This window comes from Neophocaena asiaeorientalis, unplaced genomic scaffold (assembly GCF_003031525.2).
Source record: "Neophocaena asiaeorientalis asiaeorientalis breed wild unplaced genomic scaffold, Neophocaena_asiaeorientalis_V1.1 scaffold30, whole genome shotgun sequence".
NCBI lineage: Eukaryota > Metazoa > Chordata > Mammalia > Artiodactyla > Phocoenidae > Neophocaena > Neophocaena asiaeorientalis.
In genome coordinates, this window is record NW_020174923.1 from 6,622,178 (window position 1) to 6,686,518 (window position 64,341).

The 64,341-nt window shown below is 56.6% G+C and overlaps 4 protein-coding genes across 6 annotated transcripts in view; all 4 read right to left on the minus strand.

Moving 5' to 3' along the window:
- Positions 1-11,107, minus strand: part of GRIN2C (glutamate ionotropic receptor NMDA type subunit 2C) — a 12,178-nt gene extending 1,071 nt beyond the window's left edge. The window contains exons 1-12 of the mRNA XM_024760600.1: positions 10,676-11,107; positions 7,802-8,400; positions 7,384-7,498; positions 6,103-6,314; positions 5,781-5,946; positions 5,284-5,437; positions 3,606-3,731; positions 3,059-3,288; positions 2,512-2,672; positions 1,825-2,012; positions 641-873; positions 6-191 (exon numbers count right to left, since the gene is read on the minus strand). Of these exons, the coding sequence (XP_024616368.1) occupies positions 6-191; positions 641-873; positions 1,825-2,012; positions 2,512-2,672; positions 3,059-3,288; positions 3,606-3,731; positions 5,284-5,437; positions 5,781-5,946; positions 6,103-6,314; positions 7,384-7,498; positions 7,802-8,400; positions 10,676-11,074 (2,769 nt within the window). The 5' untranslated portion in view covers positions 11,075-11,107. The remainder of the gene's footprint in view (positions 1-5; positions 192-640; positions 874-1,824; positions 2,013-2,511; positions 2,673-3,058; positions 3,289-3,605; positions 3,732-5,283; positions 5,438-5,780; positions 5,947-6,102; positions 6,315-7,383; positions 7,499-7,801; positions 8,401-10,675) is intronic.
- Positions 11,108-16,912: 5,805 nt separating this feature from the next.
- On the minus strand, positions 16,913-26,946 carry FDXR (ferredoxin reductase). Of its 3 annotated transcripts, none has more exons than XM_024760813.1 (12): positions 26,819-26,946; positions 25,587-25,684; positions 21,366-21,461; positions 21,019-21,141; positions 20,726-20,839; positions 20,288-20,389; positions 19,217-19,324; positions 18,885-18,969; positions 18,552-18,751; positions 18,298-18,469; positions 17,505-17,675; positions 16,913-17,371 (listed from the first exon to the last, which is right to left on the minus strand). In XM_024760813.1, the coding sequence occupies exons 1-12, from the start codon at positions 26,895-26,897 to the stop codon at positions 17,241-17,243; spliced, it is 1,479 nt and encodes a 492-aa protein (XP_024616581.1). In that variant the 5' UTR covers positions 26,898-26,946; the 3' UTR covers positions 16,913-17,240. The 3 variants fall into 3 exon arrangements, with proteins under 3 accessions (XP_024616581.1, XP_024616580.1, XP_024616583.1); XM_024760812.1 differs by having other exon boundaries at positions 17,524-17,675; positions 26,819-26,901; XM_024760815.1 differs by lacking the exon at positions 26,819-26,946 and adding an exon at positions 26,721-26,791 and having other exon boundaries at positions 17,092-17,371; positions 25,587-25,686.
- Positions 26,947-33,005: 6,059 nt separating this feature from the next.
- FADS6 (fatty acid desaturase 6) lies at positions 33,006-46,889 on the minus strand. The gene is made up of 6 exons (XM_024760601.1): positions 46,772-46,889; positions 46,058-46,224; positions 37,016-37,196; positions 35,575-35,762; positions 33,968-34,147; positions 33,006-33,380 (listed from the first exon to the last, which is right to left on the minus strand). Exons 1-6 carry the CDS (start codon positions 46,887-46,889, stop codon positions 33,231-33,233), a joined length of 984 nt encoding a protein of 327 aa, XP_024616369.1. The 3' UTR covers positions 33,006-33,230.
- Positions 46,890-60,597: 13,708 nt separating this feature from the next.
- On the minus strand, positions 60,598-64,217 carry USH1G (USH1 protein network component sans). Its single transcript, XM_024761011.1, has 2 exons — positions 64,054-64,217; positions 60,598-61,819 (listed from the first exon to the last, which is right to left on the minus strand). Exons 1-2 carry the CDS (start codon positions 64,215-64,217, stop codon positions 60,598-60,600), a joined length of 1,386 nt encoding a protein of 461 aa, XP_024616779.1.
- Between the last annotated feature and the right edge of the window lie 124 nt (positions 64,218-64,341).

Below are 64,341 nucleotides of genomic sequence, written 5' to 3' on the forward strand. Positions count from 1 at the left end.
CCGCCCCAGCTCTCGATGGTGCGCGTGGCGCGGTCCATGGAGCTGCTCACGCCCGCCGTGGTCACGATGTCGCGCGCCGCCTGCAGCATCTTGAGCACGCTGACCTGGGCCGAGCCGGCGGTGAGGTCCGGGCTGGGCGGCCGCGCGGGGCTGGCCAGGCTCTGCACCCCGCTAAAGCAGCTGTAGATGCCCTGGGCGGGAGGCAGGGGACCGACACGGCGTGAGCGGCGCCCTCCCTTCCGGGACCGCCCCACGCCCCACGCCCCACGCCCCACGCCCAGGTGGGAAGCATCAGCCCAGGTGTCTCTAAGTCCCAGGAAGTAACTAACATTTGTTAAGCTCCTACTGTGTGCCGCTGGGAGCGCTTACAGTGGAGCTCTCCGAGGCACCAAGAGGGTAACTCCTTCTCCTAAAGTCACACAGCTTGTAAACGGCCGAACCCCGATCAGCCCGGCTCCAAAGTCCTGCCCTGCCTGCTGGAAAAGGGCTCTGCTTCTCACCTGCTGTGTGATGCTGGCAGGCCATGCCACCTCTCCAGACCTCAGTTTTTACATCTGTAAATGGGGCCATGGCCAGCTCTGACTTAGCTGGGTTGCTGCCCCTGAAGCTGGGGCCTGTCTAGGGTGGAGTGGGCACCCACCCTGCTGAAGGCCAGCAGGAAGTCCAGCCGGGACGCGTTGGGCACCGAGTGGCGCAGCTTCCGGTAGACCAGATGCTCCCAGGCGAAGACCAGCAGGGCCAGCCCCATGGCCACGAGCAGCATGTAGAAGACGCCGGCCATGTTATCGATGTCCAGCTTGCTGCTCATCACCTCGTTCTTCTCGTTCTGGCAGATCCCCGAGAGCCACACCGTCTCCAGCTTCTGGGTCTCCCCTGGTGGGGGCGAGGCACACCTGGCTCAGGAGGACCCTTCCGGTGCTCACCCAAGCCTGGAGTGAGGAGGGGCCTGGGGCCAGGGTACCACCCCCCCGTAGGACCACACGGGGATCCAGCCCGGCAGGGGAGGATGGGGGAGGGGGTGTCAATGAGCAGGAAGGAAGGAGAGCAGAGTGGGAGCTGGGGGGGGATGCCAGCCTCTGACATGCCCACCTCCCACAAGCCCACACTCCACATGCCCAGCAAAGGCTTGTCGACTGCATAAATTTTATCATTCATTTATTCATCAAACACTTCTTGATCACCTACACGCCAGGCATGGAGCTGGGCACACTGAGACAAAAGGCCTAGGCCCCCAAGGAGGCTGCAGGCACCTTCATGGTTATCACTCGCATTATTCTATGGCACTGATGGAAAACCAGACAGTTATTTATCTAATAGGGTTGGGACTCTAAATTCAAAGCTCTCTCTGGGTGCTGGGGCAGCCCAGCCGGACCGCTCACACACGTGAGCCCCCGGGGTACCAAGGCAAACCTGGGTTCTGGCTCTGGGATTAGGCAGGCTGTTGGCACTACCCCAGGTCATCTCAAGATGGCAATGGAGGGGAGGGGTCTTGGGGGAAAGTAAAGGAGTTCAGATGCCCCCAACCTCCACCGTGTGGCCTGAGCTCCTTCCTGTCTTCCCATCCTGCAAGGGCTCCCCAGCTATTTCCTGCTCCCTCCCGGCAAACCAATCCCTCCCCACGTCTCCATCCAGCTGCTCCTAATACCCGCCACCCAGCCACTGCACCCATCTCTCACCCCCAGAGACCTCTCTCCGTGCCCGCGGGCCCTGGGCACTCACAGGACAGTGGTGGAGATGTTGACCAGCCATCGGGCAGCTGTCCCGACCACGGGCTCTGTGGCCCACCTGGGACCCACCCCAGCCCCCATCAGCGGCTGCACCCACCGTCCCCCAGGAACTGCAGGAGCGCCAGGTCTATGGCCCGCTTCCAGTGGGAGTCCTTCTGCATGGCGATGCCATAGCCAGTGGTGGCAAAGACCTTGCCAGAGCCAATGGTGACCAGCTTGCAGCCCTCGTCCTTGCCCGCCATGTAGTTGAGGACAGCAGCATCATAGATGAAGGCATCCAGCTTCCTGGGGACAGGCTGAGCCCTCAGGCCAGGGATCAAGTGGGGTTCAGGGCACCAAACCTGGGGCCTGACAGGGGTCTGGGCCACGTGGGCCCACTGACCACCACCAAGGAGGATGGATGGGCAGAGCCTTCTCTAGTTCTCTGGGGTCCTGGTGCAGAGAAGCCCCCTCCCACAGCTTCGGAACCCCACCTACCCTCCTCCTCAGAGAGGCCAGGGGACACTCTGCTCCCAGAGGACACACCCTCTCTGCCCTCCAGGCCCCTAAAGATCCTAAAAAGGTGACAACCAACACCTGAGGGCACGGCTGAACCCTGGTCAATACCACAGCTGCGTCTCTGGGCTCTGGTGGGCGTCCTCAAGCTTCACTCTGCCCCAAGACCTCCTCACCCCTTCCCCGGGGCTCCTACATGGCAACCCAGTCTCACCGTCCCACCTTGGGTCTCTCGGGGAGACACGTGGGTAGAGACAGTCAGGGGGTGGGTGCAGGACTGCGGACCCACCCCATCTTGAGGCTGCTAAGCGCGTCCTCCACTGAGCGCTGGTTGAACTTGACCATGTGGGTGTGCATTTCGCGGTAGTTGCTACGGATGTTCCGCTCCGTGCTGCCGTTGGGCACGGTGCCAAAGCGGAAGGGCGGGTACTGATCCTGAGGCCGCTGGAACTGCGCGCAGAGGGCAGCCGCCATTCATAACCCCTCCTCCGACCCTCCAGCCGACCCCGGCCCCGACCCCATCCCCCTAGTCTGGACTTGAATAGCGAGCGCAGCATGGTCTTAGAGACTGTCCAGCCCACGCCTGCGTTTTACAAATGGGGAAACTGAGGCCGGGACAGGGAGAGACTTACTCAAGGCCACTTAGTCAGTGGACCTGAGCCGTCTCTCCCTGTCCCCGTCCCCAGCCCCCTCCTCCCCAGGCTCCCCCGCTTCTGCCTGCTCCCGCCTCCAGTTCAAATTCCACTGATTCCAACTGTCCTGTGTCCCACCCAAGGCCTGCCCCTGGCTGCGGCATCCCCCCCACCCTCCAGCAGCACCCTCTGGGGCTCCAGAACCTTCTTGTCACTGAGGCCAGACACAGTGTCGATGTACTGCTCCTGAATCATGAAGGCGGCCAGGTTGGCGGTGTAGCTGGCGAGGAAGATGACAGCGAAGAAAGCCCAGACCAGGACCATGATCTTGCTGGTGGTGCCCCGGGGGTTCTCGATGGGCACCGAGTTGTTGAAGACCAGTGCCCAGAGAAGCCACACAGACTTGCCGATGGTGAAGGACGGGCCCCCAGACTCTGGGGGTGAAAGGGGGGACACTGGTGCTCCTCTTGCCCGGCACAGAGGGGGTCAGGTTCAGCCCACCCAACTCCACGGCTCCCGTCTCTGCTCTGTCCTGGGTGGAGACCCCATCCCTGGCTGTCCCCACCCCAGGGCACGTCAACTCACCTTGCTTCTCTCTCTCTCTCATGTATCTGATTGGCCCCCTGCCTATTGTCGGAAGGCCAGGGACCTCCCCCACGGGGCATTCTCTGGAGGGCCCCTCTGGCCCTGAACCCACCCCTCCTGGAAGTGCCAGCCCTGCCCCTGCTCCCAGGCCCAGGTGGGAGCTGACTCTTGCCGCTGGTGAGGTTCTGGTTGTAGCTGACGGGGCTGAAGTACTCGAACATGAAGACGGTTATGGCCACCACGGTGAGGCACATGACGAACATCATCACCCACACGGCAGGGCTGTAGGGCTCTGGGGACAGAGGCAGGAGGTTCAGAGGAGGCGGCGCTGTGTCTCCCCCCACAGCTCAGGCGTTCTGGGTGCGGACAGGTGGGTCCATGTGGTCATATCAGCCCCGTGGACTGAGCTCCGGGGTCTCTGACTCTCAGAGCAGTGGAGCCCCAGGAGAGACACCATCCCCCAGGGAGGTCAGGCTCCCCAGCATTCTTGGTCTCTCTCCTCCATCTGCCCTGGGCCAGGGTCCCATCATCCATCACCCACCCTAGGAAACCTCCCTTTGATTCCACGTCGCCCCTGGCTCTCATTCTCCCTCTTCCCCCCACTTCCTTTCACAAAAGAGGGCCAGCACCCCATGCCCTTTCCCTTTCCCCTCCCATCCCCCCGCCCCTGCCTGCAACCTCTTCCACCCCTCAGCCCCTGAGGGTGGCCCCTCAAAGCCACGGGAGCAATCTCAGGGAACTCCCTCTGCTTTCCTCCTCTCCTTCCTCGCCGCCAGCACCGCTGCCCAGGCTCCTGGGTCTGGAACTCCACCCCCACACACATACCCCCGGCCCAGCATGGGTGAGCTGCTTGGAATCAGAGCTCTGAAGCCAAGCCTTACCCCTCATCCTACTGACACAGAAACCGAGGCCTGAGGGGCTGGGGAGACCGACCTGAGGTTTCTGACAAAATCACTTCAGTCTCCCTGAGTGAGAAGTCGTTACTGCCCAAATCATTTGCTCCTTTGATACAACGCCCATCCTACGAAGTGGAGTTTGTTGCCTTCCCTGTGGCTGAGGAACCCTGCTCAGAGAGGTTCAGTGACTTGCCCAAGGTCACACAGCAGGAAGAGGCAGACCTGGGATTCCCTCTTCTGCTCCTGGTCGAGAGGCTCACCTGTCCTCAGGGCTCTTTGAACCATTCCACACTGCAAGTCCCACTTGAACTTCTGACTGGGCGCTCTGGGAAGGCCAGGACTATGGCCGGATCCCAGCACCTGACACGGGACCCGGCACAAGGGAGCTGCCCAAGAAATGCTGAATTTCTAATCAAGTCAGAAACTAGCCCGGCTTCCCGTGCTCTGGGTTGGCTCCTCCAACCCCCCCGTGAATCTTCTCCCTTTGTCCCAACGGCCCAGCCCAGGAGTTCCCTGGCGGTCCAGTGGTTAGGACTCTGCGCTTTCACCGCTGAGGGTGCGGGTTCAATCCCTGCTCAGGGAACTAAGATCCCGCAAGCCATGAGGCCAAAAAATGAAACAAAAAGCAATGTCGCAGCTCCAAGGCACCTCCGGAAGGCAGCCTGCCTCGCTGGTTTTCCTGTCCTTCACAATGGCGCCACGTTTTACCCCGCTCTCCCCATCCCCCGCCCTTACCGAGCACCCAGGCTCAGGACTGAACCTGGATGTCACCTCTTCCCTCTCCGTTCTACCCACCTATTATAGCTCAGGCCTCTGGCTAACCTCCAAGGACCCAAGGCTGCAGTGCTGCCCTCCGAGGGTGCACCCCAAGCTCCCCATCTCCACCCATGCTCCACACGTCCACCTCGTGGGCCCCTCTGCACTATCCCTGCCCACCCCGAGCCGCACCCAGGAAGGCCGAGGGGGAGACGGTGCCGTTGCTGCGAGCCACCATCACGCTGATGCCCGTCTCCACGAAGGGCACAGAGAAGTCCACGATCTCGGAGCGCTCCTCATTGATGGTGAGGGAGCCAATGGCCATGTCTGCCCGCTTGTAGTACACCTGGGGGTCAGGCCCGGATCAGAAGAGGGGCTCCCGCAGGCTGGAGGACTCCCCCACTCCTCTCCCAGCCCCACATCCAGCACCCACCAGCTGAGTCAGTTGTTCCCACTTGGGTCCTCAGAGCTCCACTTTCAGTACTGACCCCAGGGGTCATCATTGGTGCCAGCACAGTGCCCCTGCCAGTTCAGAGACCCTTAGGAGTTGGGCCTGGGTCCCACTCTGACTGATCCCCAGAACAGGAGGAAACACCTAAGGAACATCCGGGGGTGGCTGACGGATGGATGGGGCCCAGGGCAGCAGGCGGGCAGGTGGGCGGGCTCAGGTGGCCGGGGGGCAGGCCTACCTCCCCGATCATGCCGTTCCACACGCCGCGCACCCTCTTGCCATGCTTGCCGTTGGTCACCAGGTACAGGTCGTAGGAGAACTTGACCACCTTGGCCAGCTTCTTGAGGATGTCGATGCAGAAGCCCTTACAGCAAAGCTTGGTGTAGGGGGCCGTGTCACCACTGCTGCCACCAAGAGACCAGCAGGGGTCAGAGCCAACAGCTCCTCCCAGCCTGGCTGGTGGACGCCCACCCCTATACCCAAGCATAAGGCACATACAACGCCCGCCATCGCACGGCGGCACACGGCTCACACCGGGCCTCCCGGGTGTTCTCGCGGACCTGAAGGTGTGGTTGCCATGCCGGCGGCAGGGCACAGTGTTGGGCACGCAGCTGCCTGTGCCGGGGTCGGGGCTCTCCACGATGACAAAGGGTCGCTCTTCCAGCGTGGCCACCGTCAGGTGCCGGCTGTCCACCACGGGCTGCAGGGAGGCACTGTAGCGAGGCCACACCGGGTACTTCATGTGGAGGACACCATGGTCCCAGCGCCCCACCTGCAAAGGATGACCGGCCTCAGCCCGGGACCTTCAGCCCCACTAAGCCCATGCTATAGGTGGGGCCTCTGGGCAAGGCCTGCCAGGACCAAGAATCCTCCCACCACACCTAAGGACACTCAGGGCAGGATGAAGCAGGGCCTGGGGCAGGAGCATCTGGAGAACAGGAGAGCCGGGGCAAGGGGCTGGCCAAGGAGAGGGCTCCCTGCAGCCTCCCCGGCTTCTGGTCCCCCACTTTCCAGTCCAGCCTCCACACTGCTGCTGGCTCACGGCCTCTTCCTAAAGCCCAGACCTGAGCCTGTCACACCGCACTCATTCCCCCAAGCTTTACATAAAGTCCTTAGCCCAGCACTCAAGACCCTTCACGGGTTCAATTTATCTCCATCACCCTACCCTTCTTCCCCAGTCCCCACACCTCCAAACGCATCTCTTAAAAATGCTCCAGGGGAATTCCCTGGCAGTCCAGTGGTTAAGACTCGGCACTTTCACTGCCATGGGCCCTGGTTCAATCCCTGGTCAGGGAACTAAGATCCCACAAGCTGCGTGGCATGGCAAAAACCAAAACCAAACCGAAACAAAAAAAACTCTAAACCCTCCTTCCCCTCAGTCTATACCAGGCTACTATCCCTTCCCGTTGGGCTCCTACTCAACCATCCATAGCCCAGCCCAAATGTCCCAACTTCTGTGAAGCCTTCCGCAGTTTCCTCCTTTGAAGGCAGAACTAATTTCTGCCCCTCCTCTCTATTCCCACAGTGCTTTGCAAACATTGTTTCTTAAGCACTGACCGCCCCAAATTCTATTTGTTTACGTGTCCGTCTAGCCAACACAGGAGTGTGTAATAAGAGTGCTTGATAAGTTCTATAGTGAAGGGTGTTGTGGGAGCCCGGAGCAGGGCTGCCTCAGACCCCCGGGAGACCTGGAAGGCTTCTCAGTGGAAATGTTTCAGCTGAGACCTGAAGGATGAGGGGCTGGATGAGGGACAGAAAGGACTCTCTGCTCAGCTGTGGGACAAGAGGGGGGGGATACAATGAAAAGATACCGAGGGCCCCTGGGCTCACCCCCTTCTCACCATCTCCCAGAGGCGATGCCGGTTGAGGGCGATCACCACCATGGTGGGCTGGACCAGGTACCCACCAGGGCTGAAGGAGAAGTCCCGGCCCTCCCAGGTGACATTCAGTAGGTGCCTGCGAGGGGGGAGAAGCCAGGGTCCTCTTAGCCCTGACCAGGACCAGATGTGCCCTCCCCCACCTTCTGCCTCATCACCGCCACCAACAGGTAGCATTTGTGTAATTATTGTTCTGTTTCCCTGTGTTGACCCTCGAGATCCTCACCACACCCTCACACCCTGCTCTTTTCTCAGGTGAAGAAACAATGGCCCAGAGAGGTGAGGTCACTTGGCCGCAGGCACACACCTAGTGGGAGGTGTGACCAGTGAGCCCAAACTCACGGCCACTCGTGGCCATCCTATGCCCTGGGCAGGTGCCCACCTGTAGAAGGCCTTCCGGGCAGGGCTGACAGGCCCAGGGTGGCCGCGGCACTCCCCAGCCGGGGCGGGCAGGGTGCCGTGCTGGCGCCGGTAGCCGTGGGCGCCGAGGGCCAGGATGGCCACGCCGTCGCGGACTTTCTGGCGCAGGCTGAGGCGCCAGCTCTCGGTGACGACGCTGATGAGGCCCACGGGGAAGGCGGCGGGGGGCGCGTCGGTGCTGCCCAGCGCCAGGTTGGGCACCAGCCACACGTGCCCGGGCCCCACCAGGCCGGCCTGGGCCGCCTCGGCGAAGAGCACCTCGGCCTCCTCGCGCGAGCAGTAGGCCACCAGCACCGGGGCGTCGAGCTGGCGCAGCAGGCGCTGGGTGTGGGCGCGCGTCCCGCCGGGGCCCAGCTCCAGCGTGAGCACGTCCAGCAGCCGCCAGCCCACGTAGTTGGCGTCGGCGACGGCGCGCACGCTCTCGAGGAAGAGCGTGTGGCCCGGGTGCAGGCTGGTGATCACGGCGAACGCGCTCCAGTCGTATTCCTCCAGCACCTTGAACAGCACCTGCAGCTGCTGCTCCAGGGACACGCCCAGCTGCAGGAAGGCGGAGCCCGGCTCCTAGGGGGAGGGGCGGGGCCTGAGCGGGGGGTGGGGCGAGCCGAGTCCCGCCCCGCCCCAACTTCCACTCCCTCCGTCAACCCCCACACACCCTTGCGTCGGAAGGTGCTGGGTGTCCCGGGAGCCCTAGTCTCGCGATAACCTCCTTCCCGCGCGCCCGCCCGCCCCGCACGTGGTTCCCAGCCCCTGCCGCCCATTAGAATGCCCTGGAGAGATTTTTTAAATATTCGTGCCTGACCAAGGCTGGACCGCAAACCAGCAGCAGCGTCAGCTGGGAGCTTGTAGGAAATGCAGATTCTCGGGCGCAGTGCTCACCTGCTGGATCAGAATCCCTGAGGATGGCGCCCGGAAATCTGTATTTCAACAGGCTCTTTAGGTGACTCTTGAGCCCGCTAGTCCAGACCAACTGAATGGGAATCTTAGACATGGTACACTGGGTGTCTGTATTTTTCTAAAGCACTGTGTGGGTGGAGAACCACCGTGCTGAGAGCTAATGTCAGGCCCACGGGTAACTGGGAAAGCACCATCCTCTATGCAGCCCTGGGGATGAGAATGTTCTTCCTCTCTACTGCCTCTGCCACCACAAACGCCCAGGACACTGCAAGATCGAGCCTGGGCTAGCGCAAGCCTCTCCTAGCTGTGGGTTCCCTGCTGCCACTGCAGCCCCTCCAAGATTTCACCACACTGCGACTGTCCCAATCTTTTAAAAAAGCAACTCCGAGAAAACGCTACAGGACAAGTAACCCAGTTCCTTCAACAAACAAATTTGCAAGGAAAAAAGAGAGAGATGGAGGAGGAGCCTTGAGAGGGAAGACTCCGAAGTCATCCCAACCAATCGCTAGGTGGGAACCTAATCTGGCTCCTGATTCAAGGCAACAGACATAAAAATAAACATTTATGAGACAACGCGGAAGATTTGAACACTGCCTGGATTCTTTATGATGTTAAGGAATTTTTATTATTTTTTAGATGTGATGATATATGGTGGTTTTATTATTTTGTAAAGTCCTATCATCTAGAGATGTGTATTGAAGTATTTATGGATGGAATAAATATTGCGTCTGGGCCTTGCTTCAAAATAAAACAGAAGAGGAGAAGTGGGTGGCGGTAAGGCTGAGGCACGGTTGGCCTGGGGTGGATAGGGGGTACATGGGGTCATTATACTCTTCTACTTTTATGTATGCTCAAAATTCCCCATAGGGCTTCCCTGGTGGCGCAGTGGTTGAGAGTCCGCCTGCCGATGCAGGGGATGCGGGTTCGTGCCCCGGTCCGGGAAGATCCCACACGCCGCGGAGCGGCTGGGCCCGTGAGCCATGGCTGCTGAGCCTGCGCGTCTGGAGCCTGCGCTCCGCAGCGGGAGAGGCCACGACAGTGAGAGGCCCGTGTACAGCAAAAAACAAAACAAAACAAAACAAATTCCCCATAATAAAAATATAATCATAAAAGAAAGGCAAATCAGATCAGTCCCCCTCAACACCTTCTTCAGCTCCTCACTTACTTAGAGTAAAACCCAAGTGTCCTCCCATGTGGTTGGGACCTCGCCTCCCTCTCCAGGCTCCTCTCTGTTCCTCAGAAACTCTGTGCTGCTTCTCACCTCTGGGTGTTCACACCACCTGCTCCCTCCGCCTGGAACACTCTCCCCCAGTCCACCCCACACACACACCTTGTCAACCCCCCTCATCCTCCAGGTCTCGGCTTAGGTGTCATTTCTTAGGAGACCTTCTCTGACCAATCCCAGACCCAGAAGAGGTCCCACTGGACTCCCTCGGGGCATCCTGTGTTTTTCCTTCAGGACTAGGATCCCAGCTGTGATTGCTGGTGAATGTATGTTTAGCGCTTTCTCCCCACAGGACAGCAAGGGCATGACCTGCCCTTGGATGTTCTCCGCTGCAGGCCAGCTACATCAGATCCCACACCCAGCCTGGCCCTGCACCTCTGGGTCTGGAGCCTGACCACGGAAGGCCAGAAAAACAGGGAGAAGGTGGGCGAGGGCTGCCCCAGAGCCAGAGGTGGGTTTGGTACCTGCCCATCCCTCATCCAGACACAAGTGTGAAAGCAGCTCAGAAAGTTTATCTTCTAGAACATAGAAGCATCATTCCCACAGCCTTCTCCTCCCTCACCCATGCCTCCCTCTGCCCTCACCCCCTCGCTGGGCCCACCCAATCCCAGTTTCCCAGGACCTAAGTGTCTCCCTGGCCCAGACTCAGCCCCTCTCCCCCAGCCCCAGCCTGGCTCCAGGCTCATGGGATGTAGGGACATGACTTTGAATGGGCACCTTGGGGGTGAGGACCACAGCAGAGCCCCCACTGATGCTGAGGATAGGCACGTGGGTCTGGAAGGAGATGAAGTCGAGGATCTGGGCCACGGCCTCGGTGTCCACGTTGTCCTCAAAGACGATGCCGTGGACTCGGGCAGTGCCCAGGAGCCCGCAGATCTGGGTGAGAAGACTGCTGGGGTTGGTGTTGTTGACACCCACGGTGAGTGGCTGGATCTCCAGGGGCAGGTCCAGGAAGCTCTGGGGGGTGAGGCGGATACGGGCCTGGGCCTCCAGTGGCCCCGAGCTGCCAAACACCACGGCCACCGTCACAGCCTGCTCGCCCTGCCCCGGGCCCAGCCCTGCCCAGGCACCGAGGAGTGAGGTGAGTAGCAGGACCGGCCCCAGGGCCCCACCCATGTCCACTGGAGGGTCCTGCGGAGAGACCACGATAGGCACAGGGAGGGGGACAGAGGCACGGAGAGAAAAGATGAATGACAGAGAGGAGGCAAAGGCCAGAGTCAGAGGGACACACACCCAGAGGATGAAAGAGAAGAGGGAGAAACCTCCCTCCACAAAGAGAGGCAGAGAGAGGGGGAGACAGACAGACACAGACAGACAAAGAGAAAGAGACAGAGAAGTTAGCTGAGCGTCCAAGCGCAGCCCAGAGGGCAGGACCCGGGAAGAACGTGACCAGAATAGGTGCTCACTACTTCCATTCTACTGTTGAACATCAGGCTTGGCTAGAAAGGCCAGACCTTTGGAAACTCATCCATCTGGGTTCTGCCCCAGGAAGGTTCACAGCAAATGCTAATCTGGTGGGACTTCCCTGGCGGCGCAGTGCTTGGGAGTATGCCTGCCAATGCAGGGGACACAGGTTCAAGCCCTGGTCAGGGAAGATCCCACATGCCGCGGAGCAACTAAGCCCGTGCACCACAACTACTGAGCCTGCGCTCTAGAGCCTGTGAGCCACAACTTCTGAGCCCACGTGCCACAACTACTGAAGCCCATGCGCCTAGAGCCTGTGCTCCGCAACAAGAGAAGCCGCCGCAATGAGAAGCCCGCGCACTGCAACAAAGAGTAGCCCCCGCTCGCCACAACTAGAGAAAGCCCGGGCGCAGCAACGAAGACCCAACTCAGCCAAAAATAAATAAATAAATTTATTTTTTTAAAAAAATGCTAACCTGGTACCAAGTGCATGGATATGAGTCAGAGAGACCTGAGTTCAAGTCCCAGTTCTGCCACTTACTAACTGTGTGATCTTGGGGAAGTTGCTTAGTCTCTCTGAGCCATGATTTCTTGCCTGCAGTAATCACAGGACCTACTTCACAGCAGTGGGAGGGCTACCCACTGTTATCAGTATCCTTATCCTATAGGTGACAGCCCCACAGCCAGGTAAAGGAAGGCAGCTCTTGTAACACACACACACACACACACACACACACACACACACACACACACACACACACACACACCTTCTCCATCCTAAACTGAATCTAACATCCCCAAGGGCCCTGCTCTTCATAATCCTACTTGACACAAAGCCCCCTCCTCCTGGGCACTGGATATCCCTACTCTACCCTCTGTGGCCTCAATTAGTAGCAGCTCTTCCAGAGCAGGAGTGTGTCACCACTGATTTGTTCAGGGCTCGGGGTATCTCACACATGACCTGCCACCCTAGGCCATCGTTAGTGTGAGGGATTTTTTAACCTACCCCAAGGGCCTGACATGTATCCCTGCGAAACAAACATCATTGCTTTTGGACAAACAGCCACACCGGTGAGTGGTGCCCACGGATACAGCTCTCCCTCCCAGCTGGCCATCGGCCACAGCTTTGCCACCCTCTCCATCTCCATGACATCTCCAGTGAAACTTCTGAACAGGGGGGAGCCAAATGGTGACCAGGCTGGGCTTGGTTTCATTTCAAACTGAGAAGACAGAATTTGGGGGCAGGGGAGGACACACTGTGCTCAGTTTTGTGCCCTTGAAATATCCCCCCGTGTATGGTTTCCCAGTACACTGACTTAGAACATCAGCCCGGAGGCGTGTGATTCTAGGGCGGGAACCTAAGCGTGCCGTGCCCACCACTACCTCCAATGAGGGATTTCAAATCACACCTGCAAAGAGCACTGTCGGGCTCATTTCTTCCTTTGCAATTCCTCTCTGTGCTCATCTCTGCCCACCTCTGTAGGTTCCCCATCCTCTGGGAAGCCCGAAGCTTCCCCCACTTATGCCTCCCAGCTCTGAGCTCTAGAACCGTGCCGTCAAATACAGCAGCCACCAGTCACGTATGACTACTGGGCACTTAAATGTGGCTTGTCCGAAATGAGGTAAGCTATGAAGTGTAATATACACGCTGGAGAGTGAAGACTTTGTATTACAAAAAGGAAATCTCTCACTAATATTTTCATATGGATCACATGTTGAAGAAATATTTTAGCTACATTGAGTTAAACAATATAGTGTTTAGAATTCATTTCACTTTTCTTCTTCCTTTTTCTAATGTGGCTCTCATTTTGTTTCTTTTGGACCACGTGACTCTAGATGAAGGACCCAGGTCCTCCCTCAACTCTGAGGGGGGACTGCCCCTAGAAGCTCTCTCTGCTGGGAAGGTGTCCTCCACGACTGGAGATGAGGAGGGATTGCCGAATGCTCCTGGAGGGAGGGGCCCCAATCAGGCCAGTCTCTGAGCTTCAAATAGCAATGGGCAGATTCCAAGAGATTCAGGCTCCAGAGTCTCAGCACCACGTGGCATCCAGCCTCCCCCGCAAGGCAGGAGGTCATCCCCGAGCCCCGGCCTGATCCAATCTCCCACTTGCCTCCCCCTGGCCTCCCACCTCTCCACCTCCCATCCACCCATCCCGCCTGCCCCACTGGCCTGAAACAGTCCTCTGGCCACTGCACCCCTCCTCAAAGGGCACAGCTGCTCCCTGGTGCCCACTAATGAAGTCCAGACACCTGGGTCCCATGGACAGAGCCCCACGCACCCCAACTGTCCTCCCCTCCGTGCACCCCACACTCCCTCCAGTCTGGTGGCCAGACAGCTCCCGCTGTCATCATCTCCAGGCCTTTGCTCTGCTGTTCCCTCAGGTTACAATGTCCTCTTCCCACTGCCTCTCTCTTGTCTACAAGACAAATTCCAGAATTTTCAGAGCCCCACCTAAATCCCTCTCCCACAGAGCACCTGCCTTAGTGCCTGGCGGCTCTGGAAACACGGGTGAGAAGACAGAGGGTCTGGGTCTGGCTGTAAGCCAGTTGCCCTTCTCCCCCGCCCCCAGCCTCATCCCCCAGGTTGGGGAGCTCCTGGCTATGCCTCTGCGCCGTCTCCCTCATCATTATGCCCCCTGTTGCAGGAATTTGCCCACTCCATGATGCCCCTGCCCCATACTGGACTGTGGTCTTAAGGACCTCTGCCCGCCCACTTGCCGTCCGCACCTTTCACAAACGTGCTGTTAATATTTGATGAACTCCCGGACCCGCCAAAAGCCCGGCGGAGAGTGGCAATGGTGACACTTCCGGGACACTCAACATCACCTTGAACGACCTGAGCACCTCCACGAGCTTAGGGCTCTTCTCTTCCCCGCTCCCCCAATCCCAGGCAGGCTCCCGCACACGGACGTGCACGCGCACTCACACTCCAGACATCTGATGGCCGCCCCCTCTTCTAAGCCGGGAGCCTCGGTCCCAGGAGTCGGCCTAACCCGCCAACCGCGCTGTTTCCCGGGCGCCCAGGGACCCCGGCTGCGCGGCTCCTCTGGATCCACTGCCCTCAGAGTGAGCGGCCTCAGCTTTGCCGTCGGGTTTCCCTCCCTCCATTTTGCCGAGCTAAGACCTGAACCCAGGCGCCAGAGGAGAAGACCACCCCTCCACCTTGCCCCCACTGGCGCGGTCACCGAGGTCTCCCTCCTCCAAGACGAACCCGCCACCCCCCCCCCCACCAGCTGATTCCTCCCGGAACCCCCGGGGGAATCTCTTACACTCGGGCTGTGAAGTTCTGGGTATTTTTAGGCCAGCGATATATAATTCATAGGGAACGTGGCATCGGGCTCCCCCCGCGGGAGGAGGGGGCGCAAGCGGCGAGGGCCACCGTCACCCGCGGCTCAAGGACACTCGCGATGCGGCGGCAGCAGCGGCGGCAACTCCGGGCGCGGGGACCCGCGCCACGCCTCCTGGCGGCCAAACTGGGCACCACGCACTCCGCGCCCCCCGCCTCGCTGCTACCCTCTGAGGGGATCCCGGCTCCCAGGTCCCCATCCCCACTGCCCCAAGCTGGGTCGCCACCCCAAGCCCCGCGGGTGGGGGGCGCCGAGTTCGCCTGGCAGGCGGGGCTGTAGGCGGGTACCAGCCCAGCCCTGCCCTAGGGCGAACCCAGGAGTCCGGTTCCCGACCTACCCAGTCCCCTTCACGCTCCTCTTCGAATTCCTAACGGGGTTTAGGAGCAGGTTGGAAACGGACTGGCGCAGCCAGAAACTAGACGGGCTCTGAGTCTGAGCAGACGAGCTCCCGCCGCCCAAGTTCCTTTCCTCATTTTCTCCATAGCCCGGGTCGGATCGAGCCGGGGAGGTGCCACTGTCAGAGGGCTGGGGACTGGGCCCCAAGTCCCGACGGGTGAGCAGTAGGACAAGTGGGGTGAGCCTCAGGGCCCCGCGGGAATTCCCCCTTCGCTCACCCAAGCAGGACCTTGGGATGGGTCGTGGAACGCACCCTTGGCGATTTTCTGGCCACTGGGTGCTTTTGCCTTCGTTTGGACCTGGCCCTGCCCACCTAGGCCTGGCACGAACCGCCTTCCGCTGCAGGAGGCTCAGTGGCTCCCCTTCCCCGCCGTCGGGGATCCTGGTCGAAGCCCCGGGGGACCAGAGCAACACGCTGGTGGGGCAGCCAGGGCCCAGCGCACCCAGGCTGTCGGCTCTCCCAGGTCCTCTTCGCCCACCCTTCCTTTCCCCTCCTCGGAGCCTGGGTCCAACGGGCGCGGGTCCAGCATTTGGGAAGAGCCCACCACCCGGTGAAGCCCACGCTGATTTCCTGAGGTCAGAGGAGGGAGCGCTCTACCGAAGGAAGAGCTGGGAGGGGAGGACCTGGGGGACTTACAGCCGGTGAAGGGGCGGGAGTGTGAAGGCAGATGCGCGCGGTAGGTGCTCAGCAGACCTCCGGGAGCAGGGGGCCGGGCTCCTGGAGCCACCGACAGCCCCCTTTCGTCCTCTCTGCTCCGTGCCCTCTCCAGCCCCCTTCGCTCTGGTCGAACCCAGCCACGGCCCCAGCTCCCAGCCCCGCTCCCCAGCCCCCGCCCGGCTTCCAGCAGCAACAGTTGTGGGGCCCGCAGCCCAGACTCCCACGTCCCCACACCGCACCCTCCCCTGCGGTGCCGCGGTGCCGGGCGAAAGAGCTGGAGGGCTCGGCGACCCAGGAGACGAACGTCTTGGGCGCCTCGCCCGCGCCCTTCCCTCGCGCCCGCCGCGCGCCTGTCACCTCGGCCTCTTCCTCACCTCCTCTCCGCCCGCCCAGGTCCAAACCCCAGGCCCGGTCCCCGAGGGTCCCGGTCCCCCGGCGCCCCCTTCCTGGGGTTCCCTGCGTCCACCAGACTCCAGTGCTGTTCTAGGGCTCTTGTTGCCCGCCCTCGCGTCCCTTCTCCCCTCTCCACGACTGTGTCCCCAGACCCGACAGGACACTCGGGACCAAGCGCAACCTCGGAGAAAACAGGCTGCCCGGAACCCTGGGTTCGAGCCCGAAGCTCACTGGGTGTGTGACCTTGGGCCGGTTAATTCCGAGAAGCCCCCTGTCTATAAAGTGAGGTCAGCATCTTGGGGCCTGGTGTAAAAGATGGAGAACAGGCTACGGACATTGAGGTACTATTTTTCAAGGCTTGTCAGTCTGGCTGGAAACCAACAAAGGCGGGAAGGACAGAGTGGGGGACCCGCACCAGACAGAGGGGCCACAGGGAGTAGATGGGGCAAGCTGCTGCCCAGCTCTCTCTTTTCTTGTTTGGGTTGTACTGGGGACTAACCAGGGAGGGGACCCAGCAGTAGGGCCAGCAGAGCAGGCAAGGTGCCTGCCGTGTGGGCAGAAGGCAGGTAGGCTGCCGCAGCAGGGCCAAGCTGAGAAAAAGACGGTGGGTGCCAGCACTGGCTGCCAAAACCCCTCAAGCCCCCAGGAGGCCCCTGAACAGGGAGCTGGCTCTGCAGCGCCACCTGGTGGCTGGAGGGGAGCTGCAGCTGGAAGGTGACCCCGGGCCCAGGAAGAAGTCGCACATCAACCACTGTCCCTCGGTGGCAGGTGTTTTATTTCCAGCATATTTCCGACCTGGTGACCCTCCCAAGTCCAGCAGGAGATAGGCAGTGGGGAGAAAGGTCAGCCTGCACCTGCACCCATCCCTAACTAAGGTTATCTCCTTGCTGAGAGTTACCCACAGTGGCAAGAACGACTTTCTGGTACGAGGAAATGCTCAGAGGCCCCTGGCAAAGGGGCAGCCAAGGCCCCACGCCAGGACGGCCAGGCGATGCAGCTGTGGTGCAGAGTCCTGCTCAGACTGACCCCGATCCCTCTCCCCCGCACAGCACTCCTCCCCTCCGTGCCTGCCTGGGATCTGGTCTCAGCGTCCCAGCAGCCACAGCATCTCCTGAGGATCCAGCAGCTTCTCCCTGGGCTTCCCCGCACCCTGGCCCCGGGACACCTCCTCAGCATCCAGCTTCTCCCAGTCCGAGAAAGAAACAGGCCAGACCCCTGCGGCAGAGGGAAGACGGGTCACTGCTTTCACCTCCTCCTCTACCCCAGCCCAGAGCAGCCCCCTTCCAAACAGTGAAAGGCCCAGGGACCCCCCCACCCCACCTCCCAGGAGCTCACACAGGGCCCAGACCTCGGCTGCCGAGCAGGACCTTGATGGCCGCGTAGCCAGGCCTGGGGCCAGACGGCAGCAGCCCCGCTTTCAGGTCCTGCAGCAGAATCTGGCCGGTGACGAAGCTGTCAGTCATGGTAGTGGTGATGACACCTGTGGGCCCCCGCTTCACCCAGCCGCTGCAGTAGAGGCCTTGGAGAGGGGTAACAAAGGGGTAAGGAACGGGGAGTTGGCTGGACACCCCTGGCAAGCCTGGGCCTCAGTACACACACATGTACACACGCCTCCATACATCCCACGGCCTCCCAGCATCCATCAGCTGGGCCCACTCTGGCCGCTGGCCCACTGCCCTCAATGCTTCCCAACCTGTATTTACCATGCCATCCCCCTTACACCTCAGTGTCCCTGTAGACCAGGAGCTCCCTGTAGGAGCTGGGTTCTGCCCACCTTGTTTCAACAGGCTCTCAGTAAACAGTGAACGAATTAATGAATGACTAGACAGGTCTGTGGATATTAAATCAGGCTGGAAGCTCGCTGAGGCCAAGGGGCTGCCGCTTCATCTCCAGTCCCAGCACTAGGCCTAGCCCAGAGCAGGCCTCAGTAAACTGAATGACTTAATAACCAGACATATGTGTGGGCATCTCAGCTAGACTGGGAGCTTCCTCTAGGGCCAGGAGGAGGCTGGGGCAGGGCCAGGGTCTTGGGACAGGGCCTGGCTCAGAGCAGGTTCTCAGTGCATGTCACCGGATGAATGAATGAATGCGAATGGCCCCAGGAGACACCAGCCTCCCTGTCCCCCACTGCACCCTCTCACCTGGCACATCCACAACCCGGCCCTCCACATTGGGGATGACCCCCAGTTTGGGGTCAAAGGGCACACTGGGGTCGATGGGGCAGCTCTTATACCCAATGCTGCTCAGCACCAGCCCACAGGGGAGGTCCTCCACGTCTCCAGTGGGCACTGCCCGGGCGGCCTCACCAACGCCCTGTGGGGAGAGGGTGGGAAGCACCAGGCTGGGGCTGGGGAGATTTGAGAACGGGGGTGTCTTCGGATAACGGGAGACTCACCTCCAGTCTGGTGACTGCCAGGCGGATGCCTGCTGCTCGCCGCCCATCTGGCGAGGGCAGCACCTGCTGAGGGCTTCGGAAAAAGCGGAGGCCCCAGGCGCGGGAGGCCGATGCCCGGCGGGCAGCCTCCGCCACCCCTGGCTTCTCCATGGCTGCTCGAAGCAGTAGTTCCATCAGCCGCTTCCTCGGGCGAGGGACCTCTGTTAGCAACACAGAACATCTCAGGGCGGTGTCCGGGTTACAGCCCTCTCCCCTAATGCCCTCTTCCGAGCCCTCTCTGACCTAGACCATCCCCTCCCTGGTGAGCCGGGGGGCCGGGCCAGGGCCCCTCACCCTTGATTCTGTCCTGAAGGCCCAAGAAATCCGCAGGATCCAAAATGGGCCGAGTTCCTGGTAACTGAATCATCTCCCGAAGCTCCTTGGCGGTGTGGGCGGGGAGTGGGGGAGGAGTCAGGCCCAGAGCGCTGTCTACTCTGAGCCCACCCCAGAGCCCAGCCCAGGTGGGAGACACCACCAGCTCCCACCAGCACGGAAGGCACTGGGCCCCAGGGGGGGCCCTGCCTGGCTCTCCCTCTTCCACCCCAGGCAGCTCTGCCCTGCCACACCCCCCCAAGGAGCAGACCATCTACTTGGGACCCTGGCCCCTCTCCCTCAGGCCCCAGCACCTTAATGGTGAAGGCCACTTGCAGGGGTCCACGTCGGCCCACTATCCACACCGTCTTCACCTGACTCTGTCTCAGTGCCCCCAGGGCAGCCGCCGTGATATCCGTTTTCTGGCACAAAAGGAGGACCTTAAAGTCGTTGGACACTGACAGCAGAAGGGGGACCTCTCCATTGGCTGGGCGGTGAGAAGGCTGGCAGCCTGAAATGGCATCACTGCCCATCCCCCCGGTGGCCGGATGCAGCACTGCTGCCAATTCTGAGAATGGCTCCAATTAGTAGCAAACCAGGCCCACGCTCTTCATTCAACAAGTGTTTACTGAGTGTTTACCACGTGCCAGACACTGTGCAAAGGGCATGGATGGGGGGGGATGTCAATGTTGAGCAAAAGGGACGTGGTACTGGCCTTCACAGAGCTTCTGATCTGGTGGAGAGAGATTTATCGAATATTCAATAAAAAGTATAAAATTGCAGCGGTGACAACATGCTTTGAAACAGAAGTAGCCAAGTCTATGGGAGGAGAGTATTACAGGGAAATGGACCTATTCAGGGCCATGGAGGCTTCCTGGAGGAAAGGAGAACTGAACCAAGAACTAAAAGATGCAAACAGGTTAACGGGCAGGAGGGGAGCTGAGAGGGCTCTGAGCAAGAGGAATGGTGTGTGTATACTGAAAACTTTTTTTTAAAAAGCCTATGGGGGCTTCCCTGGTGGCGCAGTGGTTGAGAGTCCTCCTGCCGATGCAGGGGACGTGGGTTCGTGCCCCGGTCTGGGAAGATCCCACATGCCGCGGAGCGGCTGGGCCCGTGAGCCATGGCCGCTGAGCCTGCGCGTCCGCTCCGCAACGGGAGAGGCCCCAGCAGTGAGAGGCCCGCGTACAGCGCAAAGAAAAAAAAAGCCTATGTAGCTGCAGAATGTGAAGGGGGAAATGGTATGAGATGAAGCTCACGGGCTGCCTTCTAGAAGGCCTTTGCCCAGCACCAAGGGGAAACAGAAGCCCAAACCCTGCAGGCAGGGGCACCCTCTCCTTGGTGTGACCCCCCCCTCCACCCCTCCGGCCCTTGACCTACCCACTCACCTCCAGGTACTCAGGTGGCGTCAGCAGGATCCGGGCCACATCCAGAGCAACATTCCCCTGCCCCAGAACCACGGCCGTGTCACAGCTCAGGTCCGGCGCCAGCTGGAGGACAGAGGTCTGGATAGGGGTCCCCTAACCTCGGCCCCAGTCAGGCTAATCTCAGCCTCACGCCCAGTCCCCGGCCGCACCCTCAGGCTCCCCTACTCTCGGAAAGTCCACCCGCCCTGAGCTTCAGCTCAGGTCCCTCCACCCTGACCCGGCGCCCCCTCTTCCCAGGGGCCTCGCCCCTCGGCCAGCCTGATGTTTCACATCTCATCTCACTGCGTGCTTCCCAGGCCTGTGGCTCCCTCTTCCCCGAGCTGCGGCAGCTAAGAGCTGCCCCTGGCCCCGGTGGAGGAGTGGGGAGGAAGAGGCCGGGGGAGCGCTCCCCAAACTCACCTTCCGGTTCTCAGGAAGCCCATTGTACCAGCCCACAAAGGCCCGGGCTGAGAGCACGCCCGGCAGCTCCTCTCCGGGGATCTCCAGGCCCCGATGGTCCTCCGCCCCGTAGCTCTGAGGAAAGACCCAGAGGCCTCAGCAGCGGCTAAGGGGCCAGGCAGCCCCCGCCGGGCTCCCAGCGGCCTCCTTCCGGCTCCTCCTCCACAGCCTCCGCCGTGGCCCTCACCCCTAGGTCTTCCACCCGCTGCCACCAACCACTGCGGCGGCTCTGCCCCCTCCCCGTCTGCGCTCACCAGCACCACGGCGTGGTAGGCGTCCCGCAGCTCCTGCACGGTCACATCCCTGCCCACCACCACGTTGCCGTGGAAGGCACAGCGGTCAGAGTGGGCCGTCTGGGTAAAAGTGTTGATGACATTCTGTCGGGGCCCGGAGTGGGAGGGGTTAGAGGGTGGGGCAGCTCCAGGGCCCGTGGCTGCGCCACCCTCACCCCACAATGTCCGGGATGGCATCCCCCGAGAGGGCCTGGGGTCATTCCATGCAGTCATGGAATGACTGCATTCCATGCAGTCAGGGAGCCTCCCTTCCCTCCTCACCTCAACCAAAGTCTCCAAAGCCCTGCTCTGAGCCCAGAGAGACCCACCTTCACCTCGGGGTGGTCGGGTGCCACGCCAAAGCGCACCAGGCCGAAGGGTACCAGCTGCTTCTCGTAGATGTCCACGTGGGCCCGGGGGTGGTGCTGGGGGGAGAAGGCAATGGCTGTGGGGCCGAGGGGGGCCCCTGTGGGTCCTGCCCTTCCCAGGACAAAGCAGGAGAGCCCAGCTCAGTGGGCTAACAAGGTGGCCTTGACCCTCTGCAAGGAGAGAGAAAGGCCCACGACTCCCCATCTGCCTAGAGAGCCGGGCTAGAGGAGTGGGCAGCACAGGGCCAGGGCAGCCGAGGCCAGACTTCAAGGACTGCCAGCCCACTGAGATGGCGAGAACTCTGGCCAACCAAGGAAGATGGCAGCTTTCCCTCCACTGGAGTTGTATCAGGGGAGCTTCTTCGTCTACTTGGGTCAGATGTGACACACAGCCCTGCCCTAGAACCCGCGGACACTTCTAGAAATGCCCAGCCCACAGATGACCTGAGAACCACCCTTGGAAACTCACACCCGCTCTAGCCTCCGAGACCATCCTGTTGGAAAGTGGACCAGCAGGACAGAGACTTAGAGGCACAGCTGGGGCATGAGGGGAGCAGAGGGGGTGGAAGTGGCCCTACTCCTAGTCTTAGAAAAAACAATCTAACTCTTATGTCGGTTCCACATTGCCTGCCCCCCACCCCGGGGCACCCACAGGGGCCGTGGGGAAGGCTCAGGTTTGGGAGTCGGGCAGACAAGTGTGGTGTAGCTCCGCCACCAAACAGCCGCATGGCCCCGGCAAGTCCCAGCGTCCGCCCGGGTCTCAGTCTCTTCCTCTGTAAACCGGGACAGATGACACGCCCCTCAGGGTTGTTGAGAAACATCCCGGAGGCCAGGACGGTGAGACTCTGGGCCACAAGCAGGTTCAGGGTCAAGCAGTTGGGGCTCCCGTGGATGACACGACCCTGCCTCGTGCCCGATTCAGCGGGACTCGAGGCAAATGAGCTCCCGCCCTCCAGCAGCCCTCAGCCCAACAAAGCCTCCCGCTCAGCTCCTTGCCTTTGTCCACATCCCACTGCCTGCACCCAAGTCCCGGCCCCCCACGCGCCCATCGTGCCTCCCGACTCTCCCCATCCCCCGTAAGCCCCGCTGACGTCGCTGTGCCCTTGAAGAGGTGCAGCTCTGGAGTCCACAGCCGCGGGGCCAAGCCAGCCCCACCGCTATCTGACTCTGCCGCTGGAATGTTCCTTACTGGACCACAGAACATTCCTTCCGGCGTGGGCTTCTGGATGAAATGAGCAAAGCCTACACCCTTAGTCCAGGGAGTGACCTGCTGTGGGTGTTCAATCAAAAGCTGTCATTACCGTCACACCACCTTGCTCCCAAACCTTCCCTGGCTGTCCTGCCGTGGGACAAAGTTCAAATTGCTGAGCCTGGAGGTCAATACCGGACGCTATCCGCCTTTCCATCTTATCTTCCCTTCTTTCCAGCTGTGGAGCCTTCCCTGCAGCTCACAGGGCTCTCTCCAAGGCCACCTCCATAAGGCTCAACCCGCTGGACCTATCTACTGGCCTCATCTTCCACGATGCCCTCCTCCCTAGCTCTCACAGGTCCCTCCAATCCCTCTGGCTGTTCTTTTCCAGGCCCCTTTTTCTCTGTCCCCCCTCTAACAAGAATATTCTCTGAGGTCTTCCAATCTGAGACCCCCCCTTCCCTTGCCCCCACACACATTCCCTGGGGAATTGTCATCCGCTCCCTCCTGTGACCTCAAATTCCCGTGGACTTACTGATGACATTCCACTCTCTCTCTTCTGCCCAGACCCTCCACCAAGCCTGAGACCCCTGAACAGCTCACCCTAGACACCTCACACCCATTGGGATGAAAGTCAGTCCTCCCCTCCCCCAAACCTCTCCCTCTCTGCTCCGGGGTCAGAAGCTGGGGCTCCTCCCTGACTCCCCTCTACCCTGTCCAGTCAGACCCCCATCCTCCCCACTGCTCTTTCGACCACCAGCCCTGCCTCTCGCTCTGCTGTCTGCCCTGCAGGCAGAGAGAGGGCTCCAGATCAAAAACAGGGTGCTTTCAGTCCCTTGCCTAAAACCCTTCACTGAAGCCAACCACCTATAGCAGCAGGCAGGGGGTTGTTTTCAAATGTTGATTCCTGGGCCCCAGACACAGTTTGATTAGGTGGGAACTAGGCCCAGAAATGTGTATCTTCACAAGTCCCCCAAGGGCCTCATGGGGGGAAGGGGGTGGACAGCACCAAGAGAAACTGCACGAGTCCAAGCTGGTCAGTGGCTTCCCAGCCACAAGGATCTCGGCCCACCTACCTCCTCCAGCCTCTGCTCTCACCCCTCCACCCTCACTGCACACGCCCACCTTTCTGAACTCAACGGTCCCCAAACCCGCATTCTCTTTTCTCTGGGTCTTTGTCACACGGTTCTCTGTGCCTGGGGCCCTCTGGCCTCTTACCCATTCCCCTGCCCCACCGGGCTGGTCCTTCTGTCCTTGAGACAGCAATCTGGACGTCACCTCCTCCAGGCTGGGTTAGGTACCCCTCCTGTACACGCCCCCCCCACCCCACATCAGAGCCCTAGAATACCGCATAAACCCTCTTCCCACCACTCCACAGCCTCCCACAGTAGACTGTCAGGTCTTGAGCACGGGGACCACGTCTGTCCTGCTCACACCCATGTTCCCAGTGCCAAGCTGTGCCTGGATCATGTCAGTGTCCAGTGGTTGATTACTGAATGGCCCAGCGTGGAGCTTAAGAGCGGGCTCTGCCATCGGAGTGCCCACGCTCAGAACCCAGGCCTTCCCTGCTCAGAGGTGGGGCCTTGGGCAGCCTCGCTCAGTTCTCATCTGTGAAGCAACAGTCATGCCACCTGCTTCGCAACTTGTCTTGGGGATGTGATGAGATGCTGTACAGACAGTGCCTGACTCGGCTAAGTGCCGCTGTCCCAAATGTGTTGCGCGTGGGCCTGCCGCGGGAGCATAGCCAGTCGCTTGGAGCTCCCGGTGGGCCAGGACCAGCTTGTAACTGGCCTCGGGGGCCCATCCTCCAGCACCTCCCCCAGGGAAAGTATGTGCAGGCCAGAGCCTTTGTTCACACTGGGGACATTGAGAATCCTGCCTGGGAGGCCTACCCTCCTCCCTCTCCAAATTTCAGGCTCAGCTCACACAGTGCCCCTTACACAGAGCCCTCCAGGACCTCCCCAGCCCCTGGGAGATCCCTGGTCTCCCTGCCAGCGCCCGTGCGGGAGGCCCTCTCCAGAGCCTGAGACCTCCTTCAACTCACTTCTCCAGGAAGCACTTTCTGACTGATCCCAGCCAAATGGGCTCACGCTGGTCACTTCATCGTAATTAGCTCTTTCCCCTGTGCTGCTTGGAAGCCGTGCTTAGGTCACTTTTTGGCAGGGTGACCAACTCATCCTGGCCTCCCCAAGACCCTCCCAGTTTTAGCACTGAAAGCCTTACATCCTGGGCAAACTGAGCAGGTTGATCACCCTACTTTTTAAGTATTAATATCTGCATATGTGTGTGTGTGCATGTAATTAATATATTCATCCTTTCTCCTCTCTCTCCACAGCAAGGTCATCGTCCTATGTCTCAGTCAGCCTAGGTCTGCCACTCCCTCCTCCCTCCCGCCAAGGTCTGCCGAGGTTTCAAGGGTGACCAGCAACCTTGGGGCCCTGCCCACCAAGGCTAATACTATAAACCTTGAGACCCCGGCCATGGGGTGGGGGGAAGGTGTGGAATGGAGGGTGGAGAGCATGCCGGAAGACCAGCACGGCATGGGGAGGGCTGGAGCTATTGGCGAGGAGCGCGCAGTGAGGGGCCTAATGTTACAGAAATCCCTGAGAAGAGGGAGTGGCCTCAAGATGCAGGATGTTCGGGACAGAGGGGAGACAGAGGAGAAAGAAGGGAAGATGAGGGGCACAACAAAGTCATCATGCAGGTCTGCATAAGCTCCCTGGAGTACTTGGCCAAGAAGGCATAACCGACCGTCTGCCACAGACCCCTGACCATCACCCATGAGGCAAACACACTTCTCTTCTAGCTGAGGACCTAGAGTGGGGAGCCCCAGGTGACAAAGCATGCAGGAGATGTCCCGTCTAGATGGGCTGGGAGCCCCTTCCCCTTCAGGGACCCAGGAGTGCTTTTAAAACCCAAAGGAGTGGAGCTTGCCCTTAGGATTGGAGCAGCAGGTGAATCATGGGAAAAGGAACCAGGAGGAAGCGGCTTACCTTTAGCAGGTGTTGGGCGGTGTAAAAGCCAGCTGGGCCACTGCCCACCACACAGATCTGGGCGGTCTGCTCCTGTGTGGAGAACTGCTGGCGGAAGCCTAGGGCAGGGGGGACCGGGGAGGAAGGTCAGTTCAAGACTCCCTCCCGGGACTTCCCTGGTGGTACAGTGGTTAAGAATCCGCCTGCCAATGCAGGGGACGCGGGTTCGAGCCCTGGTCTGGGAAGATCCCACATGCTGCAGAGCAACTAAGCCTGTGCGCCACAACTACTGAGCCTGCGCTCTAGAGCCCGCGAGCCATGACTACTGATGCCCACGGGCCACAGCTACTGAAGCCTGTGCGCCTAGAGCCCGTGCTCCGCAACAAGAGAAGCCCCAGCAATGAGAAGCCCGCGCACCGCAGTGACGAGTAGCCCCCGCTAGCCGCGACTTAGAGAAAGCCTGCACTCAGCAACGAAGACCCAATGCAGCCAAAAATATATTAAATAAAATTTTTAAAAAAGACTCCCTCCCCATCCCAAACCCCAACTTCAGTGTCCAACAGAAAACAGTTTCCCAGGCTTCACCCTCATCTGTGCACTCCTCTTTTTCCTCAAAGCTTTAGCGTTTGCAGGGTCCCTTACTTCATCTGAATTCCCAAAGGCTGTGTCTCCATCCAGAGCCCTCATCTCACCCATGAACTTACTACGCCGCTGAAGATGGCCTACTCGACAATCCCCATCACCCCTGAAGCTTCCCTGCTCAGCACTTCTTAATTTTTCTCACCGGGTTCCCAACCCACCCAGCTAGAATACCACATCCTTCCAACAGACCCCATATCGCCCCTGTGGATCTCCCCACAAGGCCCCATTTTACCTCTTCTTACCTCTCTCTCCACAGATCCCTCTATTGCCCATAGAGGCCCCTGTTTCGCCTCAGACTTCCCTCTTGCCCCACAGACCTCCTTATCACCCCCATTCACTCCTTCTCACTTCTGTGGACATCATGGTCTCCCCTTCTCACTTTTGTTGACCCCTGTCTCACCCCAGGAGCCTCACATATTACCGCACAGGCCGCCACCTGCCGCTGTACACCACCCCCATCTCATCTGCATGAGTGGACCCCTCCAGTCTCGCCCCTGGTCCCCTCTCTCTCCCCTCTCCAGCCCTGCAACCAGCTCGGCTCTTACTCCTATACTTAGCGCTCGCAGGCCTCCCCGCGCTCCCATTCAGCCCTACAGGTGCCCTGCTCCTACTCTGGGTGCTCTCGGAAGGAGGCAGCCGGGTCCGAGGCCATGCCGACCAGGGCCACCAGCGCCAACAGCGCGGAGCCATGCCTGGAAAGAGCAACTAGGCAGCGGACCCGACCCCGCCCTGATCTCCCACGCCGGCTCCGGCCCCGCCCTCGTCCTTCTTGTGACCCCGCCCACAATCGCGGCCCCGCCCCAAATCCCGCCTCCCACGCTCCAGGAAAGCACAGCGTGGCGGCTCCACCCACACACACGAAAGAATCCCGCCGCCCTAATGAAAAGCCCGCCCCCAGGTCCACCCCCTTCCACTGAGGGCCCGCCCCCCAGGACTTCCGGGCCGTATGTGACTCAATAAATTGCTCCGTAATCTTAACCCTCCCTCCAATTATCTGGAGCCTAGAGTTGGAGGAGAGCAAATCCCCATTACTGTTTCAATCCCGCCTGAAAGAAGGAACCAATTAGAAAGGAGCTTACTTTACTTACCCCACCCCCGGAAGCTGTCGTCGCTTGCTGATGACGCAAACGCCTTTCCCATTTGATAGCGAACCCCGCCTCGTTTCCATCTCAGCCAATCACAAGCCAGGTTCAAGCGAGCCTCCCCGCCCATTGGGTAATAACCACAGAGTCCGGAAGTCTGGAAAAAGGGTCTCCAGGCAGGACTTCCGGCATTCCTTTCTCCGGCGCCGGGCGTTACACAGGTTTGACCCCGATAAGATGCTGTCCAGGTTGGGCCAGGGAGACTTTTAAACCTTGGAGATCTTGTTGCTTAAATCGTCCTCCCCTTTACATAGGTGAGGGAACAGAGAGGAGCGTCTTGCCCTCTGTACCAAGGGCAGAGCCAGATCTCCCACCCTTGTCCAGCAGGCTGGAATAGGGTGAGGCGAATGAGGCAATGGCCTGGAGTGCAAATTTTAAGGGGGCGCCAAAAACCTCAGTAATCAAAGTAATAACCTTGTAATGCAGTGTTTCAGAAGATCAAAATTAAGGCCAAAAAATCCACAAGAAACAAGATGTATTTTTTAATTTATTTTTTATATAGCAGGTTCTTATTAGTTATCTATTTTATACATATCAGTGTATGTATGTCAATCCCAATCTCCCAATTCATCCCACCACCACCACTATACCCCCCTCCCCGACTTTCCCCCCTTGGTGTCCATACATTTGTTCTCTACATCTGTGTCTCTATTTCTGCCTCGCAAACGGGTTCATCTGCACCATTTTTCTAGATTCCACATACATGCGTTAATATACGATATTTGTTTTTCTCTTTATGACTTACTTTACTCTGTATGACAGTGTCTAGGTCCATCCACGACTCTACAAATGACCCAATTTTGTTCCTTTTTATGGCTGAGTAATATTCCATGGTATATATGTATCACACCTTCTTTATCCATTCGTCTGTCAGTGGGCATTTAGGTTGCTTCTGTGACCTGGCTATTGTAAATAGTGCTGCAGTGAACGTTGGGGTGCATGTGTGTTTTTGAATTATGGTTTTCTCTGGGTATATGCCCAGTAGTGGGATTGCTGGATCATAACGAGATGTATTTTTAAATGACAGGTCCATAGTCACATCTGACCCAGTGATCCTGATGCTGCCTCCCCCACCCTTCCCCCAAGGGCCTTCTTGTGAAGCACATCCTTGGAGAAGCCTTTCCTGACCCATCCTCTCCCAAGCTGGGTTAGGGCCCCTTTTTGTCCCTGCAGCACTCCAGCCCATCATTACCTATTACACTGCTTTATCATTCTTTTTTTTTTAAATAAATTTTTAAAATTTTAATTATTTATTTATTTTTGGCTGCGTTGGGTCTTCGTTGCTGCACGCGGGCTTTCTCTAGTTGTGGTGAGCAGGGGCTACTATTCGTTGTGGTGCACGGGCTTCTCATTGCAGTGGCTTCTCTTGTTGCGGTGCATGGGCTCTAGGCACGTGGGCTTCAGTAGTTGTGGCTCGTGGTCTCAGAAGTTGTGGCTCACGGGCTCTAGAGCTCAGACTCAGTAGTTGTGGTACACGGGCTTAGTTGCTCCGCGGCATGTGGGATCTTCCTGGACCACGGGCTCGAACCCGTGTCCCCTTCATTGGCAGGCGGATTCTTAACTACTGCGCCACCAGGGAAGTCCCTATCATTCTTATTTTTTTTATTGAAGTTGTCGACTAAAAGAAAAATGCACAATGTACACATCGTGAGTTCAGTTTTATTCCGGGACCTTACTGAGGACTGTAGCCCAGGAGACAGCCTCTCAGATTACTCTGAGAAACTACTCCAAAGAGGTAAGGGAGGAGCCAGGATATACATGAACTCTTTTTTGCTGGGAAAAACATGTAGTCAAGGAAAAAAAGAGTATTGCTAATCACAAAGAACAGACATCTCGAGTTAATGCTTTTACTGCTTTTCCATGTAAGATGCAAGAATATGGGGTCACTGAAATTTTTCCTTAGATATATAAATTAACTATCTAGGGGCCAGTATATCCAAAGCACAGAATGCCTCCTGTTTTTCCCCATCCTGAATTCCCCTTTGGGATCATTGCCAGTGGGTGGCTGCAGTAGCTAATGGCTTGATTCTTGTAGAACTGGAATGGCAGGCGACATTTTTTTCTTTACAAAGTACAATGAACAGAAAAGTGCACAAACCATAAGTGTACGATTTGATGAGTCACCACGAAATATAACCATGCAACCTCCACTCAGATCAAGTAGAACATGGCCAGCACCCCCAGGAATTCCTTGTGCCCCTTCTAGTCACTTCCCCTCCCTGGTACTCAGAGGTAAATACTGCTCTGATTTCTAATAAGTCATTGTGTTTTGTGCTCATCCCACTAGACCAGGAGTAGGCAAACTACTGTTTGCAGCCCAAATCCTGCCCACCACCTGTTTTTGTATAACCCACAAGTTCATGGCTGTTACATTCTTAAATAGTTTTTCTAAAACTGTAAAGAATAATGTTCTGTGACATGTGAAAACTACATAAAATTTTTTTTAAATTCTTTTAAGGACCTCCCTGGCGGGCCAGTGGTTAGGACTCAGCGCTTTCACTGCCGGGGCCCGGGTTCGATCCTTGGTTGGGAAACTAAGATCCTGCAAGCCTTGCAGCATGGCCCCCCCCCCCAAAAAAAATATATATGTATATATATTATATATTAGAACACAGTGATGCTTATTTCTTTACATATTGTCTCTGGCTGTTTTTGCACTTTGATGGCACAGTTGAGTAGTTGTGACAGAGACCATATCATCCACAAAGCCCAAAACATTTACCATTTTGCCTTTTACTGAAAAAGTTTGTCAATGCCTGCACTAGACCGTAAGCTCCAGGAGATTGGGGCCCCATCGCATTTACTCTTTTATCCCCAGAGCTTTGCACAGTGCCTGGCACATAATGGATGTTCATAAAGAGTTTGTCTTAATGATCCATTTATTAAGACGGGAGGAAGAGAAGGAGATTCAGGATCTGACACCCCAGCAAGCCCTATAGGGCTCCCTACCCAGAGGTAGTATGTCTGGTGGTTAAGAGCAGGAATTCTGGCGTTGGACACACCAGGTTTGAATCTTTCTTCCTCCACTTGCTAGCTATATGATATTGATAAGTTTAATCTCTTTGAGGCTTATCTTCACAATATGTAACGTGAGGGGAAAATAGTACCAATTTCTTGTAAAGATTAAAGTTAGATAGCATAGGGGAAAATGTGCTGTAAGTCCTGAATTGATGTTAGCTATCACCATCATCATTGTAAACATTATCACCTCCGATACACCTGTTAATTAGACCATAGGTGTCTGCAGAGCCCTAGAGGGGCTTCATTCACTCCTGTCATCTCCCCTCATTTCTCAAGCCCCACGCAATCCCAGCCACAATCCCAGCGTAACAGAAAATCAAGCTTCAAAGTGATGGAGTGTTCTTGGGTGCTTCTTGTACAGCCAAGTCTGGTACCAGGGCCTCCAGCTGCAGCGCATTCCCCACTCAGGCCCAGATCAATAACAATGAGTCACTGATTGTATTAGGATGGTTTCATTTTTATGTTTTTAATAAATTTATTTATTTAGTTTTTGGCTGCATTGGGTCTTCGCTGCTGCACACAGGTTTTCTCTAGTTAATGAGAGCTGAGGCTACTCTTTGTTGCGCTGCACGGGCTTCTCATCGCGGTGGCTTCTCTTGTTGCAGAGCACAGGCTCTAGGCGCGCGGGCTTCAGTAGTTGTGGCTCATGGGCTCTAGAGCGCAGGCTTAGTCGTTGTGGCACACGGGCTTAGTTGCTCAGTGGCATGTGGGATCTTCCCAGACCAGGGCTCGAACCTGTGTCCCCTGCGTTGGCAGGCGGATTCTTAACCCCTGCGCCACCAGGGAAGCGCTAGGATGGTTTTAATAATTAGCCAGGACTGTGCAATGGGGCCTTTTCTGATGTTGCATTTTTCTTGTGGAGAATAAGTAGTTTGATTAATCGCATTCCCAGTCCTTAAGGCCACGTCTGAGTCGCTAATGCATTTCAAAAGAGCAGCGATAACATATAGCAAAGCAGTAAGCGGGGGAGGCTGCCAAGCCTGCCTCGTTCCAAGAGGGCTGCTTGGATCCAAACCTCTGCTCTATCAGTCAGCCTCCCAGCAGGAAACAGACAGCATGCTCAGAGGGGCTGACTGAAGAGAGTTTAATGAAGGAACTCTGTGTAGAGGTGTAGCAGGGTGCAGGGTGTGGTGAAGTCCCTCCAGGGCTAGCAATAGCTGGAAGCCACTACCAGCCCAGGCCCGGAAGGAGCAAACGGAGGGACTGTTTCAGAAGTAGTGAGAGCTGTAGCTGTAGGAGAGGGCGCCAGACAGGAGGTGTGGGCTTGGGGACAGGAGCGCAGGGTGGAGGAGAAGGTAATGGCTCTGGACGGGCAAGTGGCAGCTGCCCAGCAGAGCCACCTAAGGCCACACCAGAGCTGGGTTCCCTAACAGGACCCGGCTTAGAGAATGCCTTCACCTGCCCTCTGACCCCTCAGCCCATCCCATTTGCTGGCATTTAGCCTCCCCATCTTCAGGGTCACCACACCCTTCACCTCGTCTAAGGACTTCACTGAAAAACAAGGCAGCTGTGTGCTCAGAATAGACTTGCATGTCCTCGACCAGAGATGATTTCTGCCCCCCAGGGGACATTTGGCAGTGTCTGCAGACATTTTTGATGGTCACAACTTGGGTTCCTGGAACCTAGTGTATAGAAGCTGGGGATGCTGCTAAACACCCCACAATGCACAGGACAGGCCCCCAGCGACAGCACTATCTGGCCAAAATGTCATGGTGCTGAGGTGAGAAACCGTATTTTAAACTAACTGCTCTGGCCTCCTGTCACAGGCTGGGCCTCCCTCTCTGTTCCTCCATCAGCCTCCAGCCGGGCCCTTCCTCCCACCCTCTAATCCAGCCTCCAGCCAGGGCAGCTCCCAGCCCTCTCTCAAATCAAGGCTGCGCGCTTTGGGCTGAATCTCAGTGGTGTCCCCAGTACCTGGACCTCTTCCTGCGGCTGGCACCAGTAGTTCTTATATTCCCATCTCGCTCCCAGGCTGCAGACCATCCTTTCACAGCCGAGCCGAGCCCTGGACCCCCAGCTCTTGTATCCGCACCCCCGACACACTCTCCTTCCCCTCCTTCCTCTCCTCTCTAAGGCCATCTGACCTCCAGACCCTGTTCCCGGAACCCCTCTCCAGCCTCAGCGACCCTCCCAGTAATTTTCTCTCTCTTCCAATTGAGAATTCTTCCACCCCTTGTAAACATCATGGAACAAAGCAGACTTCTAGAGCTGGCCAAGGTCACTTTCAAAGCTATTCATACCCTTGCTCCCCTTATTTCGCCGGGAGTGCCCTCCCCACAAAACACACACTTTGATCTCACAGATGCTGTGGGTCTTGGGAGCTGCTGAGCCAGTGTCTTGCCCAGGCTTCTGGGCTGAAAGCTTAGGAAGGTCTCTGCCAAAGGTAACCTCTCCTTGTGGTCCCTGGGGAGAGGGCTCCATAGGGGCCAGAATCTCAAGGGCACAGGAAGCAGCAGTGGCCAAGTGTGGGGCTCCCTGGCACCAGGGAGCGGACCCTTCTCTCCTGGTGTCCCCTCCCAGCCCGCCCCCTCCATAGGGCCCCTCCTTACCCCCGTCCTGTAGCCCTACCAAGGCTCAGAGCGAGCAGGGGAGGAATCCGGCTGTTCAGTCCTGAGATGAAGTTGGCTGAGGTCCAGACTGACCGGAATGCCCAGCCACCTTTATTCCTTTCCTCCAGGTATTCCTCAAAACCCGGAAAAGCAAGCAGGGCAGGTGACCCCCGGGCCCCCCAGCATGAGCTCCCCGTCTCACTGCCCACCTCCAGGCAACCGAGCCGCACCCACTGGGCAAGGGCCCGCGCCCTCCCAGCCCCGGGGGTGGGCCCGGAAGGGAGAGCGGGGTGACTGCACCGGCCCGCCCCTCACTGCAGCCCCACCAGCTCTGTGATGGGAGGGGTCTGCACCATGAGCTCCTCGTAGTGGTGGAGAAACAGCCGGAAACGAGCCAGGTAGGAGTCCTCGTTGTACGGCAGCTGCTTCTCACGGAGGAACTGGGACACCACGGGCTTCACCTGCCAAAGGTGGGCGGGAGGAGGGGCCGCTGAGCCGGAGCTGTGGGCAGGCCCATCCCCACTGGGACCCTTCCTCTGCCCGGCCCCCCGCTCCTGTCTGCTTTTTCCCATGATGCTCTGGAGGAGCTGAGGGGCTTGGAGATTTCCCGCCTCCCATTTCCAGCAGGCGAGGGACAGGGAGGGCTTCTCCCCAGCACCCTTCTCTGGACCTCCCGAATCTGTGACAGTCCTTCGCATAGAGGGATAAACCACAGCTCCTTTTCACCAGACACCTACGGAGCGCCCAACAGTTCAGATCCATTTCTTCATTTCATCCTCAGAGCCTGTCAGCGTAAGCACTACTTAGTCCCATTTTACAGATGAGGAAGCCGAGGCTCAGAGACATTCAGTTAACTTGCCCAGAGCCACACGGCTAGTAAGAAAACCGGGTGTCTCTGGTCAGAAACCCACACTGCTGCCTGTACCCTGGACTGACCTTCCTGGGAACCTCTGACCACGCCAGTTGGTTAGAGAACCCCGAAGGTGACTCCCCCTCCACCCTGAGACAGCTTCTTCATCCAAGCCCCCCCAGCCCGACCCTCATCTACCTTCAGGCACATGTTGTCGGAGAGCCTGGGGAAGAGGTGGTGCTCCACGTGGCAGCTGATGAGGGAGTGGCCGAACGCCCAGTCCAGCACGGGCAGCCGGGGCAGGTTAAGCACCCCCAGGCTCATCATGTGAATCCGTTGGGGCTTCTTGTCCCGGGAGAACATGGGCAGCCCGATGTGCTGTGACAGACACAAGGGTCACGCCCTGGGGCTGGGCCGGGCAGCCCCGTGCCTCCCCACCCCGCCTCAGGCATCCTCAGCTATAGCAGCCGGGGACCGTGGGTTCTGCCGCCTTCCTCACCTCCCACTCCAGCGGGACCCAGTAGAGGCGCGAGGAAGCTGAAGCCCTCCACCCAGCTGCGATGCGACCCTGTCTGTGCCCCTCGCTGAGTCTCACCCGTCTCCGGGTCCCTCTCCCTATCTGTGCGATGAAGGGCTTGGCCTGGGTGCCTCTCTGATCTCGTGGTCCTCTAAGCCCACGACTGCCCGCCGCCATCCCTCATGTCCCTGTGCCTGCATCCCAAAGAGACCCTTCTCTGCTTTTTTTCACCAGTCAAAATCCTGCTCATGGTTCAAGATCAAGTTTGCGCATCCTTGTGTATTTTTTCATTCAACAAGGATGTATAGGGCTTCCCTGGTGGCGCAGTGGTTAAGAATCCGCCTGCCAATGCAGGGGACACGGGTTTGAGCCCTGGTCCGGGAAGATCCCACATGCGGAGCAACTAAGCCCGTGAGCCACAACTACTGAGCCCGCGTGCCTAGAGCCCGTGCTCCGTAACAGGAGAAGCCACCGCAATGAGAAGCCCGCGCACCACAAGAAAGAGTAGCCCCCGCTCGCCACAACTAGACAAAGCCAGCGCGCAGCAACGAGGACCCAACACAGCCAAAAATAAATAAATAAATAAATGTATTTTTTAAAAAAACAAAGATGTATAAAAACACCTGCTCTGCCAGGCTCTGTCCTCGGTCTAGAGGATGCGGAAGTGAACGGGAGCTTCTGCTCTAGCAGGACAAGCAGATGGGACACAACTATGGGATTATGTCATGGGATTCAGTCATTAATGGCGGTGTGGTAAGTGCTGGGATTGGTCATATGCAGGATGCTCTAACCCGGGGTCTTCACTTGTCCCGGGAGCAGGGAGGTGACCATCCCTGGAAATGGCCCAGAACTGAGTGCTGAGCTGCTGGCCTCTCCAGCTGGCCTCTCCAGCTCCTTCATCCGCCTGCCTCGATACGTGTGCGCTGGGACCTCTGCGATGGCCCTTGGGCTTATCACAGTAAGAGCCCTGGAGGTAGGATCTGGGGTCCTATTCACTTGTGTCCCCACAGAGCTTAGTCTAGTAACCTACACATAGAAGCTTCTTAATAAATCTCTGATCTGTGTGTGAATGGCAGCCAGTGTTGAAGAGAAGCTCCTTACCTGGGATCAAAACTCTCTGTGATGACCCACAGAGAGAAAGGAAGAGAGAGGGTGGGCGGGGGAGGTGGAGGGATGCTTCCTCAGGTGGCCTCTCTCTCCCCACGGAACCCTAGGGTCCAGCCTGCGCCAGGCACCCTGGACAGTGATCCCTGTAGCCCCCCAGCACTCAGGGTGGGGGAGGCCTCACCTGGAAGATGTTGACATGGAGGTAAGGGTGGGCCAGCAGGGACCTGGTGATGAGCATGCAGACCAGGGCTGAGCTGGGGCTCTGGAAGCCAGACACATTCAGCAGCAGCCAGTAGTGAGAATAAAGGCCCAGGGAAATCAGGCCAAGCGTCCGCAGGGCTGTCCCGAGCTCCACCTCTCTCAGCCGTTCTGCCAGAAGGGGCAAGAGATAGAGGGAGGGGTCGGCGAGGTTCCGATCCAACATGAGTTGGCTCCCTGGTGGCTCAACAGTGCAAACTAGGGTGACCTAGGTGTTCAGTTCATCCACACACAGCCCTGAAAAGTAGGTTCGCCCATTTTCTTTTCTTTGGCCGCGCGGCTTGCAGGATCTTAGTTCCCTGACCAGGGATCAAACTCGGGCCCCAGCAGTGAAAGCACCGAGTCCTAACCACTGGGCCTCCAGGGAATTCCCTTTTGTATTTTGTTTTTTTTGTTGTTGTTCTCACCCATTTAATGGATGAGAAAACGGAGCATTAAGCACCCTGACCAAGGTCGGTCTGATAGTAAGCGGTGGCCTGGGGCCCGAGCCCAGGTCTGGCTGTCCCCTCGCCCCTGCTCTTTCCACTGCTCCTATGATGCTAAAAATTATAACGTGCAGTAGAGTGCGAGGCATTTAGAAAGCATTTTTATATCTATGACCTCATTATGCTTTCACACCATCCTTTTTTTTTTTTTTTTTAGAAAAGAAGATATTTAATAAACAATAACACAAGTGAATGTTTATAACATGATCAGGGATTATTAAACAGACAACAAGATGATGGTAAATGAGGCTTGTATATCAAATATAAAGAGGAAAGGTTATTCATTTATTTATTTAGGCATTTGATGCCTTCCCATGCAACTTTCTAGTCTTCTCAGAGAGCCACAGAGTTTTTTAAATTTTTATTTTATTTTACTGTGGTAAGAACACTTAACGTGAGATTTATCCACATAGGTTTTAAAGTGTGCGGTACAGTACTGTTGTCTCTGGGCACAGTGTTATATAGCAAATCTCTAGAATTTATTCATTTTGCAAAACTGAAACTTCATGCTCATTGAACAGGGACTTTCCATTTTCCCCTCCCCTCAGCCCCTGGTACCACCATTCTATTCTCTGCTTCAATGAGTTTGACTACTTTAGATCCCTCATATAATAAGTGGAATTGTTTCACACCCTCTTTGAGGAGCAGGTAAGAACCTGAGGTTCAGAGAGGTTAGGTTACCTGCCTGTGATCACCAGCCAGTAAGTGGCAGAGCCAGACTTGGCCCCAGGACCAAGGTTCTTTCCACCCTGCCTGCCTGTCTCAGAAAGTTTCTGTCTGGTCTTAACTCAGGGCTTCTCACTTCTTCCATGAAGCCAGGAGAGGAAGGAAGGAAAGGGGGAACCAGATCTTTGCAGGGCCCAGCCCTGGCATACTCACCGACAGCCACCAGCGGGGTTATGATGGGGATCAAGAGAGGAGCGAGGAACATGTAGACGTAGCGGTTGAGGCAAGGCAGCCTCCACGTACTTGAGTCCCCCAGGCCCAGCACGTTGGTGTAGCCATGGTGCATCTTGACGTGTCCGTACTTGGCGTGCTCTGCAGTGAAGGACGTGCATACCTAGAGGAGGGAGCCAGAAAGGGCGCTGGGGTCTGTATCAGGCACAGGCGAGCAAAGCAGGATCTTCGGAGCCTTGAAAACACCCTCCCTCCCCAGACCACGCATTTCCAGGGCCTTCCTGCCTTCCACCCACAGCTCATCAGCCTTGAACATCAACTCTCAGGGATCCACGACCACAGAGTGGCAGCCAGTCAAAGCAACTGCGTCCACTTGGCGTGCAAAGCAGTTGGCGTGCACAGCCCCCCGTGACTGCAGCCTGCAAGCCTGAGGATTGGACACACTGCAGGTAAAGCTCCTGGCATGTGTTGCCAATTATTTTGTGAGGGTTTATCTCTGAATACCTTCATAACACTGCTTTGCATTCGGGGCCCACAGCAGTGGGGGCAGGGGTGCAGGAGTGGCCTGGGGGCGAAGAAAGGCCATCTTCTGAACTGTCCGTAAGGGTGCCCCGGTGGGGACCAAGAGTTCACTTCTTCCTTGGGGTGACTCTTCCCTGGCGTGACCCACCGTGGGATTCTCCGAAGCTGGCAGTGAGCGGCAGCAGCTCAGACTCCAAGAGCAGTCATTCTGAATGTGAAAGAGGCGCTAAGGCATTTCTTATGCAAATATATGCAAATGAACATGCAGCCATCAGCCTCTTGCAGTATTTTATCCAAGCCAGAAGATGTTGCTAATTTTATTGAAGATGCTGCCTGCCTGTTTCCAGGAGGACGTGAAGGGTTTCCCAATGCCAGTCACCGTGAGCCCCGTACAGACAGCAGAACACACTCAGTGGAGGGTTCAGCATTCTGCACGTTACACATGTAACTCATTAATCTTAAGCCTGGCAGGGTGGGGGGGTTGTTATTATTACTATTATTATTATCAGTGCTGTTATTATTCACAGCTGACAGAAGCAGAAACTGAGATAGAGGCCACATGCCCACCCCAGCTCACTCAGCTAAGTAGGTGGCAGAAGTGGGATTTGAACCCTGGTTCCATCCAAGATAAGGCATAAAACCCCTGGGATGAGTCACTGCAACAGAGAATGAACCCAGGCTTAGAGTCCAGGCAGAAGAGACAAAACCGCGAGAAGACAGATAAGGAACGACACTGTCTTCCCACTGTCTGCAGAGACTCTCTCCCTCGGAATGAAACGAAGCCAAAAAGTAGGATATGATGTCACAACAGCAGTTTCATAACAGACAGGGGAAGATGGTCAAACCAACACAGTACGGGCCCCTCTCAAGGCAGAGGATGTGAAGGTAAATGCTGATTCAGCGACGGCGTGCCTGTGGAGTTCACAAAAACAGGAGAGGTGCTTTGCTCTCAGATGATGTAACCCACAAAGGGGTGGGGTTTATCTCTGGTTTCGTAACCTTGCAAAGGGACAGAACCTGGGGGAGGCTGCAGAAGGTGGGCAGGTAGCCTGTCAGTTAAAGTGATGTCTCTTCCAGGCCTGCTGGTCTGGAAGGACCTGCTGCTCAAGAGGGCCAGGCAGTTGGTTCAACAAAGGGGCCTCCGCCGGGGTCTGCCAGGACCTCCTCAGAGGCCAGCCTGCCTCTCTCCAAGGCCTGCAAGTGTGTTTTGAATCTCACGGTTCTGTAACCAGAAGAAGCAACTGTTTTTAACTGCTCCTTCCTCGTACTTCTGCTCTGAGGGCCGATCCTGTCTGCATTGCTTCTTTCTTCAAGAAATGTCAGCTGAATGCAGCGATCTGCTCTTCCCTCTGGCCCAAGGTCCACACCTCCTCGCTGACCGCACTTTGAGTAGCAAGGCCAGAAACAACCTGGGGCCTGAACCCTACCAAGCCTGGTAAGAACTTGACCCTCAGGGGCCTGGTAGGGCCAGGTGCTCAGCCACGTGCCCAGACCTGGGAATGGGGTCCGGGACGGGGATGAGCCACCTGTGTGGTCGGACGTAACACATGATTTGTGACTCAGCACAGGCTTCCAGAGTCTGTGTGCTTTGCCTTTTTATATAACTAAGAAGAGATCTGAGGCTGTTTCTGTAAGACTGGAATTCTCCCTCCCATCTAGATGTTCTTTCCAGAAGAAGAAGGAACGCGGTGGGTTTGGGAGAAGGAGAGATTGGACATGGACTGCGGTGTGTCTCACTTGCACCCATCAAGGGGCGGGAGGATGTAGCCACGTGCCACAGATGATCCCGCCGTACAGGATTATTTACAGGTCTCACCCAAGAGGATTTCCCATCCAGACCCAGAGAAAGTTCCAGAAGCTTCTTGATATTGCTACCCTCTGTACCCTCAGGAAGACTTAAGAGCCTAGACCTCTTAGCCGCACTCAGGCTCTGCAAGTGGCCAGAGTGTGTGCGGGGCGGATGTCAGTATAATTCCTCTGGACATCCCCTCTCAGCTAAAATAAGAGGCCCCAGGCCTCTCATTCACTCATTTAGTTGTTTTTTCACTTAAGCATCCTCAGACCTCTGCCAGCAGCCAAAGGTAGTTATCTAATATTCTCCTCTTTTATCTCTTACACAAACAATACTTTGCAGGATTAAAAACCATCATTATAAGATTATGACACAAACTTGGGTTTCAGATAGGCCACTTTACTGGATTGGAAGGAGAGGGGCAGGACGAGGCAGGTGACGGGCCTGAGGCTGTAGGTGTGGCCACTGGGGGAGGTGAGGAGTGGGCGGAGGAGGAGGCATCAACACAAGGGCCAAGCTTCCAGCTCGAGGCCCGGCGCAGGGTGGGGTCACTCCAGAGATGGGGCAGGAGAAGAGGGCCACAGGCATGGACCAGCTGAGAAAGAGGGGCTGGGGGTCGTCACAGCGGCAGCATCCCTCAGGCAGGAGGGACTCCAGGCTGGAGTCTGCCCAGCTTCCATTCCTCCCTCCAGACCCTCGCTCACTGATCCCAGGGCTGAGCAACCCCTTCACACTGGCTTCAGAGTTTGCAGGGTGGTGGGGTGCTTCTGAGGCTCCACAGGCCTCAGCAATTGGTTTGTCAGATAAAGTATAGGGCACCCACATAAATTAGAACCTCAGATAAACAACCAATCATTTTTTATAGACATATATCCCAAACACTGCCTGCATTTCTTGTTTATCTGAAGACTAAAGTTCACTGGGCATTCTGGATTTTTTTTTTTTTTTTTTTTTTTTTTCTGTGTTGGGGACTGGACTAGGGCTCTAACCCATGGTCCCCTGCACTGGCAAGCGGATTCTTAACCACTGCGCCACCAGGGAAGTCCCGCATCCTGGATTTTTATTTGCTACATCTGGCAGCCCTACTCAGTGAGAACACAAGTCCCTGAGCGTGAGTCCTCGGGTACCACGCGGGCTCTCCTGCTAACAGTGATGTGTTAGCACCTTCGGATAACAGAGGGGCCGCGGTGAGGGCGGAAGCCAGAGGAGCCTGGAGTGCCTCATCCTGCTGGGAGCGGCCTGGATGTGGTCGGCTCTGATCCTATCAAGTAGCTCTCATGAAATTCTTTCCCTTTTCAGGCCTCGTCCCTAGAAGCTCCCAGCTCCTCTGCTTGGCCCATGGGCCTCCTTTTCCCCTTTTCTCCAGAGTCCCCATGAGATTCTAGTGACTCCAGGTTTCTGTGGGTCCCTCATGCACTATGCTCTTCCGAGATCCATGCCTTTATCTGTACCTCTGCTCAGCCTGCAGCCAGCCACCTTCCTGCTTCTGGGCCTGGGATCAGGAGCCCTGTCCCGGCAGTGTCTCCTCTGGACGCTCTCACCAGGGGTTCTCGGCACTATTGACATTTGGGACCAACACTGTCTCAGCCCCCAAAGCTCCGCAGCAAACCCAGCCTCCCTCCAATCTCCCCTCCCAACTGGGCAGGCACTGGGCCCCTGGGAGCAGCCCCACCCTTTTCTCTCCAAGCCCCTCCCCCTAGGGACACTCAGACTAAGTGCTGCCCCCCACACACGACCACCTGATCTACTCCTTGGCCTTGGGTCCTTGGCCTCCGGGGGCCAGTGGGCAAGCCCACCCAGAGGCAGGCTTTTAGAGACCCTCAGGAGTTGGCATCACCACAAGAACCCTTAAAAGTACATTTTGCAAATCTGCACATGTGATAAAATGGCACAAACATACACACAGACACGAATGTCAACGTCCTGGGTTTGCTGTTGAATGACATTTACATAAATGGAACTACTGGGGGAAACCGGGTGAAGGATTCACTGGACCTCTGTCCTCTCTGATCTATTTTTGCAATGTCCTATGAATCTATAATTTTTTCAAAAATAAAAAGGTTTTATTTTTTTTAAGTATATCTTGTACTGCAGATCTGAGTTTGCCTGCTAAATAATTCTTTTAATTAAAAAACTTAAAAATCACAGCGGTGCAAACTCAGATTACCACCCCTCGGGGGGCGGGAGGGGCCAAACAGAAAGATTAGAGGCAGCCCAGAGGATAAGAGCCACCCTGAATTCGTGGCAAGGGAGCGTTCGAGCATCACGACCAGGCTGGGGGTTCTCGGCTTTGTTTCCACCACCACCACGCGGGACTGGAACGAAGGTGACCGCATTTCCCTGGGTGACACCCCTCCCCCAGGGCAGAGCTGGCCTGTGCTCTCTGTGGACCATCTGTGACTCCACCCCCGTAGCGCAAAGCTGACTTCAGAAGGAGGGTTTGACGTTGAGACACAGTGGAGCTTAGTAACTGGTACAGCCTGTTCCCTCCTACTCAGGGGAACATCTTGATAGTGAGTGACTTGCAAGGGAGTCCCTAAAGCCCTCTTGACTGCAGGAGTTAATCTTTCCCAACTAAAAATAGAGTTGTCATATGATCCTGCAATCCCATTCCTGGGCATGTGTCTGGAGAAAACTATAATTCGAAAAGATACATGCACTCCAATGTTCATTGCAGCACTATTTACAATAGTCAAAACAGGGTAACAACCTAAATGCCCAGTGACACGTGAATGGATAAAGAAGATGTGGTATATATATATACAATGAAATACTACTCAGCCATAAAAAAGAATGAAATAACGCCATTTGCAGCTACATGGATGGACCTAGAGATTATCATACTAAGTGAAGTAAGTCAGAACGAGAAAAAAATACCATATGATATCATTTATATGTGGAATCTAAAATGTGACACAAATGAACTTATCTACGAAACAGAAACAGACTCACAGACATAGAGGACAGACTTGTGGTTGCCAAGGGGGAGGGGGGAATGATAGATTGGGAGTTAGGGATTAACAGATGCAAACTATTATACATAGCATGGATAAACAACAAGGTCCTACGTATAGCACTGGCAACTGTATTCGATATCCTGTGATAAAACAGAATGGGAAAGAATATGAAAAAGAATGTGTGTGTGTGTACATATATATATATGGAAAACTGGATCACTTTGCTGTATAGTAGAAATTAACATTGTATATCAACTATACTTCAATAAAATAAATTTTAAAAAAATCTTTCCCAAGCTTCAGTACTTAAAACATGGGGGCCTGCCCGCCCCAGCCTGCCCCCCCACATTCCTGTGGCCTTTGACTGGCAGTCCCCAAGGATATGACTGACAGTCCCCGAGAATATAACTAGTAGTCCCTATGACATAGCCCAGGCCGGGGTGATCAGCGGCCAAGGTAGAGGGTCAGAAGTACACTAGTAGGGGAAATGGAACATTCTGGTGTAGACTGGAAATGGGCCCAGAGGGAAGTTCATCCTGGTGTGGGTGAACTTCCTGGTGTATGATTTTGGATACTTTTGCAGAGAAACAACAGCAACCTGGATGTCAGCCACCCCGTCCATCCTGCCAGCTCCTCCCCTCAGATCTGATGGGTCACAGTGACCTGTCTCACCCCCAGCCCTTGACAGCAGACCTTCAGACAAACCAGGCAAAAGCTGGCTGCCCCAGGAAAGCCAGTGACATTCAGCTGATACCTGAGGCTGCAACTAGCGGACTAGATTCTTCTATAGTGATGCTGCCTGCTGAGGGTCACGGTTTGGGAAAAGCACAGGCAGCCAACAAGAGGAGGATTAGAGAGAGACAACAGGACGTGGCAGACGGGGAGAGCCAGGGATCCAAGAGGGTCCCAGGTCGTCCGCTGAGATCCTGCATGTCGAGAGCTGGTCCTTTGCGTGATGCAAAGGACAGGTGGTGGTCCAGGGCCTGAACAAACAGCCCCTTCAACACACACACACACACACACACACACACACACACACACACGTCCACTGAGCTTTGCATAAGTTGGTCAACCTTTCAGTTAAAAATAAACCACTAACAGAGAAAACAAAACAAATAACAACAAAAATCACTAACCCTGGGACTAGCCTGGTGGTCCGGTGGGTAAGACTCCGCGCTCCCAATGCAGGGGGCCCGGGTTCAATCCCTGGTCGGGGAACTAGATCCTGTATGCTGCAGCTAAGAGTCCGCATGCTTCAACTAAGATCCCGAGTGCCACAACTAAGACCCCGCGCAGCCAAAATAAATAAATAAATAATTTTTTCTTTTAAATTACTAACCCTTTCCTTGCAGTTGACTGTGTTCCCTCCAGAGGGAAAAAAAAAAAAAAAAAAGAAACTTGTTACTTCGAAGCAAACATTGAAGAGTCAGGCCCAAACCCTAAATGAAGATCTAGGATGTCTCGTTTAATCCTCATGCTGGCTTCATGAGGGAGGAAACACTATTCTCATTTATTAGGTGAGGAAACTAACACTTAGATGCTGGTCCAAAGGCAGCCACTGTGTCCAAAGTGCCCCTGACGCTGTCCCCTGCCTGGCGGACAAGACCCAGGACTCCACTCGCCCCGCCATGCCATGGGCTGAGGAGGTAGAGCCACCCCTCCTTCTCACTGGGAGCTGGATCTTCCCCAGAGGGTGGCCAGGGCCATGCCTTGATGGGGGCGTGGAAAAGTGGAGGCCTCCCACTCAGGTTGGCCATCTGAGAAATCTGTGACCTGCCCGCAGCTGATGGCAACATAGCAGCCTCTGTCACAACACGGGGGTGGCAACCAAGCCCCCCCCACCATGGGGGGGCTCACCCACCTCTAGGCTGTGACCCTCCAGCGGCTGGCTTTTCCCTGGACCTTGTCCCCCCATCACCTGCAGGGTCATCATCAACAAATATTGAGTTCAGCCCTGTGCCGGGAGCTAAAGGGACAAGGAGGCCACTGCCCTGGGTCCCAGGGGACAAGAGGAGGTGCAGCCACCAGGCTGCCTGGGTCTTTCAGGGTGGGCCACGCGCTCTGGTTCGCCTGGAGCCCTCCTGCTGGGGAGCCTGGGAAGACTCCTCCTTCTTAGCTGCCCCCAGGCCCCTGGGACTCAGTACAGCTTTGTCAAACCCACACAGAGCTAACCCTCCCTCTCATGTCCCGTGTGACTGCCTAACATGCCCGGTTCCTCCCCTGCCTGTGATGACAAACTTAGGGGGCATCTGACCCTGGCTCCACGGTTGGGCCTGCACCTTAGAGTCTGGCTGGGACCAGTGCCCAGGGGTCCCCGGGAAGGAGAGTGTTTTGAAATGGACCCTGAGGACCCATTGGTTCCTCCTTATCCTTGGCACTTTAGAAATGCGTGCAAGGGACTTCCCTGGTGGTTCAGTGGCTAAGACTCCACGCTCCCAATGCAAGCGGCCTGGGTTCGATCCCCGGTCAGGGAACTAGATCCCACATCCCGCAACTAATAGGAGTTCCCATGCCTCAACTAAAAAAAGACCCTGCAAGCGGCAGTTAAGACCCGTGCAGCCAAGTAAATAAATAAATTCTAAAAAAAAAAAAGAAAGAAAAGAAAAGAAAAAGAAATGTGTGCAGGTGGGAGAGATGGGTTTGGGGAAAATGAGGGCAATGGAGAGTTCTGGGTAGGAAATGCTTCCTCTCACCCAACCAATGCAGTATAATTTTATAAAATGTCGTGTGTGTGTATGTGTGTGTGTGTGTGTGTGTGTATGTACAGTTACGTAGAGTTTTATAAAGTTATATAACTTTATTAAAAGTTAATAACTGAGGGACTTCCCTGGCAGTCCAGTGGTTAAGACTCCACACTTCCACTGCAGGGGGCACGGGTTCGATCCCTAGTCGGGGAACTAAGATCCCGCATGCCATGAGGCACAGCCAATAAATAAATAAAAGCTCTTTAAAAAAGTTAATAATTGAGTTAATTGGTCATGGTAACCAGTTCCTGGCAAAAAGGGGCTGTTTCTGGTACCAGCTTTCATATTAGTTCATAAGGGACCTGGGTGGCCACGGGAGAGGCCATCTGGAAAGGAGGGAAGGGGCTCTCAGAAGAACTGGAAGGCCTGACACCAGTCCAGAGAGAAGGGCAACCCGGCCAGAAACCTTTGCCTTCCTGACTGTGCCCATAGGTTGAGGCAGCATGGGGAGGCAGTGGAAGCAGGGGAGCCAAGGGTCAGGAGAGAGGAGGCACCTTCCTGGTACAGCCCTGGGGAAACAGGGGGCTTCTAGGATGGCTTGGCCATTGTCAGGTGTCCTGAGATGGGAGAGCTGGGGTGCTGTGACACCAGTCCCCTGCTTCCCTGCCCTTTGGTCTGTGGTTCACATCCTAAACCCTGATTGCAAAACCAGGAGGCCCCAAAGGTGTAGCCAGGACCTGCCAACCACAGGCATCCTGGTGGGAGGAGGAAGCTCTACCACCCTTGGCCCAGGGCTGCAGAGAGGCGAGCCGGTGCCCCCAGGAGAAACGGGTGCTCAGACCACATCGGCTGCCACAGTTAAATACTCATCATTCCTCATGCAGCCCTCTACCCTCTCAAGGGCTTGGGGACGTGCACACACAGACACACACCCACCATAGTGAAGGCTGCACACTTGGGCCCACAGACCACAGCTGCAGCTGCCGGCCCTCGAGGGCACACACAGCTGCACACATCTAGATTCTCCCACCCAGTACCAGCAGCTGCTCCCACCCAGTCCCAGGCTCACCTCCACAAAGAAAAGCACCCAGATCTTGCTCCAGCGTTTGGACTCGGTGAGGGCACCATGAGTGGCAAGGTGGCTGCCCTTGACAGTGAGCGTGTAGTGGCACACACCCAGGATGGTGACGCCCAGGGCAAAGGCCAGGAGATTCTCAGAGCGCAGGCACAGGAACCCTGCATGCAGAAGGGAGAATTGGTGTAGGGGGGAGCGGTAAGGGCAGGGCCTTTCTCTGGTTCTTGGAGATCTGGGCCCAAACAACCCAGCCCGCATCCCTGGGAGCCCAGGCCAAAGCGGGCCCAGTCCTGAGGACTGCCACAGACAGCGGTGAGGCAGGTCCCATGATGGCCTGAGGGGCATGGGTTGGCTCTCTCTACCGGATTTGGGACAAAACAGCCCCACTCACTCACCAAGGAGACGCTGGGAGTCTTGATTCTGCGCCCCAGCCAGAGGAGTGATGGTGTGGAGGGCATGGTGGGGGGTCCAGGCCAGAAGTGCAGGGAACACTCCCATCCTCCCTCTCACTCCCCTCACCCCATCCCTGGTGTCCCCTTGGAGCATCCTCTCCTTCCCCAGGCCACCTCATTCTTCCCTGCCTCTCCTTGACTCGGCTCAACTTTCTCCTCCACTGCCCTTCGCGCCATCAGGGCTCCTCTGGGGACACAGGCAGGACACCCCAACTAGACTTTCGGGGTTGACCCTCTGTCCTGGGGTCCCGGGCACCCGCAAGGGCTCCTGCAGCCGAGCGCGGCGGCGACGCGGCCCGGGGCCACCCTCCAGGCGGGCAGGACCAGAATCGCCGCAGGACGAGCGCGCAGATGTGCGGGGGTGGGGAGGCCATCCGGAGCCAGAAGCAGCTCGCGGTCCAGCGGCCCCGGCGGGGGTTGGGGCGGGGGCACAGAGACCCCAGAGGAGACCCCCGAGGGCCTTCCCTGATTGCCTGATCTCAAATAACTCCCTCGCGTTCTCCCGGACCCCGCACCCCGCTCGGGTTTGTGACACCATTTTTATCCCATAGCTTAAGTATTTTTCTCAGTAGCACTTAGCGGACTCTCCCACACAAGACACGGACATTTGTTCCCTGTTTCCACCGACAGGCTGGACGCTGGTGCCGACAGGCCTCACTTTGCCGATTTTGCTCAAGCTGTATCTTCAGTACCTTAAACAGTGCACGAAAATATTTTTGAATTCATGGGACAGAAAATTCGAGGCCTCACTCTACCCAGACCAGTGGGGGAGTGGGGGCACCCCTTTGAATCCGGCTTTAGCAGCGGTGACCCGTGGAGGGTTGGCTTCCCAGCCCAGTGGCTTTGGGGGTGAGAAGGGATAGCTATAGGGAAAAAACGTTCAGAGCTCACCATTCCAGGTGGGGTCCCACTGCAGTGCCGCTCACTCGGGGGCGGTGCCCGGGTATGAAAGCCAAGGCAAACAGCACCCGTCCTAGCCCTTCCCATCAGCCCAGGCCCCAACCCAGCGCTGCTGGAGGTCGGCCTTGGCCCCAGGAGCACAATCCACTGTGTTCTGCAGACACCCTTCTCGGCTCCTGAGGGTCCTTTCTCCTTTTTCTTTTTTGTTTAACTTTCCCCCTGGTTTTATACTGAAGTCCCTTTAAAAATGAGGTCTGGGATGGTGAGGACAGCAGCACTGGCCTCAGGAGACCTTTGGAGAGGGGGAGGGGAAGGTGGCAGGAGGGAAGAGATGGAGGAGAAGTCTATGAAAGAGGGTCAGGAACACTTAAGACTGATTCCTCGGTCTTCCTTGGCGTTTTCCTTCACTATTTCTTACGAGTTTATCCCTCCAGTTTTTTATAAAAGGGCAAGATTTCTTTACCAGGTTGCTATTCAAAAGGGCTTACGATTTAATAGGCCAGTTCTCACCACACACACACGTCTGGCTCCGTACAGTTTACCACTGACTTCCAGGTACTTATTAGGCTTGGTGTATCCCCCACAACTCTGTGAGGATGACGTCATCCCCCTTTAATTGATGGGGGCCCGGATCTGCCCACAGTCACCCCACAGTTATTAAATGGCAAAACCAGCACTCAAATCCAGGAAGTCTCTAAATCCAATCACCCTTTGTTTTTATCAGAGATTCTTCCTTCTCAAACATACTAGCATTTTCAGGGAGGGCATACCTACAAATTTTTTTTTAATTAATTAATTTTATTTATTTATTTCTGGCTGCACTGGGTCTTTGTTGCTGTGTGCGGGCTTTCTCTAGTTGTGGCGAGCAGGGGCTACTCTTCGTTGCGGTGTGCAGCTTCTCATTGTGCTGGCTTCTCTTGTTGCGGAGCACGGGCTCTAGGAGCACGGGCTTCAGTAGTTGTAGTGTGCAGCCTCGGTAGTTGTGGCACGTGGGCTCAGTAGTTGTGGCACACAGGCTTAATTGCTCCGCGGCATGTGGGATCTTTCTAGACCAGGGCTAGAACCCGTGTCCCCTGCACTGGCAGGCGGATTCTTAACCACTGTGCCACCAGGGAAGCCCAATACCTACAATTTTTAAAAGGATATTTGATATTAACATGCAACATTGTAAGTCTATAAGGGCGAAATGCTACTGCTTTCATTCTATAGACTGGGGAACTTCCTGGTACCAGGAAGCCCCTCTCCAGGCCTGGGCTGCCCTCTGGACCTCTAAGTGGTGCTGGAAGAAGGCAAATGCTGTGTCGAACAGGAGCAGAGGTGGACGAGTATTAGAGGAGGTCAGAGGAGCAAAGAATCCCCATGGGCTGGGGCTGGCTGGTAGCCTCCTTGGAGAGAAGCAGACTTAATTTAGAACAGAGTTAAAACAAGAGGGTCCTTTGGGTGTAGATGGCAGGGGAAGGGGCTGTGGGTTGGGAGATGGGGGGAAAAACAAAAATCCGAAAGACTTGAATAGACAGTTCACCAAAGAAAATGGACAAATGGCCAATAAACCCATGAAAAGATGCTCCATGTCATTAGTCCCCAGGGAAATGCAAATGAAAATCCGAATGAGAAAGCCCTTCAGACAGGGAGTATGGCTGGAAATAAATAGCGGGGCAGCGCTAAGCATTGGCAAGGGGATGTGGGGTAACTGACCTCTCATTCGCTGTTGATGTGAGTAGAAAGTGGTACAAACCCTTTGGAAAACAGTTTGGCAGTCTCTTTTAAGGTAATATACACTTACCCTATGACCCAGCAATTCAGCTCCCAGGTATTCACCCAACAGGAATGAAAACGAGTCCATATAAGCACGTGAACCATTATCCGTTATAGCCAAGCTGGAAACAGAGAGTGGAGAACGGACACAGCAGCTATGATACACTCACACAACCTACACGATAAAAAGGAGGAGCTGGAGCAGGCAACAGTGTAGATGAACTGATAGATGTGATCTCACAGACATTGTGTGGGGGGTAAGAAGACACAGTTACTTTCTATGACCCCTTTTATAAATTCAAGAACAGGCGGAACTAATATATAGTGATAGAAATCAAATCAGGGACTTCCCTGGTGCCGCAGTAATTAAGAATCCGCCTGCCAACGCAGGGGACACGGGTTCGAGCCCTGGTCCGGGAAGATCCCACGTGCCGCAGAGCAACTAAGCCCATGCGCCACAACTACTGAGCCTGCACGCCTCAACTAGAGGGCCCATGAGCCGCAAATAAGACCCGATGCAGCCAAATAAATAAATATTAAAAAAAAAGAAGGAAATAAAATCGGTCCTTGCCTAGGGAGGAGTGGGTGGGGGACATTCATTACAAAGGGACATGAGGAAACTTTCTAGGAGGAGGGAAATGATCTGTATCTTGATTGTGGTGGTGTTTACGTGGATGCAGACATCTGTCAAAAGTCACTGACATGCACACTCAAAGATGGGTGCATTTTATTATAGTTAATTACACCTCAATAAAGTCAACTAAAGCAACAACAAAACAGCAAAGCAGATTTCCCTTTAAAATTCAATGAGCTGAACACTTCCCTAGATATATACTCAACAAATGCAAAGAAACATACAAAAACATTCATAGCAACAATACTCAAAACAGGCAAAAACTGGGGACAACTCAAATGTCCCCCAACAGGAGAAGAATAAATAAAATATGGGGAATTGCCCGGCGGTCCAGTGGTTAGAGCTCTGCGCTTTCACTGCCATGGGCCCTGGTTCAATCCCTGGTCAGGGAACTAAGATCCTGCAAGCACACAGCACGGCCCCCTGCCAAAAAAAGTGGTATATGCATGCCATGGAGTACCATTCAGCCCATACCTAATGTTTAACAAGACAAACCAGACACAGCTGAGCCCAACCTCTGTTTTATTCCATTCATATAAAGTTCAAAAACAGGCTTAGGGTGGCCGTTACTGATTAGGGGTAGCGACCAGAAGGGCATACAAGGGATTTCTGGGGGCTGGTAAACGTTTTGTTTCTTGATCAGATGTTAGTTATCCTTGACTGTGTTCAGTTTATAAAAATTCATCCTGCTATACTGTAATGATATGTGCATTTTTCTGTATGCGTGTTATACTTTAATTAAAACATTTGCTTTAATTTAGAAAACAAATTTATGGTTACCAAAGAGGAAAGGGTTCAGGGGGATGGATAAAATTAGCAGTATGGGATTAACAGATACAAATTACTATACATAAAATAGATAGGCAACAAGGATTTACTGTACAACACAGGGAACTATATTCAATATTTTGTAATAACCTATAATGGAAAAGAATCTGAAATGTATATATGTGTATATGTGTGTGTATATATATAACTGAATCACTTTGTGGTACACCTGAAACTAACCCAATATTGTAAATCAACTAGTACTTCAAACTTTTTTTTGATTTTTAAAATTGGTAATGGTTTTTTTTAAGAGGTATTAATCAGAAGGGAGATGGCACCCATAAATCCAGAACAGTAAAGGATGGGAAAGCAGGGTGGGGCTGGCATCTGTGTTCCCTTGGCCGGGGGGGGGGTTGGCAGCTCAGCATGCGGTGGCGGCGGGGGTGGGCAGAGCGGCTGATTTACCAAACTCCTCTCCATTCCTCTCTGTCAGCGCATTCTGAGCTCTCAGCTCCTGGTCATCTGCCTCCCACTCCCAGCAAAGGTGAGAATGACTTGTGAGAACAAAGCCTGGCGTGAAAGGCTCTGGGTGGTTGGCCAGGCAGTCCTGCTCCCATCAAGGCTCTCTGCTTGGCTTCTCACAACAGGTTCTGGGGGGCAGGTCTGGGCAGGCTCCTTGCCCTCTGCCCACAATGGGCTGCTAAGAAAGAGACAGCCGGGGCTAGGGGCTGTCTACACCTCCCAGCCACCCTTCTCTAGACCTGCCTCTGCTCCCATTCAACCTCTCACCTGTCCACACAAGACTCAGTCAGCGTAGTGAAGAGCACAGCTTTAGAGTCTGACATGCTTACTAGCTGTGTGACCTTGGGTAAGTCACTCAACCTCTCTGAGCCTTAGTATCTTCATATACACTAAAAAAGGAGTGAGATAAATATCAACAGGAGTTTTAATATTTTCTTCCTGTACCCCAATAGACTGTGTGCATACCCCACTTTGGAGATGACTAGACCATAGCTTAAATTCTAGATGCTCAGCTTGGTCTTTGAGGGCCTCCAAGTTCTAGCTCCACCTCTGACTACTCTCCTGCTTGGGCCAGAGTGACTGCTCCCTGACCTCTGACCCCTGGATGGGTATTGCCCTTTCTCACTTCTCTGTCTTTATTCCCAGGGAAATTGTTTCTGCTCTCACCCCCCATCCAAGCCCCACCCATCCTCTGGGTCTCTGGTGACATCAGCCACCCCTGCAAAGTTTTTCCAGTGTTCTCGTATATTCCACTCATTCAACCCATTTTATTGAGCATCTACGGTATGACAGGTGCTCCAGCTCTGTGTCTTTCCCTTCCTCTGACCTCGTCATCTCCAAGCTTGCATTATTATTTATTTATTTATTTTTGGCCATGCGTGGCATGCGGGATCTTAGTTCCCTGGCCAGGGATCAAACCCACGCCCCCTGCAGCAGAAGCGCAGAGTCTTAACCACTGGACCGCCAGGGAAGTCCTCCCGGCTTGCATTAGACATCAGCTGTCGTGTACTTCCGGCAATGATCCCCCCTCACACCATGATCTGGCCACAAGATTCAGTGTGCTGTGTTGTAACAAATAACCCCAAATATCTCGGTGGCTAAACACAATACGGGTTTATTTCTTGCTCGCATCACTGTCCGCTATGGGTCAGGTGGGGACTTGGGGACTCAGGCTCCTTCCACACTGTGATGCTTCCATCTCCGACACAGGCCACCATGACTGCCATGGGAGTGAAACTTCCAGTCTAAAGGGGCTGGGGCCCTAAAAACAGATAACAGGTGGGAGGAGGAGCCTAAAACAGACCCTAGACAAAGTCATGGGGCCTCTGTGTGTGCTCACACACTCACATGCACACACACGCCCACACACCTCTCCTCTGGGAAACTTGGAAACCCCGAAGTAAAGATAAATGAGCAAAACTACAGAGACACACGAGCACGCTCAGGCTCACAGATACATACAAGCTTCACAGGAAGCTTTGGGTCCGCTACACCCACCCCATGCATCATGGATCCACATCAGGGTCCTCGCCACATCACACACACGCACACACAGACACACGCCAACACATAGGCGCAGAGCAGTCAGTGGTACAGCTGAGAGGCTGAGCAGGAGACAGCAGGAACGGAGGAAGAAGACACAGTGAGAGCCACCTGCCCCCATCCCACCTCCCCAGACCCGGCCAGCTGAGCCCCTGTTCTGACCTGGGGAGCCCCTGAGCCGCCCGCGTGCAGGGTGAGCGCCGGGGGAGGCGGCACAGTGAACGGGGGAGGCTGGGGCCGCCACGGAGAGTTTGGGGTGTGAATCCCACAGCCCTGACACTTCTGCACTCCGAGGCTTGGAGAAATGACTTAACCTGCCTGAGTCCCGGTTTCCTTACCCATGAGGCAGGGCAATGGCACCGTTCTCATGGGTTTGCTGTGCCCGGTATGTAGAAGGTGCTAGATACGTGTTCTGAGAAGGCAGCTGGCCGCGTACAGCAGTGCGAATGGCCCAGACTAGCCATCCTGGCTTATGCAGTTGCTAGCAGGTCACTGCCCCCCTGAACCTGGAGCTTGTAAATAATACCTTCCTGCCCTCGCCCTGCTCAGGTGGCTGTTGTGAGACTTGAAGAGATGGTGCTGTGAGGGGCAGTTTGATTCTGTGGATAAAGAGAGCCCCCGTGGGGCAGTGAGGTCAGGGGCCAGCCTCCACTGGTAGCTGCTGTTGCCCCCGAGAAAGCCCCCTCCCCTGACCACCCGTTACTGTTCAGGGTCCAGTGGGGCAACCTCCCAGATGTGTGTACATCCAGAGCAGGGAGAGGGTCCCGCAGCCCTCAGAACACTTGCCCATGCAGACCTTCCCGGCCTGTGGAATAAAGAAGTCAGTGTAGATGAAGGTAGGAATAGTGCCCGGGGGATTTTCAGCTTCCCAGGGCTCACCACACTGCATGCCCCAAGAGCTTTCTCGAAAGACCAAGCATTTGGAGCTCTGAATGGACTTGCCAGAAGTTTCCCCACCTCGGGCTCCAAATCCCATAGGAGTTAAGTCATCCAGCGATAGAAACCCGGGGAGGGCTCACTGCCCTCAACCTTCCTGGAGGAAATGGGGTGACGAGAAGCAGCCAGTCCAGGGTCAGACAGGCGACGAGTCAGGCCCTGTTTGTGCTCTTACTGGCTATGTGACCTGAGCAACGGCTTGGTGGCTTGGAGTCTCGGTTTTGTCCTCTGTCAGATGGGTTTAATAATCCCCTGTCATTATTAAATGAGGCTGTCATGAGGATTCACCGAAATCACAGATGTCAGGTGCTGACATACAGCAGGTGCTCAGTAAATGCCCTCCATCATGATGAGACACGGCACAGCGGGAGCCAGCCTGACTAGGTTTGAGACAGCTTGGTTACAAATTCGGGGTTTCCCACAACCCACCACCTCAGGTTTGATCATTTGCTAGAACAGCTCACAGAGCTCAGAAAAGCACTTTCCTTACATTTACTGGTTTATTATAAAGGTTATGCGTGAACAGCCAGATGGAGATACATAGGGTACAGGAAGGTCCCAAGTGCAGGAACCTCTGTACCCAACTCCACGTGGAGTCGGCATGTGGATGCGTTCACCAACTCGGAAGCTCTCCGAACCCTGTCGTTTAGGGATTTTTATGGAAGCTTCATCATGATCAAGTATTAACTCAACCTCCAGCCCCTCTCCCCCACCCCACAAAGGATGGGGGGTGGCGCTGAAAGTTTCAAGCTTCTAATCGTGGCCTGGTCTTTCTGGTGACCAGCCCCCATCCTGAAGCCGTCAAAGAGCCCACCCAGAGTCACCCCATTAGAACAAAAGATGCTCCTGTCATCCCAGGAAATTCCAAGGGATTTAGGAGCTCTGTGTCAGGAGCCAGGAGCAGAGACCAGTTATCTATTTCTGATTATGTCACAGACACCAAGAGAGACTGAGGCCTGGGGAGACGAGATAATAGAAAGAGGGGGAGAGAGGGGGACACCAGGAGTCCCAGTGTCACAGGGAGAAATGGGACCAAGAGACAAGAAGACAAAAAGAAAGCAGACAGACTCTCTGGGAGGGAATACTTCTGCAGGCCTGCTCCCCCATCTCGGCAGGCTTGAGACCCAAAGCTTTTACCCTTCCAAACGGTCCCTCAGTATCCTGTCCGCTGGCCCCATGACCCGACCTGCCCTCTCTCAGCCCAGCTCCCCCCAGGGCAGGTGAGCGCTGTGTCTCAGACCATGGGCTTGGGCTGCTGAAGCTGCCATCATGTCCCCACCCCACCTCAGGCTGAGTCTGGCACCTGCTCAGGACCAGGCATGCCCAGGTCAAGGGGACCCAAGATCAAGGACAGCCCCCATCAAAGGGTACAGTACGAGTGCTTGGGGGCCTACAGCACCGTGGTTAGGCCCGCAGGTTTCAGTATCACGGACATTTGTCCTTGAGGCCTAGGTCACCACCTAATCACTCTGTGACTTTGGGCAAGTCATATCACCGCTCTGACCCTCTGTTTTCCCACCTGTAAAAGGGGATAATAATCACAACATGTTCCTTGTTTTATAGGGTTGCGATTTTATTGTGAGGGGTAAATGTATATAAAGCGCTTAACGTAAGCACCTGACACCTTACAAGCTCTCAACAATTGATAGTAAAAACATAGGGGTGGCATAGGGGTGACAGAAGGGACAAAGGTCAGGGATCCTGAACTTTTCTTAATTTACTGGGACCCTGGGCACATCAGAAAACCTTTCTGATACTCAATATCTTCACCTATGAAGGCTAAAACCCCTCCCTTGCCTTGTTCAAGTTCAGACAGTAGCATGAGGTGGGCCCAGGCCAGCGGGCATGCAACTCCCCCTCCGTAAAAGATGCCCAGCTCCTTGGGCACCTCAGGAACAGCTCTGGCTTCTCCCTGGGTCCTTCCACTAGATGGTGGCTAGCTGACTGTTTCTGGATTGTCAACACCCCCTGCTGGTCAGATGAGGATGTCCGCAGAGCCGTCTCCAGGAGCTAGTGTGATTGGTGCGGCTGGGGTTCACTCTTATATAGGGGTCAGAAAAGCAGGACTGCTCCCTGGAACTGCCTAGGACTCACCTACCGGGCGGCTGGGACCACAGATGCAAGGAGTGTCCCAGGGGCCTGTTTCAGACCACCAGGAACTGTGATCATTAGTAACTGATGTGCGGTAAATATCGGGCAGCGTGTTAAGTGCTTTCCGTGCGTCATCATTTCACCCTCCTAATGACCTGCGGGGTTAACTCGTATTGATATATTATAATAAACTGTAATACCTATTTTGCAGATGAGGAAACAGACTCCGAGAGACTGGGTAACTTGCCCAAGGCAACACAACTAAAAAGGGGCAGAGCCAGTTTTGCTGCCCAGATCAGGCTGTCTCCTGAGCGTGGCCATCTCCCGTACAACCCAGGCTTGTCTCAGAGAAGGTGCTGGGAGGACAGGGGTATGGTGCTGTCCAGGACTGGTCTAACTCGGGGACAGGAGGCAGCTGGCACCATGGGAAGCATCACGAGACCTAGTGTCACTTTGCTCACTTGACTGCTCTGTTGCCATGCGGCCCCGGTTACTTCATCTGTAAAATGGGAAGTCTGTGGGACTTCCCCGGCGGTCCAGTGGTTAAGACTCCGTGCTTCCACAGCAGGGGGCAGGAGTTCGATCCCTGGCCGGGGAACTAAGATCCCGCATGCTGCCCAGAGCAGCCAAAAAACAAAAGAGAGAGAGAGAGAAGCCTGTACCACATACCCCGGAGGTCCTTCCTGCCTCTGATTCATTCCACCACTCCCACCTCCATCAAATCGGTAATCTCATTGATGATGTAACTTCACAGCAGTCTAACTAATGCTTCTTAACCTGGGGTCCCCGGACCTCTCCGCACTTCAGGAGCTGTCTGGAATTACGAGGAAAGTTGTACATGAGTGTATACGTATTTCAACATGCATTTTCCCAGGGCAAGTGTCCATATCGGCACCAGATTCTAATCCCCAAAAGCGAAGAATCATTCATTATTCTAGCTTTCTAGAATTTCCCTAACCTCCATCTAAATTTTTAGGGGGACAAGTAGAGAAAGCTGAGTCCCTACCGTGTAAAGTTCTTCCCTTCACTGTGTTTAAAGTACCCTCAGGCTTCCTGGAGCCACACCTGCTCCTGCACCCCAGTCTTCTACCCTCCAGCCACACTGACCCATGGAAGCTCCAGCCCCCACTGCTTCCGGTTAGTCTCTGCCTCCACGCTGAGGTTCCGACCTCCTCTATCTCGTCTTTGCGAGTCCTCACCCCCATGTCCTTCCCTGAACCAGCGGCGCCAGGAGGCTGGTCTTTCGTGAGGTAGGTGCAGTGACCAGGACGGCCAGTAGGGGTCGCAGGGCGGAGGAACCACGAGGAGCGTCCGAGGGCAGGATCTCGCGTCTTTATTGGCCCCCTTGGCAGCCTGGAGGTGAGGAAAGCATGGCAGCAGTCAGGAGGCCTGTGTTCTGGGTCTGGACTTTCCCCTCCATAGGGCTCAGGTTTTCCATCTGTAAAGTGGAAGGAGGTGGCCTAGAATCACCAGACGGTTGCTGGGCAATCTTGCTGCACCAACGTCCTGTGGACATTTCTGATGATGCTGGAGGGAAGAGACTGTCTTGAAGTGCCCTTGGCAGAAGCACTTGGCCCAGCAGCCTTAGGGAATGAAACAAAATGACTCCAGGGCCCCTTCCCAGACTTGACTAAGAAAACAAGAGCCCATTGTCCTGCAGCTTAAGGGGAAGTCTTACCCCTGGGAGAAATGACGGCTCTCAATAGGGCTGCCACATGAGCTGCCTGGGGTGATGAGGGAAATGGAGACCCCACTGGAGGCCTCCCAGGGGTGGGCTGGGGCCTTGAGATGGGGGTTCATGGGACCTTGGTGATAGGTGACAGCCTCCTAGTGTACAGCATCTGCCCATGTCTGGAGAAGCTCAGGGGGACCTGGTGGGAAGGCAGGAAGTGTTGACCTGCCCTCAGCAGCTGCAGCGGACAGGCCTGGACCATCCTCCTGACGCAGCTGCTGGGGGGGTCTCCTGTCCCAGTTCTTCTGAACCCTCCCTCTCCATCAGCTCTAAATTCTGGGTCCAGAGAGAGAGCAAGGTGAAGACTCGAGGATGAGGGAGGGCCCTGCAGAGATGCATGGGGTGGGGGAGTGCCCTACCATCTACCCCAGGACCCCCTCCAAGGAAGAGGACCAAGTCCTCATAGGCACAAAAAGACCCTCTCCCTCTCCCACCTCCAACCTCTTGCTTTTTTCACCCTACCCGTCTCCCACCCCCAAATGATTAAAACAAGACACAGGCATGACAAGGATGGAGAAGGTTCTCTACAAAAATTATAATGAGCCTGAGGGAGGGGTACTTTGTACAGTGGTGGGAATCTGGGAGCCCGCCCCACCCCAGCACTGAGAGAACAGGGAGGGGGCTGAGGCCGTACACGGACAGGGAACAGGAGAGAAAGGGCAGCACCTGGGGCTCCAGGAAAGTCAAGTCGGCACTTGGGGGTGGCCCCAGGCCCAGAGAACGGGGAGCAGGACTGCAGTGGGCTCAAAGTGGCAGTGGCAGGCGACCAGGCCTTCAGTGTGGGAACAGGGACCACCTCCATCACACCCCCAGCTCTGAGCAGGTGTGTGCCCGGGGACCCACGCTCAGACAGACACACCAGAGGGAGGCCTGTGGCGTTTTGGAGGGGGTTCTCTCTCCCCTGCACCAGCCAAGGGGCCCAGGAAGGAGCTGGGGGCTGTGGCAATGCTCCCGGTAGGAGCTGCTTCCTAAGCTGAAGGTCAGGAACGGGGGCACCATTGTTGACAGAGGAGGAAGGGCACATCTGCATGCGGTGTATATGTGCACACCGTGGGGGCTCCTGAGTGACCCTCCCACATCCGTGACCTTGGTCTGAGGACCCTCTGAGTCTGGCCTTTCCCCTGGTCTCACCAGCATCACAGAGCAGGGACCCGTGCAGAACTCTCCCCTACCCGCTACCCATGCAGAATCAGGCAGCCACCCAGCTGCTTCCAGACCTTTTGCCCGGAGCCCTGGGAACCTGGGGGCAATCAGCAGTTTAGACTGTCCACATCCTCAGGCTCCCGTGTCCACATGGCAGGACTCGCCCACGCGAGGCTGGACACCCAGCCACAACCAGTCTCTGCCTGGTTTGGGCCTGGGAGACTCTGAGCCAGTTGGCAGATGCCTTTCCCCAGCCCAGAGACGCCCGCCGAGCCTCGAGGCCGTAATACTGTAGCCAGTCGCTCTAGCACCTTGGATCTATTGCCCTGACCCTCTGGGGTCCCTGGGGTTGGGGGCACCGGGCTGCACAACCAAGGAGAGAGTGAGTGGAGAAGGACAGGGCGGGGAGGGCGGAGTCAGGCTGGGCCCCACCCCGGGGTAGGCTGGAAGGGCACCGGTCACCCCCACCCCAGCCCAGCCTGGCACTCCAACTCCCCAGCATGGCCAGTGGGAGAAGGAGAAGGGGACTGGCCGTGCTTGGGGCGGGGTGGGGACTAAAGCTGGGGCATTTGGCTGAAGAGTCTAGCTGGGAACCTCCTCTCTGGGGTGTACAGGGGGAGGGGAGGCAGCCCAAACTCTTCCTGCACAAAAATGTAGGAGGAGAGTCTCCAGACTGAGCAGACCACAGGACCCGTAGAGGAGGGGTGGGGACAGACAACGGCCCCGGGGCAAGCCATGCCCACTCGCACCACACGCTCCCATCCAGCTCTGATGGGCTGATCGTCTAGTGGCCCCCGCCCTGGCACTGGGGCTGGCCTTCCACGAATGCACACGTGCTTTAGAGCCACTCAGAGAGAGGTGGCTTAGGGGCCTCGGGACCCCTCAGAATTGATGTTCTGAGTCACTCTCTTGGCCTTCCAGGTGCCTCCAGGCCATACCCTCTGCGGCAGAGTGGGGACAGGCTTTCAAGGGAGATGACCGCATGGTCCTTGCTCCCGGGAAGCGGCCGGGAAGCTGCAGGGCTGGCAACTGTGAGGACCTCGTGGTCCCACCGTGGGTGTGGCAACTTGCAACTCTTTTTGGTATGGGGATAGGAGCCCCTGTTATCTGTGGAGAAAGAGACAGAAACAGACCTCAGATAAGGGCCTTTGCAGACAGCATTTTAAGTCAGGACCAAATATTCTGACCACTTACCCTCTCTAGGCAGACCGATGATCAGGGATGGGGACGCTGGCCCCAAACTCTAAACCAGACTTCCTCCCAAACCCACCCCTGCCCAGCCATGCAGGGTAAAGGCCACAGACACCAGAAGGGGGCGGCCGTGTTTGCTGGGCTTGTGGGATGCAGGATGGAGTCAGGGCAGGGATGGGCCAACAGCGTTGCCAGTTTGACAGCAGCCTTGGGCTCCCCACGATGGCTTTTTGAACGTGACAACTCTGCCCTCAAGGCCGCTGTTGGCCCTGTTGAGAGTATCTGCCCGTTTCTGGTTACAAGGTTCAGGGACCAGTAGGTAAGATATCTGTCTTGAGGGCCTGGGCATTTGGTGAGAGGACTGGCTGCCACACCCTCCATCCCACGGGAGTCACCTTGCCCTCCCTAGGCTCTAGAGCCACACAGGCCAGGGATCAGGCCCAGCTGTGCACTGAGCGGCAGCAGGACCATGGGTGAGCTACTCGAAGCCTCTGAACCTCCACTTGCTCACCTGTAAAATGGGGATGATACAGCCCCTGCACAGGAGAGGACTTGTGCAAGGGCAACTCCAGTACCCAGGCGATGGGAGGGCTCAAAACGTCCCGGCTGTGATTACTATGACTACTGGGTCTCATCCATACGAAGACACCCACTTTCCTGCATTTTGACTTCTTCAAAATCGAGGTGCATTTGACATCAGCAATGTACACTGGCAGCTTCTCTTTCCGAATTGGGGGTGAATACGCGGGGCCTCTTGGAATTGATGGCGACCCAGTTATTATCCCCCACCCGAAAAGGCAGACAGATCCACGCCCACCCCAGGGCCTTACAAGCCCTATCTTCCCATCCCCACCGAGGCTCTGGGCACTCACAACTCTGTGTCCTCCAGGGCTGGCGGGCGCTCCAGCGCCTGCCTCCGCCTCCGCACGGCCCCCATGATCTTCTTGCGGGGTCCCAGGGGGACGTTGATGCTACGGAGGTCGAGGTCCGAGCACAGCATGAGCGCCTCGAGGTCGATCTTCTCCTGCCGCAAGATGGAGGTGAAGGCCTCCATGTGCAGGGAGGCCAGGAACGTCTCCAGCGGGCTCGTCTCGGGCTCCAGGTCTTCATCCAGGCCCAAGTCCAGCTCGTCCCAGGGCAGCTCCTCCCCGCAGCTGCGGTCCTGCAGGCTGTTGGCACTGCCCAGGCTGTCGTCGTCGAGGCTGGGGGAGCTCTGAAGCCGACCCCGCGGCGTGCCCGCGCCGTCCAGCGCCGCGTCCTCGCGGCCCAGGCCGTGCAGCCCGCTGCTCACGTAGTTCCTGCGGAACACCATGGTGCCCAGGCCCGGGCGGGTAAACAGGGAGTCGTGGCCTGAGTCGGTGCTGACCTCCGAGCGCGCAGGCTCGGCCGCCAGTGTGGCACGGGAGACGCTGTCCTCGTCGGAGAGGAACATGTCCCTGAGCGGGGCGCGGCCCCACTCCTTGGGGTTGGCGTAGGTGCCCTGGCGCACAAACATCACGTCACTGCCCAGCTGCAGGCCCGAGAGCGAGCGCACGCTCTTGCGGCCGTCCTCGGAGATCTTGAAGGTGCCTTCGCCGCCCTGCTTGCGCCGCTCCAGCTTCTTCTGGATCTTGGTCTTGCCCTTGGCGGTGCCGTGCAGCGTGGCCTGCGAGTAGGGCAGGTGGCTGCCGAGCGCCAGGTGATGCAGCCGGCGGCTCAGGGTGCTGGACGTGATGCTGGAGAAGCTGAGTGTGTCCGAGCGCTCGGCCAGCTCGCGCCGGTAGCGCCGTTCCATGCGCTCGTGGTGCTTGCGCTGCATCTTGGCGCACTCGCGGATGCGCCGCTCCGCCTCGCGGAAGGCCTTGTCCTTCAGCTTGCCCACCAGCTTGGGGTTGAGGCTGCTCTGCTTGGCCGCGATGGAGTCCAGGTAGCGCACGCATTCCATGTGGCCCTTCATGGCGGCCATGTCCAGCGGCGTGTGGTAATCGTTGTCCAGGCACCAGATGTTGGCCCCGAAGGACACCAGGAAGGAGAGGCAGTGCAGGTGGCCATTGGAAGCTGCCAGGTGCAGGGGCGTGTTGCCCCAGATGTCACACTTGTCCGGGTCACCCCTGCAGGGAGGACACGCGGGGAGGGGTGATGAGCCATCGCAAGGTCAGGCAGGCAGTCGGCAGCGGCTGCCGGTGGGGGGAGCGCCCAGCCTGGATGAGCTTCCCCACAGGCACACCAGAGGGACTCGACGGCCTGAGACCTCTCCTCTGACTCCGGGAGACACGCTGCCCAGAGCCACCGGGCGCAGCTCGAGCGAGCCCAGGGTTAAAGATGGCTCCAGGCTCGCAGTGGGTGCGGCGACAGAGAAGGCGGGGCCGGGGCGGGGCCTTCCCCAAGAGAACTGAGGGCTGGGAATCTCAGGGGATAAATATTTAATGCCCAGAGAGAAAGGAGTGAATTATTCATGGGGCCCGGCGGGGAGCTGGCCCAGAGAGGTGGTGGGCCAGGGCCGAGTCTGGGTCTCTAGGCAGGCACGGCGGTGAGTGGGGCTGCTAGTGCAGGAGTGACCGAAAAAGAGGACGAGAGGGTCGTGTGTGCTGGGCCTGAGCCCTGGGGGAGTGTGTGAGGGTGCGTGCCTGCGTGTCGCCGGGCACGGCCACGTCTGCAGGGAGCAGGGCCAGGCCTGGCAAGGCCGCGTGTGAGAGCAGGTGTCGGGTCTTGGCCTGGGCCAGGAGGGGAGCATGGGGGCAGCCAGGACTGGAGGGGAGGGGAAGGGCAGCCTGCAGCCTGGGCCCAGCTGCCCTCCCCTCCCGGGGCGGCCCCATCTTCGGGAGCGCTGTGAGGCGGCTGGCTCGGGCAGGTCCAAGGGACCCACGCAGCCCCTTCCAACACCCTCCGCGCCAGACTGTGCCCCCCTTGGGCACCCTCCCCCTGGCTCCTCCAAGCTTGCGCCTCCCTCAGGGACCTAGCTCAGGCCCTCTGCCCCACTCTAATGAGGGGGCCACCCCGCAGGGCTGAAGGAAGAATCACTTCATTGTCTCAGCAGCTCCTGCCCACACTCCCCAGTCCCCAACCCCCCGCATTCCCCTCCCCACTTCCCTTACTGGTCTTCAAGTCCTTCTCGACAGGAGCTACTGGGCATCTGGCCCACACCCCATCAAGCACCAACCCTCACCCTCTGTAGGAGCTGGGGGGGTTGGTGCCCCCTAGTCCCCTCCTCCTACGAATCTCTCCGGGGGGAGCAGAGTGGCAGATCACTGTGTGCCCTCTTCGCGTGGACAGGGGCCAGTCTCGGCGTCTGGAACGTGGTTCAGCTGCCCGATCTTAGGGGCTGCTTCCACCTGTTGCTGGGCCCGGGGAGCAGCCGTGGAGGGAGGGCAAAGGGGGGTTCCCCACCTACCCCATGCTCAAGCCACAGGTCAGTCAGCTCCTGGCACCAGGCCAGCCGGGCCCCTTTCCCTCCACCAGGATTTCCCAGGGCCTGAGATGTTCATGTTAGCCCTCCTAGGGCATCTCGTACATCCCTTTTCCTTGTCCAGGCCTCCCTGGTCCCCCAGGTCAGCCTGACTTCTCTTTATTAAACCGCTGGGGCTGGCAAGTTGTCCACAGGGTCATTCAGCCGTAGGGAGCCCATGTCAGTGGCCCTGGACGCTACATTCCTCAACTGCCACTTCCTAACCCCTCCCCTGGCCCTGACACCTGGATTCAATGCCCACTCCTCCCCCCAGACAACTCCAAAGGGAGGGTGATGGAGCCCGTGGTGGGGGAGGGGCACAGAGGCAGTTCATGGGGTGGCTGAACCGAGTGACATTTGGCACTGTGGACAGTGCCCACAAGTCTCAGGGATGAGCGGGGAGAGAGCTGTGTGGAATCCAGTGTGTGGGGAGGTGTGGGTGCCGGCTGGACCCCTTGGACCGCAGGCTGGGGGTGGGCAGTGAAGAGCTTCTCCTTTCCCAGCCCCCCTTCCGGCCCCTCTGAGGCTTCTGCTCTTTCTCTCCCGGTCTCACTACGCCCTTCACTCTTGCTTCCTGGGGCTACCCACCCAGGAGATCCCTCCCACCTTCTCCTCACTCTGAAGACCCTCCCACAACCATGGACCCCCAAGTCCCAGTCCCTCTCCTCCTAGCCCCGCATCCAGGTCACAAATGTCACAGGCCCCAGTTTGTTTCCTCCTCCCGCGACTGTCAGTCTCCAAGGTTCCACCTTAGGGTCTGTCCTAGGGAAGAGGGTGGCACAGCGGAGGTGGGGGGGGAGATGCCATGGAGTTGAGAGGGGGTGTCTCAGGGGCCTAGAGCGGCCCCGAGACTCTCAGTCCTCCCCGGCGGGGCTTGGGCGGGGACAGTGGGATACTCACCCTCGACTCACGATGAGGCGCAGTGACTCCAGGTTGCCGTGGTAAGCAGCCCAGAGGGTGGGGGTCATGCCATCCTCGTCAGGGGCGTTCAGCTCCTTCCTGGTGGCCTCCTTGAGAAGTTCCAGGTAGCCGTCCCGAGCCGCCCGGTGGTACTGGTCGTTCATGGCGCCTGACTTGGACGGGACGGGCAGGGGACACGGGGAAATGCCCCCCGCGGGGGAGGGCGGCGGGGTTAGAGCTGAGGCATGGGGTTGCGGGAGGGGGTCGGGCAGGGGCCGGGGCCGCCAG

What these genes read in the sequence shown, in the direction of transcription:
- FDXR (XM_024760812.1), bottom strand. Translation starts at nt 26,897, where the DNA reads ATGGCTCCGCGCTGTTGGCGCTGGTGGCCCTGGTCGGCATGGCCTCGG. An exon ending in CGCCACCTGAGTACCTGGAG is followed by an intron (nt 19,325 to 20,287) that starts GTGAGTGGGTAG and finishes CTTTTGTGCCAG; the next exon opens with AAAACGGATATCACGGCGGC. An exon ending in AAGTGGCCTTCACCATTAAG is followed by an intron (nt 18,970 to 19,216) that starts GTGCTGGGGCCT and finishes CACACCGCCAAG; the next exon opens with GAGCTTCGGGAGATGATTCA.
- FADS6 (XM_024760601.1), bottom strand. Translation starts at nt 46,889, where the DNA reads ATGGCCTCCCCACCCCCGCACATCTGCGCGCTCGTCCTGCGGCGATTC. An exon ending in TCCATGTCAACATCTTCCAG is followed by an intron (nt 34,148 to 35,574) that starts GTGAGGCCTCCC and finishes TGTCTGTCACAG; the next exon opens with CACATCGGGCTGCCCATGTT. An exon ending in CCGACAACATGTGCCTGAAG is followed by an intron (nt 33,381 to 33,967) that starts GTAGATGAGGGT and finishes CACCTTTGGCAG; the next exon opens with GTGAAGCCCGTGGTGTCCCA.
- USH1G (XM_024761011.1), bottom strand. Translation starts at nt 64,217, where the DNA reads ATGAACGACCAGTACCACCGGGCGGCTCGGGACGGCTACCTGGAACTT. An exon ending in CGCCTCATCGTGAGTCGAGG is followed by an intron (nt 61,820 to 64,053) that starts GTGAGTATCCCA and finishes TCCTCCCTGCAG; the next exon opens with GGGTGACCCGGACAAGTGTG.